Genomic DNA, 72,089 nt, shown 5'->3' with positions numbered 1-72,089 from the left:
TTGCTCTACTTACACAGCTTGGCGGTTCAACCACCCATTGTACTTCTCCTGAAGAGCCAGAGGGAGATCATAGTGGTATAAGTTGCCATAGGGAGTAATGCCTACAAAAAAATGGAGCAGTGTGAATCAGAGATCTTCATTTCATACAGAAATGCATTTCTGTAGCAATTACAAACTATATTTTTTTTTTTTGAAAAGTAGAAATTACAAACTATTAACTGTTATGATATGGAGCTTTTTACTGTTAATAATAACATCATATAAAGGTATTAATCAACACATCTCATTGTGATTTCAATGCAAACCAAAATCGTAACTGATTTTTAATATTTGAGGTTGGAAGAAAAACCCAACATTTCCTTTTGATTTTCAACCATTCCCCTTTGATGACATTGCCTAAATTTCTTCCTAGTTATCAGTTTCTTCTTTTTGTCTTTTTGGAGAAGGCAGGGGAAAACAACTCTGAACGAGACTTCCATTTGAAGGGGCAATTATAACGAGGTCATGTCAGGATTGTACCAATTATAGCAGAAGAAAGGAAAATGTGATGCATTGCAGTTATAACAATATAGCAGTCATGGCCATGCTTTAATTTTATTTACCTTTTTTAATCAAGTAGTCAATCAACCTATTGTAATAAGCAACTCCTTTCCAATTTACTCTTCCAGTTCCCTCTACAAAAAATTCAGAGGATTAATTTAAACAACAGTTAATATCAACTGAATCATTAATGACAGTACAGAAAGATTTAAAACAAATGAGCCATGGCTGCAATACCGGGAAAGATCCTTGACCAAGAAATGGAAAATCTGTATGCATCAAAGTTGAACTTTGCCATTAAATCTATATCTTCCTGCGGAAATAGGGGGATAAAGTTATTAAGTGACGCAACAATATTATAGCAATTAGATCATAGTATATTTTACATTATATATAGTATTTACTACATTATACTGTTACCATACCTTGTAATGGTGATACTGATCAACAGCCACGTCAGCAGTATCATTGTTGGCAATGTGGCCTATTCCAAAAAAAAAAGTTACAGTACTCACATAAGGACACATTTTAACAAATAAGCAAAATAAAGTAATCAATTTTTGGAAGAAATAATAAATTATTCAAGGAAACAAATTAATGACACTAGACATCACGCGGACAAACCTCTTGGGTACTGGGCAGGGTTATATTCCAACTTTAGGCAATTTTCTTTTATAGTAATAATTACTAATTTTTTAAAGGTAGACTGTCAATGGACCTCAAATCAAAATTAAATTTGGAGTATAGTTTTGTCACTGAAAATGATGAAAGGATCAAATAAGATTAATAAGTGTGGGTAAAATCGTTATCAGAGTTACCTGGTACTTTGACGTAAGCATCCCAAATGCTGGGCCCTCTACCGTCCTTATTCGCCATTCCTTCAACTTGATATGCGGAAGTGGCAGTTCCGAATACAAACCCCTTTGGAAAGCTCTCTCTGCTGAGTCCTCCCGTGTCAAGGTCGGCGGCTTTGGCCGTGGCTACCGTAGCCTCATTGTGCTGATCAGCTGCACTTGCAATGCAGAGAATAACAGTAAAAGCACAGCATAAAAGAAACGGAGCTTTCATCATGGGTAGCTAGAGCGTGATGAATAATACTAGTTGAAGAATGTGGAGATAAACAGAGGGGCATTTATAGATAGGATTATTTTGGAATCGTCTGTTGGGGGACCCAATTTACATGGTTGAAATGACTTCCATGCCATTGTATGAACTTTGGAATGGCAAGCGTTAGGTGAGGTAGATCAGCTGGAACCCTTTTTTTTTTGGGGTTAAGATAAACTTATTGCTTTATGTTGTTGATTTAATTAGCTTAAGAAAATTACTGATTGGTCTTTCTTTTATCACCAAAAGGTCAGATAATTATCCAAGTTTAATTAGCAAACATTATAGTTTGGTTCAATGGCAAAGATTGAAGAACGGTCTACCACAACAGCTTAAACTTTGCACTTAATGGGGTGATAATGCCCTGACCGCTGATAAGTGCGGAGCCAACTGTAGCTGTCTATCTGAAAATCTCTTCAGATTAATCTCTCTTCTCTATCCTCTCACCATTTATCTGCTTTGCTTCTCCCTTTTTTTTTTTTTAAAAAAAAAGCAGTTTTATTAGCACTAGAACTAGTATGCCATTCGGAGTCTGTAAGCTATTTGTTAAAGACTTCTGTTGAGTTTTGCTGCTCCCTTTCATTTCAGGCATATCTTTTTATCTTCGCATTATCACTTAATCCCTAAGGGAATATCAGATTTGACCACTAAAATATACGTTCTCAAGTTATCAAGAACCGATTCAAGGATAGTGATCTGTTACTTTAATGAAAAGAAGCCCAGATATATTGATGAGGTCTAAAATATGAGATTTGGCTGCAATTAAATAATTAAAAAGAATTAATGTATGCTGGATTTATATGTGATATAACATGTGTTATTCCTTCTGTTATGGGGTCTCGTATGGCCGAATTTTTTATCACCCAACCAGATCATATATATTATATTACATTATAAGGTACAAAATCATGGAGAAGATATATAGTACCGTAGACGATCATGACTTGTCGGCTGTGATTGTGGGCAAGCACATTCATATGATTGTTTATTCTTCATGTAATAAAACTCTCCACGGAATGAATATTTATTGTTCAAAACACTTATTCAGTTTTTACACTATTTAATTTTATTCAATTTACCTTTGTACTTAAAATCAAAACAATTTAATCTCATGATTTTGAGAATTTCTTCAATTTAATCTTTTTCTCTAATTGCACTCAATTTTGTCATTAAAAGAGATGACATCTGCGATGACGTCAAAGCTAATATGGCACATTTTGATGAGGTGACGTTGAGATGATAACATGACATTTCACGTGGTACCGACATGATGACATGATAATACCACGTGACATTAATATAATGACATGATAATACTAACGTGACAGTGTCACATGATAGATCAAAAAAAATTTTTAAATAAAAAATTTTACCATGTCATAAGGTTTAAATTGAATAAAAATATATAATATAGGGATTAGATTGAACAAAATTAAAATATCGATGGATTAATTAAAAAATTAAAAAATATAAGTCTTTAAGTAGATTATTGATATATTTATTAATAAACTAAATATTTAAGTGTAAAAGATTTATAGTGTTAAAAAATATATATAAATATTTTCTTACTTGATTATTTGGTTCTATAATATGTAAATTAATTTTTTTATTTTACAAAAATTAAGTTTGAATTCTCCTTCTATAAAAAAAAATTTCAAAAAAATTTCATACTTAAAATCAAATTTAAATAATTAACTTGCATTATGTTCTAATAAAATAATATAAAATGACTAAATCAATTTTTTTCTTTTATTTATAATAGTATAGAAATTTAAAATTTATTTAACTTAGTTTTTAACTTGAGCTGAATTCAAATTAGTAAAATATGTTGATTTACTTACAGCTTTCACAATTTACAAATACCCATTCTTTTGAAGTTATTCAACTCTTACTCAATTTACCTTTTATTTATATTTACTCAAAGTTTCTTATAAAACGATTTTATTTAAGTTCAAATATCACAATCAAATTCTGTTAAATTTAAATTTAAATTATTAATTTAGGTCTATAAAAAATTTATTAATAAAATAAAATGGTACAAATATTTACAGTTATATTTAACTTTATCAACCATAAATGCAGTCTTTGATCTAGGAAATTTCAACTTAAAAAATATAACTTCTAATATTAAACAAAATAAAAACATAAAAAATAAATAAAAAATTGAAAGATGGATCTCAAATTTTATGATTGTAATAAAAGATTTGTCATGTTCAAATTAAGTAAGTTAGAACGATGAATTATTTTTATAATCATCGCTAACTCCATATCTCCATTCCTCATTTTTTTTTAAAGAAAAAACTAAATCAACCTATTTTGCTTATTTGAGTTTCAAGTTAAAAACTAAGTTAAATAAATTTTAAATTTTTATACTATTATAAATAGAAGAAAAAAGAATTTATTTAGTGATTTTATATTATTTTATTATAACATAATACAAGTTATTCATCTAAATTTGACTTTAGGCATGAAATTTTTTAAAAAAATTTTTATAGAAGGAGAATTCATACTTAATTTTTGTAAAAAAAAGATAAATTAATGTACATATTTTAGAATCAAATAATCAAGTAAGAAAATAGTTATATATTTTTTAACACCATAAATCTTTTACACTTAAATATTTGACTTATTAATAAATATATCAATAATATACTTAAAGATTTGTATTTTTCAAATTAATCTCTCAACATCTCAATTTTGTTCAATTTAATCCTTATATTATATATTTTTATTCAATTTAGTCCTTATAACATAACAAAATTTTTTATTTTAAAATTTTTTTTGATCTACCATGTGGCACTGACATGCCTACATGTTAGTGCATGTCATCATATTAATGCAACGTGATATGTCAAGTCATCATCTCAACGTCACGTTATCAAAATGTGCCACATCAACACAACATCATTGTTGATGCCATTCCCTTTAACAGCAAAATTGGATGCTATTAGGGAGGGACTAAATTAAAAAAATTCTTAAAATTAAGAGATTAAATTGTTTTGATTTTGAGTACATGGATTAAATTGGATAAAATTAAAAAAAAAAAACTAGATAGATTTTTTTATCAATATTTATTCTTCTCTTATTGTCCATAAATGTAAAACTACATCAAACCATTAACTGATAATAAAAGCATGAAATATGTGGTTTGATACAACTAACCATCGAAACACATGATGCTGAAATAAGTCTCTTAACTTAGGCTATAGGAGACATATATTCAGCCTTACAATGACCCGTTACGTGACACCTTGACAATATTCCTTTGTTAAAACCCCACGCCAACCCCACTGATCCACTCATTGAACATAAACAAAAACATTTCCTTGTCGCCCATTAATCATTGGCCACTAAATAGATATTTGAATACCAAAAACCATGGGGATCATCTCCCTCCAAGTTGCAAACTGTGGTTTTTCATTCCCCATGTTTGAGTGTCATTCATTTCTTGCCCTTATGTCTCGTCATGGCCCTTGCTCACGGTGCTTTTCATTACCATCTATTGCCTCGATTGCCTTTATCATCTTGTTTTAGGTGACAATAATTTACCACAAGACTACATATGAGAATTGATTTGCTGCAGTATAACTTATGTCTGATGAGTACTGCTCAGTCTCGTGACAGGGAAACATTATCCTCTGTATACAAAAATCTCAAATACATGCAACTCCAAAGTGATAAAACATGGCAAATTAAAGGAATAAGAGAAAATTGTAGAATTGCTATAGCAAAAATCCTGGATTTAAGAATATAAAAATCTCTTATCATCCAAAAAGTTTAGAGAGAGAAGATTAGAAAGTAAGAAACCAAAGGATGATATGTTAAATTCTCCCTTTTTCTGTTTTTTTCTTTAATTGATTTTTTGATAAATATAAGAAAAGTATAAAAATAAAAGAAAGAGTGTGCTGGCAGATCAAGGCTTTTTAAGTTGCCTATCATTACTATCATACACTAAAAAAAAGAAGCACCGCGAATACCTATATGTAATGGCGGAACAAAGATTTTGAGTTTGAGGGGAAAAAATAATGTCTATAAAATAGTCATACTAGAAGTTTAATGTTTGAGAAAAACATAAACTAACATAAATGGAAAAAATTCATGTGAAAATTACACAAATAAGTGTCAAGTACAAAATAAAAATATTTTTTAACAACTATTACATATTAAGGTTGGACATCTTTAATTGAGCTCGACGATCTTTCATAGAGTTGAAGGCATTTATCACTAAATAAATGTTAAAGCCTCAATGATTTTCTTTTTAATCATTATGATCAACGAATTTCTAAGAAAATCATGTGACATTCTATTATGAGTCTCATTCTTAACGAGTTTTATAATAAAAAATGCATGCTCTGATGTTGTAGTAGAAATTAGAAGAGTCAAGACAAATTGGATCAATATGTTGTTGGAAAAATAGTTTATTTCATAAGGTTTTAACATCCCACATTATTATGGTATAAAAAGAGGTAAGTACTTTAAATAAGCAAACCCATTATGGGCTTGTTGTAAGGAAAGAAAAAAGAGTGGGCACAAGCGCACACAGATTGGTCCAAGCTTTGAGAAAATTCAAATTTCCCCCTGCACATAACTATACACATGGGCTAGGCCTAAGTGAACTTTTTGTACCTTGGTTTTATTTTTTCTCAACTTTTTTAGACTTTGACTCATTCCAATTGAATTAGTCTCAAACTCTACCTACATGCTGATTAAGTTTTTTTAACATTCCTGATTTGGTGCAACATTAACTTCTCAACCTATAGATACAACCTCTCTACCTCAGTCACAACACACACCAACAGTTCTTTCATCTCCTCTAAAGCTTCTCTACATATTTTCTTTGTTTTTCTTACTTTCCCGTTGAGGTTTTTTTTTTTTAGAAAAGTCTTTCTGTTGTTCCTATTTTCCTTTACTAGTTTGTGCAAACTAATAAGGAAAGGTCTGTTCTGTTGAATCCTAGAGGATAACTGCTATAGTCATTTTGCATTGAGTTTTGTACTCCAAGGGGGGGAAATTATTCTTAAGGATAGTGAAATCACATCTCAGACTTCTTTCAATTTTCACTTGCTTTAATTTTTTTTATTTGTTTATCAAATTTTACAACAATCTTAAGGATAATGGATTCCCACACTGATAATGTTGCCACCTTTATCCTTACTACCACCACCACTGTCAATGGTTCCATCGTGACTCTTATTCCTTTGACCGTTTGTTCTATGCCTTTAGTTTCATATACCAAACCATTTCTAGATATTTTCAAAATTGAGGTTTTTGATGGTAGAAACTTCAAAAGATGGCAAGAAAGAATTTTTTTCAATCCTTGATGTTCATGGGGTGGCTTTTGTGCTAACTGATTCCAAGCTAGACAATGTCAAAATGCTAGAACCATGGATGCACAGGAATAAGGTATGCAGGCACATAACTAAGGTTTGTAGGCATATGATCATTATCATCCTTTCTAATGAATTGTTTGATGTTTACAGTCCTTACAAAGAAGCAAAGCAAATATAGAAGTCAATGATTGCCAAATACACTACTGAAGATACTTGGAAATAAAAGTTCACGATTGGCAACTTCTATCACTAAAAGATGAAAGATGACAAGAACATCAAGAGTTAGATCAATGAATACCATAAGTCGGTGGATAATTTGAAGGCTGAAAAATCAACTTGCAAGAAGAGTTCGTTGTTGGGTTGCTAATTAAGAAGTTGCTAGAATCTTGGAATGGCTACAAGCAATAACTCAAGCATAAGGAAAAGCAATTGGTACTAGCAAACTTGATTGCACACATCATCATTGAAGACACAACCCGGAAGGAGATTAAGGCTTCCAAATCTAAAGAAGTTGCAATTAAAGACAATTTGGTACAAGATAAAACCTAGCATCGTCAATAGAGGTACACTCATAAACCTAATTATAAACCCAAAATTCCTCATCCCACTTTAAAAAAAAAAGGTAGTTGTTTTATTTGTGGAAAACCTGAGCATCATGCAGCACAATCTAGAAAGAAGGTAAAAGACAATGTCAAACCTGCTAATCCAAGAGTCAACTTGATGAAAGTAGATGAATATGATGATATAATTGCTGCAGCCATTTCTCAAGCCAATATGGTGGCCAATGTGAAGGAATGGGTGGTAGACTATGGTGCTACTAGACATGTTTGTGCAAACAGAAGTACCTTTACCTCTTATACCCCAAAAAGAAAAGGAGAAAAGATAATACATCTTAATGATTCTCGAACTACTCAAGCTCTAGGCAAAGGAAAAGTCATTTTCAAGCTCATAACTAACAAGACCCAACCTCTGAATGATGTTCTACATGTTCCCAATATAAGGGCAAACTTGGTTTCTGTGGCTTTATTGGACAAGATTGGGTGAAAGTGTCATTTGAATCCGACAAGATCATAATGACAAAAAATAATGTGTTTGTGGGCCAAGGATATTGTAATCATGGACTTTTTGTAGTTAACATTGCAAATGTTATGAATGAAACTGTTAATTCTTCTACTTACTTGATTAACTTAATTGATTTGTGGTATGGTTGATTAGGACATGTTAGTATTCCCTATATTAAGAAAATGCAATCACTAGGTTTAGTTTCTAGTATTAAAAATGGATGCTTTAGTAAGTGAAATATATGCTGAAACAAAATCAATTAAGAAAACTTGTATTTCAATAAATAAAGAATTTGAATTGTTAAGTTTACTTCATACTGATTTGGGAGATTTGAAACAAACTATGACTAGAGGTGGTAAGCAATATTATGTTGCATTTATTGATTACTACTCTAGATTTACTAAAGTTTATTTACTTAGGCATAAAGAAGCAACTTTTGACATGTTTCTTAAGCATAAAGTTGAGGTAGAAAATCAATTGAATAAAAAAGATAAAAAAGTTAGATTAAATAGAAGGGGTGAATATATACCAATTAATTATATTTGTGAAAAGGAAAGAATAATTCCTGAAATTATTCTTTCATATTCTCCTAAATCAAATGGTGTAACTAAAAGGAAAAATAGAATATCAAAAGAAATAATGAACTCTATGCTTGTTAGTTTTAATGTATATGAAAATTTGTGGAGTGAAACTTTATTATCTGTATGTCATATTCAAAATAGAATTTCTTATAAGAAAACTAGTAGAACATCTTATGAATTATAGAAAGGCTATTCTCCTAACTTAAAATATTTAAAAATGTGGGGGTATCTTGCTAAGGTTATGCTTCTTGATTTTAAGCAAAAAAAATTGGCTCTAAGATGTCTGATTGTATGTTTATTGATTATACCAAACAAAGTACTGCATATAGATTTTTTGTATTAAAAAGTGATGTTCTTGATAATACAATTATTGAAACAAAAAATGCTGAATTTTTTTTAGAATATTTTTCTATTGAGAACTGATGCAATTTCTCATGTACCGTTTAGTAAAAATGATTTTGAAATACAAAAAAATAATTTGAGAAAGAGTAAATGACCAAGGAAAGAAATTTCTTTTGATAATGATTTTTATACTTATCTTGTGCATAATGATCCTTTAACTTATGCTGATACAATTTCTTCTAAAAAAAGTCTATTTTGGAAAAAATCTATACAAAATGAGATTGATTCGATTTTACAAAATCAAACATGAGAATTAGTTGATTTACCACTTGAAACCAAATCAATTGGTTGCAAATAGATTTTTAAAAGAAAATTTAATCCTGATCGTTTTATTCGTAAATATAAAGCTAGATTAGTTACAAAGGGTTTTATTCAAAAACAAATTATTGATTATTTTGATACTTTTGCTCTAGTAATAAGAATTTCATATATTCATATTTTATTTGCCTTAGCTTCGATTTACAAACTTGTTGTTCATTAAATGGATATTAAAACCACTTTTCTAAATGGTAATTTGGAAGAAGAAATTTATATGGCATAACCCGAAGGATATGTTCTTCCTTGTTACGAAAACAAAGTTTATAAAATGACTAAATCCTTATATGATTTGAAGCAAGCACCAAAACAATGGCATGAGAAATTTGATCAAGTTCTTGTTAATAATGGATTTTATACTATTGGAGTTGATAAATGTTTGTACACAAAAACTATTGACAGTAAATGTGTGATTATTAGCTTATATGTTGATGATATGCTTATTTTTGGTGCATGCACTGATGTGGTTAATAAAACAAAATATTTAGTGTCTTCTAAATTTAATATGAAAGATATAAGAGAAACCAATGTTATTTTAGGTATTAAAATCATAAGATGTAATAGTGGCTTAATGCTAACACAAGAGTATTGCGTTAAGAGGTTACTTAAAAAGTTTAGATATTTTGATGTCACACCTGTGAGTATTCTTTATCATAGTAATATCCAATTAAAGAAAAAAAAAAGGTGATAGTGTGGCACAATCTGAGTATGCTCAGATTATTAGGAGTTTGATGCATTTGATGAATTATACTCGACCTGATATAACTTATGCTGTGTGTAGACTGAGCAGATATACACAAAGTCCCAATCAATATCATTGGACTGCTTTAAGTAGTATGATAAAATACTTGAGAGGTACTATAAACTATGGTATTTTATATAATGGATTTCTTGTTGTATTAGAAGAGTACAGTGATGCTAACTGGATCTTAGATTCAGATGAGATAAATCCACAAGTGGTTATGTATTCACCCTTGGTGAGTGTTTTATAATTTGGAAATTAGCCAAACAAACAATAATTGCTAAACCTATAATAGAGTCAAAATTTGTAGCTTTAGAGTTAACTGGCAATGAAGTGGAGTGGTTAAGAAACCTCTTACTTGATATTTCGTTGGGAATGAAACCAACACCTTCTATGTCTATGTATTGTGATTGCCATGCGGCAATAACCATTGCAAAGAATAAAACTTTCAATGGTAAGAATAGAAACATTCATTAGAGATATGATGTAGTAAAACAGCTGCATAGAAATAGAATCATGTCCATTAAATATGTGAAGTTAGAGCTAAAATTGGTTGATCATTTAACTAAACTCTTAGGAAGAAAATTGATTAATGATACATTGAAGGGAATGGGACTTAAGCCAATTGAGAAAATCAACAAATAATGCTAATCCAATATATGTGATTGAAGATCCCATGAATTAAGTTTATATGGGTAATAACAAGTTATTTGTTGATAAATTGATGCATTATTAAAATTATTGTCCCTCATATGGTGTGTGAATAATGCAAAACTACAATGTAAGAGAGGTTGGGTTAAGCTTTTAATGAATTTTATATCCCTTATGGGTAATGTATTAAACTGCAGTATATACTTGATGGAATCACCTACATAAAAGTGGTATGGGGTTACTCCTATAAGAATTGTGGTAAATTCTCTAGAGCACTTATGAATAATCAGACAAGCGTATTGCCTATTCACGTAAAACTACATGGAACAGTAGAAATTGTGTGGATGTAATGTGATTGATGAAAATTATATTTCACAAAAAGAATTTTTGGTTCATATAAGTTATAAACTTCACCAAAATTCTGTGATTTATATTTCATTTTCTCTAGGATTGATTCATAGCTTAAAAAGCACCAATTACAATGCATTACATTCAAATGAAGTTTGACCCAACAAAAACTTCATTTGAATGTGGGATATTGTTGGAAAAATAATGTGTTTCATAAAGTTTTAACATCTCACATTGCTAAGGTATAAAAATAGGTGAGTGCTTTAAATAAGCAAACCCATTATGGGCTTGTTGCAAGGAAGAAAAAAAAAGTAGCCTCATGCATACACGAGATTGGGCTAGGCCTTGAGAAAATTCAAATCCTCTCTTCCTCGCTGCACACAAATATACACATGGGCTAGACCTAAGTGAGCTTTTTGTACCTTGGTTTTATTTTTTCTCAGCTTTCTTAGCCTTTGACTCATTCCAGTTAAATCAATTTTAAACTCCACGTACATGCTTATTGAGTTTTTTACCTTTTCTAATTTGGTGCAACATTCACTTCATTCTCAATCTATAAATACAGCCTCTCTACCTCAATCACAACACACACCAATAGTTTTCTCATCTCTTTTAAAGCTTCTCTACATATTTTCTCTATTTTCTTTACTTTCTTGCTAGGTTCTTTTTTCTCTAGAAAAGTTTTTCTGTTGTTGTTGTTATCTTTTAGTAGTTTGTGTAAACTAATAAAAAAAGGTCTATTAAATTTTAAAAGATAACATCTACAGTCCTTTTGCATTGAGTTTCGTACTCTGAAAGGACATAAATTATCTTTAAGAACAGTAAAATCATGCCTTAGACTTCTTTCAATTTTCACTTGCTTTATTATTTTTTTCATTTGTTTATTAGATTTTACAACATATTCAACAAGAAAGTAAACTTTTGATATTCTCGCTTTCTTTAACACTTGACATAGTTCAAAAAGTGTAAATACATTTTTCAAAGTCTGATTACGAAAAATGTCAAACTTAAATAGATCTAATTGATAACTTAAATGTATTTTATCATACTCTATAAAGTCATCACGGTAACATTTATTTGGAAGGTTGCAAATACTTTCAATATCAAATGATTTGAAATCATTCTGAGAATCCAAAGATGTGTCAAGAGTGAACAACTCCGCCACATTCTCATTAAATCTAGAATCCAATTTTCACAAGAGTGAGTCAATATCAGCCAAAAGCAAGTCAACTCAACAATACTGCTCAATTGTCGCATGATTCTTTTGAAAACGACATTTACCTAATTTATATCTACCCTTCATATTAGAAATCACAATTTCATATTTCTTACAACACTTCTTCACTAACACAAGCAAAGGTTCTCATCCATCTTCTTCAATTATTGGAGACATATTTTTAGTAAGTGATACTAAACGAATTGCATTTAATATGTCTTAAGGCTTAAGTTATAAAGCTTTGGAAAGGTCATTTGTTTCCTCCAATAACTCTTTCATAAGATGCAAGATAAACACAAATTCAAATAACATATTGGTATGTTATAAAAAATTGTAAAATAAAAGGCAAAATTATAAAATTTTTAAAAAATAAGGGTATGTTATAAAATTAATATAGGGGAAAATTATAAAATTTTTTAAAAAAGGATGTTATAAAATTTTAAAATTTTTAGAAGGTGAAGGTGTTACAGTCCACGATCCCATGACTAGTCCAGCTCGATGGAGGGCTTCGACCAATAGCACACACTTATGCCGCACAATGCCCAAAGGCATAAATTAGGCTTAGGGCTACATTAGTTGGGGGCCCATCGACAACCAGCATCGAGCCACCATTGATAAGAGGTTTTTAGACACCCAACTACATAAGGAGTTTGCATGAAAAGCACAAGTTCGAGTAGAACTACTTGCATAGGGTAGTTTTAAGCTAGAGTTCTCTTTTATTTATTTTACTTGCATTTAGACTATAAGCTAATGGTGTTCTACTTAGGAATAGAGCATTTATTTTATTTAAATCTTTTGTTACCTACTCTAATTGTATTAGACAACTAGAAGTAGAGTTTGATTAGGAAATGATGTTATCACATTATAAATTGCTACTTAGACATTAGGGAAAGGCAATAGAGTCAATTTATCAAAGCAGCCATATTCAAGTGTTTGCTTAGAATATTTGTTTTCACTTGGGAATAATACAATTTTTCCAAAGTCTTTTCTTCAAGTTTAGTGAGTTTCGCTTCCCCGTAATTGTGCAATATTTTGAGTTAAGGCTTGCTTAGTCTTTCAATCCCCAAGCCCTAAGCACAGCACAGATCTTGGCAAAAATTTCAAACTTGTGACAAGTAGTATCAGAGCTAAGTTAAGCAAGATGAGCCTTATATTTCTTAGGGAAAAGTGATATTACAACCAGCAAAAAATCCAAGGGGAGAGTTAAGGTCAACAAACCTTAAGAAAATACGACAATTTAAAAAGCCCTAAATTTCAAGGAAAATCAATTTTGGGTAAGGTTCAACAACTTTGAAGGCCACAGAGAAGAAGAAATTTATTCATAATCGAAGTTATAAAATTTGAGAAAAGAAAAAAGAGTTTTGAAAAAGAGATGACATCAATTGGTGACCAGGCCACATCATGCTTTAACACCTTTGTTCAAGATAGTGTGGGCGTTGCAAACATGAAACTGCGTACACATGTGCCTTAGAGCATTACGAGTCTGAGAACATTTTGTAAGCACTAGATAATCACGTATCTCGCCTTAAGACAATTATCAACCACGAGGTGTGGAACAACTTCGAATGTGTTAAAGACATCATCGATCAACTGAAGTCCAATAATGATGAGCTTCACAAAGAATGGCACAACAAGGTGAACAACTTAATTCACTGCGATGTGAGGCTAAATGAATTGATGGTAGTTATGCAACAACAATAATTGCAATTGACAGATGTTTTCAAAGGTCTCCAATAGAAAGTTGCAAATATAGCTGACAAATACAAAGAAACCACATAACATGACTTTCAGACTAAGCAATTTGAACAATAGAGCTTTAGCACCAGATTGATGACCCAAGTGTCAAGTTCAAACCCTTATATCCTAAATATGCCGTAAATGGAGACATCGTGCACATAGGAGCCATGTACTTAGACATCATAGGCCAACCGCAAGCCAGACATCCACATGGCGAAACACATCTAAACTTGAAAATGTTTTAGAGATAACCAATAGGGGTTGCCTCAATTGAGTCCACACCAATTGTGGGGAACCCGTTGAAAACTTCTTGTGGAGAGAGACCACAAAACAATGAGGGCATTGGCTGAATCGAGTAGGGGAGAATGTCATAGTCCGTGATCCAGTGACTAGTCCAGCTTGATGGAAGGCTCAGACTAGTAGCACACATTATTGTTGTGCAATGCTTACGGGCACAAATCAGGCTTGAGGCGACATCACTTGGAGGCCTATCGACAACCAGCATTAGGCCACCATAGATTAAGGGTTTCCAAACGCCCAACTACACAAAGAGTTCACATGAAAAGCCCAAGTTTGAATAGGACTACTCATATAGGGTAGTTTTAATAGAGCTAGAATTCTCTTTTATTTATTTTACTTGCATTATAACTTTATGCTAGTGGTGTTCAACTTCCTCGAAATCCTCATGATAGTCAAAGGCTACAAGAAACGCCTTAAGTACAATCAGAAAAACAATATGAAAATCTCTTCAAATTGATCTTTCTCCTCTCATTGTTTCTCTTTTGCTTCTCATTTTCATTTCTAACATATCTTTTTATCTTCGCATCATCAAACCATTAACTAATAACCAATCAGTTACTTTGTTTTGCAGTAAAGAAATTTGAGGACATGGCTTAGTAATGTTAAGAATTAAATGATTGATATTTTTTTGCTAGAAATGTTCAATAGAAAATGATTAAAAACAAAGTTAAATTATGTAATTAGTCTTTATATTCTACAAAAAATGTGAATTTAGTCTTTACACAATAATTTGTCAAAATTGGATCCTTGTACTTTGTTATTTTGTTAATTTCAATCCATAACTCTAATACCATTGAATTTCACTGTTAAATATATTGACATAACATTTTGACTAAGCTGACGTGTCATTTCTTATTAATGTGATGTTGATTAAGTATTAATGTGACATAATCATACTTATGTGGAGAAAATGTTGACATGGCATATGTTAGTGTGGCAAATAATGAATTAAAAAACATTAAGAGAAACCTTATAACCATTATTCTATATTAAAACATTATCTTTTTTTCTTCTAAATTTCTCTTCTATTTCAAATTTAACTAAACCACATGGTAAAGAAACCATGTAGACAAAAAAAAAAAAAAGAAAAAACGAAATCTATCAAGAAACCCAAAATTCCAAAATCATTAGGGTTTTGCCACGAAATGTCTACTGGTAAGCTAAAAGACAACAACACTTAGTTGGCGTTAGTGGAGTAGAAGGTAGGACTCCAGTTATGACTTTTGTTGACAACGATTGTAAAGTACAAGAAATTGGTATTCAAGGAGGATGAAGGGAACTCAAACGTGAAGCTCTGCCAGATTATAGAGAATGTCTTTATCTGTCAGCAACACTTTCGAAAGTTCTGCTGGTTTTGGATCCAGTGATTTCCACCATTATCGATAGATGAGAAGAAAAGAGAAAGATAGGCTTGCGAGAATGGATGCTAACTACCAAAAAAGGAAGAAAATAGTTGAGTTTAACATAAGGAGGGAAGAAAAAATGAAAGTTGTTAAGGAACAGACAACAAAAAAGTGCCTGAAAAGCCAAAAAAAGAAACAAAGGAAAAAAAAAGAAGATAATGAAATCGAGTTTTGAGGAAGAAGAGAATAAGAAAAAAGAGTTTTTAGATTATGAAAAAGTAGGAACGGAGCTAGCCAACTTTTATTGAGGGGGCCAAAGACGAAAAAAAATGAGGGTTAAAATTTTTTAGAATAAATACATTGAACTTAACTAACAATAAAAAGATTTATAATAGACAATAATTTTATATAACATGTAAATCAAAAGGAATAAAAAAAAATTACAATAGTCTTTTAGGAAAGTTACGTTCGACGATGTTCCTTGAATTCCAATTCATCAATTATTGACTCTGTACTAAAAAGACTAGCAATGTCTTTCTCAAAATAAACAACAAAATTATTTGCAAGAAACTCATCATTCATTTTATTCTAAAGTTTTATTTTCACAATTTTCATTGTTAGAAAAACTCTCTTTGTAGTTCCCGTACAATTTTCACAATTATAGTGAATGGTCCTTGTCCTCCATTGTCTAAGCTCACAAGCTAATAAATCTTTTTTGAAAAATGAATTGTGTTTCAGTGGTGAGTTACGAAGAAAAGAGTAAAGCAAAAATAAAAAGATAAAAGAGAAGAAAAAGAGAAAAAAGTGTGTAGAAACTTAAGAATTAAGGTAAAGTTGGATAAGACTTATAGTGTCATTTTATTATTTTTTATTTATATTAATTATTAAATAAAAAAATTATTTTGAGGAGCTATTAAAAATATATAATAAATAAACAATTTTAAAAATTTTGGAAAGTTATGGCCTCATAAATGTACTACCCTCTATCCTTGTTTAATAATAATAATAATAATAATAATAATAATAATAATAATAAATGAATAAATAAATAAATTTAACCATAAAAACACTACTCTCCACCCTTGTGCAGGGGAGTAACAATGATGAAAAAGCAGCACAATGAACAAAATTTTACTAGAATTTAATGCTTCGACCTTGTTTCGTGCTTGGTCCTGTGAACTTGGCTCTTATTAGAAGGAATCATATATAATAACAACGAGCTATTATGGTTCAGTTCTTATTTTGACTGAGTTGATCTTCCTTGTCTACATACTTGTGAGTAGTGAAGGCATGAGGCTTTTGGGAAATAGAAGTCCAAAAGAAAGTCGTCTGAAATATTTGATTTTTTGCAATAAAAATTTTGCTTATCTTGATTGACAGATTGAAAGGCTTCATGTTGTGTAAATATCTTTTGCTAGTGTGATATGAGATGTGCTCTAAATTAAATGCAAAATACAACCAAAGACTACGTGCATGTGTACATGATCGCAACAAGTAATATAGTGATAAGTTGAGTTTGTCGATCCCTCGAGGAATTGTTCTAATTGTTGTTGCTAATTACCAAAATTAAAACAAGCAAATTTTATCCAAGTACCAAATTTTGAACAATGATTAAAATGTAATCTAATTAACTAACTCTAATCTAAGAGGTGCAAATAACAAATTGAGGTGGAAGTAATGGTCTAATAGTCTAGGATTATGATATCTTTTAATATTTCACTGGAAATTGTGTTTGCTTAATTACTTAATCTCAATGAAAGTTGATGTTAGTCTAGAATCTTAAAGTATGTGTAATTCTTCGTCGAGATATTACACACTTGCTTAACCTAATTGAATCACTATATGTCTATAGGAAACAACTAAATTAAGTTCTTTAAGCCAAGGTTCTAAAAATTGACTATGTGTGGCAATTAAATGTATGTGTACTCTAATTCCACATCAAAACACTAAAATTCTTTTCTAAGTGTATTGAACACACGTTACCCATATCAAGGTCTAGTTTAAATTAATTCTTTCAAGTGTCATCTAAATACCTAGACACATTTAAATGGTGATCAAGCAAATAAATGTGTAATAAACTCAAATTTAAGTAAACATCAATATTTCCATAGAAAATAAACAATAAACCAACACAATATCCAAGCTACACATTAAAATTCATCATAATCCTAGATCAAAAATTCTAGTTCAACATATTTAATACAAAACCCAATATATTCAAAAAAATATTCATTTCTACAGTAAAAAAGAGAGAGAAAGAGAAAGATGAAACTAGTGTGAGAAAATTAGGCTGATGTGGATCATACAGCTCCCAAGAAAATCCTTCATTGCTCTTCTCCCTTTTGCTCTTCTGGGTAAACCAAATCCCTCACTTTCTTCTATTTGTCTAAAAAGCTGCTCCTCCGAGATTCTCTCTCCTTTAGCCCTATAAAGGCCTCTTTTTATAGCATTTTACATGGCCCTCTAATCTGAAAAATCGGAGGGTCCAGACTTTTTCATTTAAGTTAGCGCTGTAGTGCTGTAGCACTAAGTTTCTAGGGCTGCAACGCTGACATCACTACCAAAGGCAGTGTTGCTCCACTAGACAGTGCTGCAGTGCTAAAAGTGTGGCGTTGCAGCGCCAACCATACTGCCTGGTGGAGGATTTGTGTTGCTGAGGACAACGCTGCAATGCTACAGACTTGGGGTTGCAGCGCTGATGCTACTGCCTTGTAAGAATGGTATTGGATAAAGCTGCAACATCGAGAGCTGGGTGCTGCAATGTTGTAAGTTCTGTTTGGTGAGGGGGGACAGCACTGCAGCGCTATGTTTGTTGTTTCCTACTGTTCTTCTTTGAAGTTGCCTAGTGCAGAGCTGCTATAGTCAAGCTAATTCTAACGCGCTTTTGACCATGCTCGAATCAGAATTGGACGAAGTGATAAGATGAAAGTTATAGCCCTTCTTCTTAGCTTTTTAATGGTATAAAAATCACATAAATTAAATTTTTATAGCTTGAGTTATGTCTGAAATATCATTGTATGTTCAGTGAAGTCTGCATTTAATTAATTTGTGTAATTCCTTACCACTTGACCCTTCTCTTTTAATGACTTTAAAAATATAAGAACTAAATCAATCATAGTTAAAAATATGTATTTTTACCATACAAAAAAATTAAAATAACTTAAAATAAATTAACTCAATCATGAGTTAACTAATTAAAGATAAATAAAAAAAACTATTTATAATTTTGTCTAAACTCAAAAACTTAGTCATTTTATCACTCAAAATATGACAAAATAACTCTATATAATAGAGTTATCACTTCACCACTCTCAGATGCTATTTTGCCATCAAAAACATATTGAATAAGTTTATTTGATATCTATTGTACACTTTGACATCTTTATGGGCTTAAGAAGATTTAAATTTACTGACAATATGTTTGCAGTTTTAGATCATAAAACTAGTGACAAATCTTAAAAAAAAAAAGGAATATATCCGTTTTTTATTTTTATTTTTTAAAAAGCCTGTGGATGATTAATGCAGAAGTAGAAGTGTTGCTCATGGCCCAATTTACAGTCTTGAGCCAGTCCTATTCGGTTTGCAATACCAGTTGAAGATTGTAAGGCATGCCCTCTCATATGTCGGTATCAATTGCATTCCAGCATAACCACACCAGCACAGTCAATGCCACTTCACATAGTCAACGTCACCTCACCTTTAGTTTGATCAAAATATCACGTTAACATATTTAATAATAAAATTTAATTTAAAGTCAAAAATTAAATTAACAAAAAGATAAAATACAAACATTTAATTTACACAAATTATTATATAAAAATTGTTTTTTGATTGGCTACCCATCCATGGAGGGTGGCGGTAAATTGTTATATAGAAATTATATTCATATTTTTTTATAAAATATAAAAACTAATTACATAATTTAACTAAAGTAAAATAATATGTTTTCTAAATTTAAAATTACGTATATCATTTTAACGTCATCCATTTTTGAAATATTTATCGTTAATAAATTTGGTCATGAGTTTCGGAAAAGATTTGTAAGGTCGATGGCCTTGTCCAATTTAGATTGAGTTTTGGAAAAGATTTGTAAGGCCCGAGCTTGACCTGAGAGTATATTAATTNAAAATATAAAAACTAATTACATAATTTAACTAAAGTAAAATAATATGTTTTCTAAATTTAAAATTACGTATATCATTTTAACGTCATCCATTTTTGAAATATTTATCGTTAATAAATTTGGTCATGAGTTTCGGAAAAGATTTGTAAGGTCGATGGCCTTGTCCAATTTAGATTGAGTTTTGGAAAAGATTTGTAAGGCCCGAGCTTGACCTGAGAGTATATTAATTAATAAAATTATTTAATTTAATTTTATAATATATATATATATATTCATATATATATATATTTTTTATATTTTAATAATGAATTTAAATTAAATGAACAAGCTAGTCAGTTCGAATCTTGTTCAAGATTTTAAAAGTTTTAATTGAGCTCGACTTGACCTAACACAACCCATAAATACTTTTAATTATGTAAATTTATTAAGAAACACATCACTTTAAAAGGTATCTATACCTCCCAATATTTATCTAATTAAAAAATAGAAAAATCGCCGTCAAATAATTATCCCAAAAAAATTAAAAAAAAAAGAGGTAATGTAGATGATCTGAAGCCTTTAATTAACGTGTGCTACATCATTTCGTTTTCCAATATTTATCTTTCTTAGATTATTTCATCTTTAGACATTTTTTTTAAACAATTCGCTTTGTTTTTTTGGCACACGATTTCTAATCATTTTCATATTTTATTCAGCATTTTGATTAAAGATAGACGTGAATAGCTTTTTATTGATTTAATTGCCCTCTTTTTTTTTTTAATATACTCTTTTGACAACTTATGCGTCATTGCATTGTCCTAGGTTATTGATGTACATAAATTTCCTTATTGACACCGACTGCTTCCCTATCAACTCCTCAGCTGTGAGGCTGACTTCATGGAATAGCATTCAAATGGACAAGCAGCTGGAAATTCTACTTTCATGTGAAGTGATATGTGTAATCTGATGTTGCTTACTTCATGGAATAGCATTCTAATGGACAAGCAGCTGGGAATTCTACTTTCATAAATGTCCCATGCTGGTGAATATCAGCGTTGAGTCACACAAACTTTCATGAATGTAACGTAAGGCCTACAAGTTCCAGCAGCACAATATAACCAATACTTCTCTTTCGGAGCTCGTCTACTAAGGGCGAGGCACATCATACCATTTGCAAGTAGTTTGCCATCATTTTCACTTAAAAGCATTTCTAAGAACGCCTACAAGAATACTGAACGGGGATTCATCAACTTCATCTTTAGTTGATTACTTAAGCATTTAAATTCCATAGCAATATACAAGCATGCAAATTACTGGGGATCAGCAATGAAGGAAAAAAAAAAAACTTAATAGATCTATACTCCCTGAGATTGCATTTCTGAAGGATCTACCAGACCTTCTAATACAACAAGTTGATCCAGCAGGGCAAACTTCTCATCTTCAAGTACCTTTACCTCATCTACAACGTCTTTCAGCTCTTTACCCAGTGCAAAGCTTTCTTCCTCCAGTAGCAAATACTTCCGCCTCAGTGCCCGGTACTCATTTCCAGATGTAGAAGAGTCTGGTATTGAATCTGAATTCGATCTCTCAGGTTGCTGAAATATTGGAGAGATTTCTTTCTTCAAGTTCCTTTTGGATGTCTTTTGCCCTGTTCTTAGTGGTAGAGATCCCAGTACCTGCTGAGCCCCTTTAATATCACTCCTTTCTAATGGAAAGGAGGGTGCTTTGTTAGTTGAGCTTTTCTTTTTCCATAACTTAGGATTCATATCTTCCTCTGATGGTGGCATCCTTGGATCTTGCATTTCTCACTGCTGAAAATAGCAGAATAGTTAAAAACAAGAGCATATAGTTTTTACTTATAACTAAGGAGGAACATTTGCAGAAGAGAACTTAAAAGATGCTCACTGATACACAAATGGCTTTCGCATGGATAAATTGAAAACAAATCTAGGCTAGAATCATTTATACATATAGAAAAACATGGCTTTGGCATGCATAAGAGATGTATCAGATAGACACAGGACATAACATTCACATAGGCAACAACTGGTTAATGTAGTATCAAACCCTCTAATCTAAAAGCTTACTAGAGATAATATCAGTTTATGCTGCGTTCTAAGATAACCCTACTCATCTCTAAATTCCATTTTAATCTGACACAGGACATAACACGCACATAGGCAACATTTGGTTAATGTAGTATCAAACCCTCTAATCTAAAAGCTTACTAGAGATCATATCAGTTTATGCTGCATTCTATGATAATTCTACTCATCTCTAAATTCCATTTCATCTTTAACCCGGGATGAAAAGCTACCATATCATGCCCTATATCCACAAACACAGAATAAATAGTGCATCTAAAGTTACATTATCCCATCCTCCTCCTAAATGAGCCCACACTTTTGAAGCATAAGTAAGAATCAATAGTGTTGATGGATTCAAACTTATATTTTTGTCCCAATGGGGCATGTCAACAGTTAGACCTAGAAACTTTCAATTTATACGTCTCAGGTTCAAATATAGGGTAAACTAGTTGGAGTCGATAGAATCGCAGAAGGAAAAACGCAACCAACTTTCACATATACTACAAATTCTTAAGGAACTATTCCTTGATTCATCCCTATACCCAAATAACACGCAAGAAGCCCAGAAATGTATTACATAAAGAACCTTGCAACACACTAACCATCCCAAAATTACGCCTGCAAATCCCGATTCCAAAACTCCTCCATTGCATGGAATAAAACTTAACCATCCGTTATTCATTACCCAGCATCTTTTAGAACAAAACAGCCCCCGCTTAATTTCTGATAAATAAAACAACACCACGTGCCTTAAGACCAACAGTTTACGGACATTATGCCAAAATTGAGTTGCTAATACAAAAAAATAATCTCCTAAAAAAGACTATGAAAAGATAATTATTCCCTGAATTCTCAGATACAACAGCATAAAACAATGGAGATTAGTTGAAAAAACCCAAGAATTTGAATACGGATTTCACCTTAAACAAGCAATTAACCAAAGATGGGAATTCATCAAACAGAGATAATTGAGGAGAGAAACTTTACCTGGGAATATTGCAGACAAGTTTGGGTTGACAAGTCAGGACTTTTTCGAGCTAGGTTTTAATTAAATGGAGAGTAATTAGGTATGTTTAAGAATTGAGGACTACCTTTTAATGGGGAAAAAGAAAGGGGAAAGATTTGACTTGGGAAACCGCAAATCCTTGTCCATTCCTGAATCCGTATTTTGCAGATGTTCTATCTTCCAGAATGGAGGCTATTTTACACATTTGCCCCCACCCCCCCCACCCCCCGCCTTAGGCTGTTTGAGACTTCGGAAAAGGAGTTGGTTTGTCTCACCTTTGGAGGAAAAAACGAAAAGGAACCTTTATTTAAATATTAATTAATTTTTATAAAATATATTTTAATGAGATTTTTACAACCCATGTTTAGGATTTAAAAAAAGAATAAAAGGAGAGAAAAAAAATTTAAACATTGGAATAAAAATATAAGTGTTGAATCTTCAAAAGATGTCTTTTTTCCAGTGGAATAAAAATATAATAATTGTTTACTTCATATCATAGGGTAAAACTCAGACTGGTATTAATTTAATTTCAAAATTCACAATGCCATAAATTGGGCCGCAAAGGCTAAGCAATACATGAACACATTCTAATAATGCAGGCCTCTTTCATTTAAATACATAAACCCTACGAGGCCCATTCTAGGCTCTCTCCCGTTGACATCATAAGGTTTGGGACTTGGGAGGTTGCCCAGAAATCTTACTGCTTCGGTGTGTTCCAATGAAAGAGGACTTGAACAACATCATTCTTAGTTGGGGTACCACCAATCCGGTCAAAGAGGCTGCTGCTTCCATTGCCTTGGCTGCATTCTCTGTAAATTCCTTCCACTTGCCAAACATCATTCTTAGTTGGGGTACCACCAATCCGGTCAAAGCTGCTTCCATTGCCTTGGCTGCATTCTCTGTAAATTCCTTCCACTTGCCAAGCAAGTCTATATTCCACCCTGTCAAGCCATTTGAAATGCATAGGGTTTTATACTCTACTATAAAATTAGTGGTTAGGGTCTTATTTTAGACATGTTCCGGTCAACAGTTATTGTAATAACCTCAACAAGGTGCCCTTGCTTTTAGAATACTGATAAGAAAAAAAAAAAAACCATATGCAGGAACTTATATAAAGTTATAATATAACAATTAGTAATTGTTGTATTGTTTTAATTTGATCTCCTTCACGCGCGTGTGTGTGTGTGTTTTTATATTTGTTATTGAAGTCACGAGTAAATAATCTTAAAAATTTACAAAATTTATATTAGAATTGTTGATTTTATGATTAAAATTTAAAACATTGACAGCGTATGAATTATATTAACAATACATCAAATAGAGCATAATTTATATTTTTTAATTTCACACCATATAAGTGGAATGTACTTTGTATTCAGAATTAAAATATGAATGACTTTAGTATTATTTTAGTAAGCTCCCTCCCACAGCATATATACCATATATCTTTAAAACTAGTTTAAAGTTGAAATTCATTTTTTTTATACATATGATTTTAGACTTATAAAATAAGAATTTGTTTTCTCCCATTCCCTAACTGCACGTTTGGTACGGGGAATAGCTAAGCTATTCTCTGTCTATTCCCAAGGGAATAGCTTACCTCCATTTGGTATAGTAATATCACAAAGAATAGCTATTACCTAGTAATAGCTATTCTCTCAAAAGGGGTAAAACTTAGGCATAGCTAAACTCGAGCTTTCCCATGGTTTTTGCTATTCAGTGACTGAGGGAATAACTCTGAATTATGATAAGACTAAAATACCCCTTATCACTTAAAAATATTACAACCCTATACCTATATATATATATTTTTTTTTTGTTCTTTTCATTTTCCCTTCTTCTTTCTCTCTCTTCTCATGTTCTTTCCTCTCTCATTCTCTTTCTAAGTGGCACCAATGTCGGAGATGATGTTAGTGGCGGCGGCGATGAAGGCAGAAGCGGGCTGCTACGACGGCGAGGGCGACGAAAGTGGTTGTGACGGTAGTTTTATGATCAAATATGGTCGAACAAGATTCAAACAGAGATTCAGCCAGATCTGGTTGTGGGAAGCACCAGATTTGGTGCTTCCCGATCAAATCCCATGGTTGGATTTGGCACTCCACGGCCACATGGTGCGCTAGATCGGCATTTTGTTACATCGGTCGCCTTTTCGACGACCGGCCCATGAAAAAGAAAAAAAGAAAAAGGGAAAAAATAGAATAAAAAGAATAAATTATTTATAAAATTTAAAATATTAATATTTAATATTTTAATCATATTAATATTAATAATGTTTAAATTATATATAAAATATTAATATTTTAAAATTTAATGTTTTATTTATTAAATTATTAATATATTAAATTTTTAATGAATATAAAAAATATATTATTAATATTTTAATCATAATAATATTAAATTATAAATAAAGTACTATTAATTAAAAATATTAGTAATTAATTTATATTAAAATATTGATATTTAAATTATTAATTATTAATTATTAATATTTTAATTAATTATAAATTATTAATATTTAAAAATAAAATAAAAAATAATTATATATAATAAAGGGTATTTTTATCTTTTTTATTTTCTATTCTTTCTTGTTTTAAAGTTATTGTTACCAACCAAGCACTGTAATAAGTCATAATAATTATTCCTATTCTATTCCATTCATAATACCAAACTACGTAATACTTATTCTATTCTATTCTCACCTCATTTTATTCCCACGTAATAACTATTCTATTCCATTCCTATCTATTCCGCGAACTAAATATGCCATAAATCTCGTCTTGTCCTAAAATTCAAATTGGAAATTTCCAAATTATTGTCTCATATCCTAACGGTAAATGCAAGAGTAGAAAAATAAATCACAAAGAAATTTCCAAAACTTAGAATTAATAACATATTTTATACTTAAATAATGGTGAAATTGTCAATTTGTACCTTAGAAAAAAGAAATCACAAGTAAAGTACTTGGAAAATGATTCTCTCTATCAATTTATACCTTCACTAACAAAGAGATGCATCCAGAAACATCTGCTTGTGTCTTAAAAAACTCATCCCATTTTTTTTTATTTTTAAAATTTTTAAAAAATAAAAATTCGAATAGCTAATTGTGAAAATTTTTTTCTTAAAGAACCAAATTGAAAATTACAATATAATTCGAATACTAATTACGTAATTAATCCTAAAACCCATGCCTGTATATTGATCACCGCAAATCTGACTTAACTTTGTCAACGCATTTCATTCGCCACTAGAAGGTTTGACTATAATGCAATTAATATGTACATATTTTGGCACTTTAGTAAACGAAGGTTGATCATCAGGTTTATACACACAGCTCTGCTTTTCTAAGCCACCGTCGAATGCACTTTAAGAATTTCATTAATTATCTGTAAAGACTATTCATAAAAAGAAAAAGTATCTGTAAGGATTAAAGATATGGCCTATAAAAAAAAAGAGGATTAGCATAGTATTATTTTACCATTGCCATGATTGGATTAGAACCAAGAATGGCATGGAGTGATCATGGCGCCAATTTCCTGATGCCTAATGCTGCTCATAACTGTGTGACCGGTCAAATTTCTAAAAGAATTGATGTCGGCGGACATTTATCAATTTTTTTGCTAGGAATTTGCAAGACATAAATTAATGAGAAAAAGCTACAACTTGACCACAATTTGAGTATGAGATAATCGAATCAGTACAGAAAGAAAGAGTAATAAGAGAAAGTAGAGAGATAAGAGAGTGAAAAGCTTGAGTTAAATGTAGAGCTCTTTATAAAAAGTCACTTTTCCATATCATTAAAAGGTATAAAAAAATTACTTTTATCCATCCAACAAAATTCCATTTAAACTTTTTCATATGTATTTATATATAAAAGGGATAAAATATTTTAATCTTTTTAAGCTTTACTTCAAATTTCAAGTGTATTCGTTAACTTTTAAAATAAACTCTTCGTTCTAAAATTGTAAATGCTATTACTAAAAATAAAAAAACTAAAATATTTTTTTTAAATAATTTAAAAATTATAATTATATTTTTAAAAAATAAAAAAACACTAATTGGACTATTCAATTAATCAACAATAAAATTATCTTTTTACTCTTATAACATCAATAAATTAAAAAAAATATTAACGTTAGCCAACGATTGTACCTATATGTCTAACAAAAAAAATAAAATAAATTTTTTATTTTAAAAATTAATAAATTTTTATATAATTTTAATCAAAATTTAAAAAATAAAAATATACTCTACTCATATAAAAAATATCAATTTTTTCCTGATGATCGAGTTGGTAAGATAGATGTGAGCATGACCACCGTAAGCTTTTGGCTCGACGACCATGTCCCCTGTACCTTGGTGCAAACTGGAAAATAGGTTTGGGTACAAATTTAAATACGGTTTTTTATGGGCTTCCAACACAAAAGGGAAATTAGAAATAAAAATATGTATGGCTGGCTGTCGTTCACAAGTTATTAATACTGATATGACACCATTTATCCATATAAGTTTGAAAGCAAAGATTAGTATCCATAATAATCCAAAACAAAATAACTTACCAAATCAATTTTTTCTAAAATTTACCAAATTATTTATTGTCTATGCAAAGGCTAGAAAAAGGAAAAGAATTTTCACAAACCTTTGCAGAGAAATGATTACAGCTCACAGGGAGGAAGGAATTTAAAAAAAGAGAAAACCAGGGAAGTGCTTTGTCAGGAAAGAGATTTAAAAAAAGTAAACCAAGAAAGTTGCAGCTGGACGCAACGTGAGCAAGGGAGGGAAAGTAAAGTTTTTCTTAAAAAAGAAAAGCATTGAAATTTTAAGGCATAAAGGAACAAATTCTGAGCAGCGCGTAGATAGCAATTAAATAATTCCTTTGACAATATTTTATTGCAAAGTTCCAATCGATAAGACCAAAAGCCTATTCAAATCATCTCTCTTTCTTGGATGGGGCATTTTGTATTATATTATACATAAAAGAAAAGAAAAAACGAAATAGTGAGACAGAGACTGGCCGAAGCATTGTCAAAAGGTTCTTGGTTGATGTTTGCAGCATCTTCCTTCTTCATTGTATTGGGTTTGGCTGTTCAGCCGCTATAGTTTGTGAAAATGAGGGGTCAAGTGGTATGGCTTATTGGGGTCATCATCTTCCATTTGATGGTGGCTATGGCAGATACCCAGATGTTGAAAACATCAGACTTCCATTATGGGCCATTTGACAGTTCCTACTACAACTTTTTCGCAGTTATACAGCCAGCTACAATCAGCAATGGTGCCCTTCAAGTTACCCCTGATTCCATTGGTAATTTCAGTCTCAGCAACAGGTCTGGTAGAATTTTCTTGAATCAAACTTTTAAGCTCTGGGATGGAGATCCCAAGAAAATTGCGATTCCTACTGTGGCTTCATTTAATACGTCCTTTCTTATCAATGTTTTTCGAGTCAATAACTCTGTTCCTGGAGAAGGTGTTACTTTCTTGATTGCCCCTGACCTCATCCTTCCTCCTGGTAGTTCTGGTCAATATCTCGGATTGACAAACAGATCCACCGATGGCCTTTCCTCCAACCAACTTGTAGCTATCGAACTCGACACTTTTAAACAAGATTTTGATCCAGATGACAACCATATTGGTCTAAACATCAACAGTGTTCGGTCTAATAAGACTGTGTCTTTGTCCGAATTTGACATCCAAATTGCTCCAAATGGTACCAAGTTTTACGTGGTGTGGATCCAATATGATGGTAAAAACAAGTCGATACAGGTTTACATGGCAGAGCAGGAGGAGCAGACCTCCCCGACACCTTCCAGGCCCTCCAAGCCAGTCCTGAGTGCTGATCTTGATCTCAGCAGTCTTGTCAAACAAAAATCCTATTTGGGGTTTTCAGCATCAACAGGGAGCAATGTTCAGCTTAACTGTGTGCTTAGATGGAACTTGACAATAGAGGTGCTTCCTGATGGGAACGACGGAGAACATTCGCTCAAAATTGGATTGGCCATTGGAGTTCCATTAGTGGTACTTTTACTGCTTGGAATTGGAGGGTTGACTTATTATTGGTACAAGAAACGGAGGGCCAGATCTGATCCTAACATATTGGGAGCACTCAAGAGTCTTCCAGGAACTCCCAGGGAATTCCGGTTTAGAGATCTGAAAAAGGCTACCAACAATTTTGATGATAAACATAAGTTGGGTCAGGGAGGATTTGGGGTGGTCTATAGAGGGCTGCTGCAGAAGGAGAATCTGGCAATTGCTGTCAAGAAGTTTTCCAGGGACATTAAGGGCAAAGATGATTTCTTGGCGGAGCTAACTATCATCAACCGGCTGCGCCACAAGCATCTTGTGCGCTTGCTAGGTAACTATACTTCAACTCTTCTCTCATGCTATCATTAGATTTAGACATTGACATTTATCTGCTAATTGCCAAATTCACTGTCTTTCTTAGACAAATTAGGCGATCCCATCAATCTTAGAAAAAAGAGTTTACTTACAGATTTGAAAAACGTAGTACTTTATAGTAACTCATAATTAGTTTCTAGCCATTGCTTTCTTCCCCTTCCCCCTCTTTCTTGAAATCTTTCTCAGTCTGTTTTACAAAAATACAAGGTATCTAATTTTGTAGTGTATGTCACTACGTGTCATATTTAACAATGAAAGGAAAGAGAGAGAGTTCTTTAAACACAATGAAAAATCGACCATATCTGTATTAAATTGTGAAGTTCATTTTTTTATTTACAATAAAAAATTATAATTGACTTTCATATTCCAATTTTAAATTACCCATTTGAGTAAAATACTAAAATGTCTACAGCACTTGATAGTCGATAGCACATAAAGTATATTTTTGGGGGTTACTAAGCGAAATAAGCACTGAGGATGATCAGGTTTGGTTTAGGTTGTAACTCAAAAAACAGCTCTTCTTTACAAACATTGAAAATGTCAGTGTGTTGAAATCATTTTATTGGTCTTGTCCAATGAAACTTCACATGCCAACGTGCAAGAGTTAGGTAGCTTCAGTTCTAAGAATCCGAAGGCATATTATATTCGTAACAGTTATCTTCAATCAGTGTATAAAGTTTGTTATAGCTGCTTCATCACATGTGCTCTTGCAATTTAAATTTACCAGGATGGTGTCACAAGAATGGTATGTTGCTTTTAGTATACGATTTCATGCCAAATGGGAGCTTAGATACTCATCTATTTTGTGGGCCGGAGAAGACAACACTTAATTGGAATTTGAGGTACAAAATCATATCAGGAGTAGCATCAGCTCTTCACTATCTTCACAATGAATATGACCAAAAAGTAGTGCACCGGGACCTTAAGGCTAGCAATATCATGTTGGATTCCAAATTCAATGCCCGGTTAGGTGATTTCGGATTGGCTCGGGCCTTGGAAAACGAGAAGACTTCTTATGCAGAGCTGGAAGGAGTGCCTGGCACCATGGGTTACATTGCTCCTGAGTGCTTCCACACTGCCAAGGCCACCAGGGAGTCTGATGTTTATGGCTTTGGGGCAGTGTTGCTAGAAGTGGTTTGTGGGCAGCGTCCATGGACTAAAATAGGTGAATTCCAACTGTTGGTAGATTGGGTTTGGTGGCTACATAGAGAAAGGAGGATACTTGAGGCTGTGGATGAAAGGTTAGGTGATGACTATGTAGTTGAAGAGGCTGAGAGATTGTTGTTACTTGGTCTAGCATGTTCACATCCTATTGCTAGTGAAAGGCCTAAAACACAGGCAATCCTTCAGATTATATCGGGGTCCATGACTGTACCCCATGTTCCACCCTTCAAGCCTGCTTTTGTTTGGCCATCTATGCCACCACCTACCAGTTTCAGCATCACCTCTAGCAGCATGACTAACACCGCTGATATCACTCCTATCTCATCGGGATGGACTCCACGATACATTAGCAGAGATGTACAAGGTGAATTCAGTGACAGCAGCTCTCTCATGTGACAACTAATAATGGCTTTGTTGCAACATGCTTTTGTTAAAAAGGAGAAAACTACTTTTTTTTTTTTTTTTACTATTTTCTTTAGCTTTTCTTGTATTGGGAAAGTGAAAAAGTCCATACTTCTTAGATTCACATTATATAAGTTCTGATAAGAGTGGGAAGTCTGATATAATGTTCCATTTATTCTTTTCCCTTCCTCTTACTATTTTATACTTCATTTGTTTCTTTTCTTTTTTTTTTTTTTTGTTGGTTTATGATTGGGGAGGTATTTCAAATGTACATTCTAGATTATAGATTTATATATAAATTTTGTTTTATTTACTATTTTTTAAAAAATAATACAGTTGTATATTTGGCAAGAATTTTTTGTTGTACAAACAAGGAAGTCTAAAGAGAAAAGGGATTTGAATTTTGAACTTTATTTCCTATTAAAGAAGTGTCAAAACCACCAAGTCAAAAGCATGAGCCGCTGCAAGAAAAATTTACTGTATGTTGCTATTGGAATCAAAAAGAGGAAAGTCTATTGTATGATCAAATGGGAATCAAAAGGAGATGATCAGATAACCACAATGAAATAAAGGGATAATACATTGAACCAAAAATTATAGATATGGAAAAATATCGCCAGTTGGCTTTAATTGGTTACAAACATTCCTTAATTTGCAACATACCGAAATTGTTACCATAGTTTTTTCAGGCAACTTCAAAGTGTCCAAGAAGAACCAATTCTCACATTCATGCTTAAAATTTTCATTGTAACTTCTTAATTTTTTTTATTTAATATTATAATTCCTTATTCCTGATGCAAGATTTTGATCAAAAGTCAAAGAATTACCCCAGTGTTCCCACTTTCTCCTCTGCTTTTGGCATCTTTGCTTTTGTTTGGCCAGATTCCCCTTCTGCTTTAGAGCTTGGCACTACCACAGCTCATATTGTTGTCTAGTTTGGCCCAAACTTTTAGCATGTTTGGTTGGGGGAATGGCTAAGCCATTCCCCCTTTATTCCCAAGGAATTTTTATTCCTTTGTTTGGTTGGAAAATGATCCAAGGAATAGCCATTCCTATGGAATGGCTATTCTTCAAAATCCTTTAAAACCAAGGAATAGCTAATACCACCCTCCCCCATGGTATTAGCTATTACATGGTTGAAGAATAAATTTAAAAATTAATAAAGACAAAAATACCCTTTATAAGTTTGAAAATTTACAACTTTATTAGTATAAAATATTATTTTTCTCTCTCCTCTTTCTCTCACTTGATTCCAATTTTTAATAAAATATTAATATTAAATTATAAATAAAATATTAATATTTAAATTATCAATTATTAATATTTTAAATTATAAATTATTCCTATTTAAAAACAAAATAAATTAAAAATAAATAAACATAATATCATTTAAATTAGATAAACAATATTAATAATTAAATCATCAATTATTAATATTTTAAATAAATTACCAATTATTAATATTTAAAAAATAAAATAAAAAATTAATCATAATAAAATTTAAATTAAATAAAATATTAATATTTAAATTATCTATTATTAATATTTTAAATAAATAATCAATTATTAATTTTCAAAAATAAAATAAAATAAAATAATTGATCATCATAATATTTAAATTAAATAAAATATTAATATTTTACAATATAAATAATTAAATTATAAATAAATATTAATATTAAAATTATCAATTATTAATATTTTAAATAAATTATCAATTATTAATATTTTAAAAATAAAATAAAATAAAAATTAATCATAATAATATTTAAATTAAATAAATGTTAATATTTAAATGATTTATTATTAATATTTTAATTAAATTCTAGATTATTAATATTTAAAAAATCTAATAAAAATAAAATGTCACATAAATAATAAAGGGTGTTTTTGTCTTTTTATTTTCTATTCCTTTCTTATTCCAAAATTATTGTTACCAACCAAACACTACAATAAGTCATAATAATTATTCCTGGTCTATTCCCTTTGTCATACCAAACTAAGTAATAACTATTCTATTCTATTCCCATCTCATTCTATTCCCACATAATAACTATTCTATTCCATTCCTGTCTATTCCGCCAACCAAACGTACCATTAAAGTTTAGATTCCAATTTTCTTCTTCCTTATTAGCATAAACATTGTATATACAAGTAAAATGTCATAATTGTCATTTCTTATTGCAATTTGATGAATTTATGACTTTCAACATATGTCAGCCATTAATGGGTTGTCTAAACGCTTTTCAAAAAAAAAAAAAAGGGTTGTCTAAACTAGTGAATGCAGTTTAAAAAGTACTCACAGAAGACCTTAACTCATTGTTTGCAACTGACCATTTTTCAAATGTTGTTCGTACTGAGGCTTCTGATGAGTAAAAAAAAGGAAAAATACTAGAGTTCTCTTAAGAAGTACATGGGGTTTCTATTGAGGTCTGGAGGGAAGCATCAGATTGCACGTCTGTCATTAGGATGTGTAAATGGTAAAGTGTCTGATATAATATAACACAATAGAGAAAAACTTTTTTTTTTATCCTTTTTTAGTTTTTTGACTTTTGATTATTGTTTTAAGTGAATATGTATAACAGTATAAAAGCATCTACAAACTTTAATTATTGAGCATGATGCAAACTGGCCACAAAAGAAAGAGCATGATGGACTAAACTTGGAAGCATTTTACTTCTTTGAATCTAACACAAAATCAGTCTGTTACGATTGCCTGGAGAGTTGGAATGATATTACAGTTCTTCAACAATATTTGTAAAGTTTGCTATTTGTTCTATATAAACTACAAGCTTACGAGAGGATTGCTGCCTTAAATCTATCCCTTACTCAAAAGCTGAGTTCAAATCCTCCTTTTCTCATATTAAAATAAAAAGGCTTATGATAGGGGGATGTTGTATATTGTGAGTCTTTATGACATATTCTAAATACAAAACATTTAGTATGAATGCTGCAAGGAATGGATAGGAGAAAAACCAGAAAAGTTATGCAGAAAACTATAGTTTTTTTTTTCCCAGCTTCATTTACTTGCTAATATATTTTTACAAATTTGCTAAGCAAGCTCATAACAGTAGCTAGGCATAGGATTACATGTTAGTCATTACATAAGTCATTCACTAGATGCATTGCTATCATAATTTGACAGTAAGCTAGCTATCCTTAATATAGAATAGTCACACATAATCCTAAGGTTAATAGCATGAACTGATGTGGTTTTCAATGCAAGTCCTATTTCAACACTCCTCCTTAGGACTTGCTTTGCAAAACCCTAGCATCAATTTAAGGTCTTCAAACCTCTCCTTTGGTAATGCCTTGGTGAAGATATCTGCTACTTGCTTATTTGAATCGCAGTAGCTGAATTGACTTCATTCATTATTTTGCTTCTTGAACGACATGAAACTTTACATTAATGTGCTTGGTTCTATCATGATATACAGGATTCTTGGCAATAGCAATTGCTGATTTGCTATCCAAGAACAATTTAGTTGCTTCTTGTTGATCAAACTTGAAATCTAGAAGCAATTTTCTAAGCCAAACAATTTGGTTTATTGCAGCTACAACAATAACATATTTTGCTTTAACGGTAAATTGAGCTACCACTTCTTGCTTTCTAGTATTCCAACTAAATGCAACACCTCCTAAGAAGAACATATAACCAGAGATACTCTTGAAATCTCTAACATCTCCAGCATAATCACTCTCACTGTAACCATATAATTTCACTTCATTCAAGTGTTTGAAGTGTAAGCCGAAGTCAAGAGTGCCTTGTAAGTATCTTAGAATCCTCTTAGTAGTTGAAAGGTGCTGAACAATAGGGCTTTGCATAAATCTTAAGAGATAACTCATTCAGAACATTATGTCAGGCTTTGATCCATATGCATAAAGTAGACTACCAATTAAGCTTCTGTAGATAGAAGGATCAGTGAGTTTAAGAGAATTAGCATCATTGAATTTATTATTTATAACCATTGGAGTTTCAACTTGTTTGCACTTCTCCATATTGAACATTTTCAAAACTTCAATAATATAGTTTTTCTGATAAAAGTAGATGCCCTAGTCATACTAATCAATATATAATCCCAAGTAGTATCTCTTTCTTCCCAAATTAGTCATCTCAAACTCAATCTTCATGGCAACCTTGAACTGAGTTATGAGTTTTCTTTCAGGACCTGTAACAAAATAGGTCACTTATACACAAGAAAATCATCAACTTTATTTGATACCTTTGAGACATAAAGGTTTGGTATGAGGGAAGTGAGAGCATATTCCCTATATTGTGCTTAATTAAATCACATTACAGTATTTATTTTGTAACAAATCACTGCAATGTAAGATTGCATTGCAATCACATTACAACCAATGCATGTAATGTGATTATAGTCTAAAACCAATGCAATCAGATTGCATTACATTCTGTAATGTTATTAATGACATTTTTACTTTTCAACTTTGTTACTTTATTAAAAACATTTTGCAATATTATAATTTGTTTTTTTATACATAGATTTCAAGAGATGTCTTTTTATTATTTTCAGTAGTCATGGTGACTGTCAATAAAATATATATTATCTTTTAAAGGAAAAAAATTAAAATAAACTATCTAATATAGAAAATTATATTAAGAAATGAAAAAAAATATACAAGATTATAATAAAAAATGAAAATAACATATATAACATTAAAAATATATATATATAAGAAATGATATTATATAAAATTAATAATAAAAAATACAAGTATATTAAACTTTCATTTTAATAAATGGGGGTAATCCTAGAAATTGACATTATATTCCGAGCAAAATACTTGTAAATCAAATGTTGCAATATTATTTACCCTGCATTTTAATCATTACTTTGCTTTTATACCAAACACTGCAATGTTATTTTCCCTGCAATCACATTGTTTGCAATCATATTACTTGTAATCACATTGCATTGCAAAGTACCAAATGCCATCTAAGTGTAGGTTCATTTACACTCCTACAAAACCTTTTTGACTCCAAATAACTGTCCATCTTGTTATACCAAGCTTTAGAGGGTTGTTTAAGACCATACAAGGCCTTATGCAGCTTGTAGGCCTTGTTGACCCTATCATTGACTTTCAACCCTTCAAGTAATTCAACATAAATATCTTCTCGTAGAACGCCATTCAAGAATACTGACTTGATATCAAGATGATGAACCAACTATTGCAAGTAAATGTCTAACTGTCTCAAATCTGGCCATTAGTGCAAATGTATCAGTAAAATCAATTCCTAGTTGTTACGCATAACCTTTCACAACGAACCTGGTCTTATGCTGGTTGATTGAACCATTAGCATTGAACTTGGTTCTAAAAATCCATTTGGTGTCAATGACATTCATAGAATCTGTTCGATCAACCAAGGACCAAGTTTTGTTCTTGTTGATCGCACTTAGCTCTTCTTTCATTGTAGCCTGCCAATATGGTAGATCCTTAACTTCAGCAGAAGTTGTAGGGGTCTGTAATGGCCATATTGCATTTGTTATACGTGCTTTCTAGTGTCCTGGTAACTTTGACAGCAACTTCAGTATCTTTAGAATCTTCATTAGGTTTTTGAACCACTTCTGGTATTGTCCTTGGACCAAGCAACTTGTCATTAGTAGTCTCAATAACTTTAAGATTTCCAATTCCACTATGCATGCAAATCAAACTTTATGTCTTTGGCCACTTGAACTTTCTTGGACTTCAAATTAAATACTTTGTATCCTTTTGCTTGTTAACTGTATCCCAAGAACACTCCTACCTCAACCTTTGGTTTCAACTTAGACCTTTTTGCCTTAGGCGCATGAATGTAGCAGATGCTACCAAATATTCCGAGATGTTACACTACTGATTTAACATGGTGCCAAACTTCATAAGGTGTCATTTTGTTCAATGCCTTTGTTGGAAGTATGTTTTATAGATAAACTGCAATGTTGACAGCTTTTGCCTAAAAATACTTAGGCATTGATTTTTCAAATGACAAGCACCTAGCCATGTTTAACGCTGTCCTATTCTTCCTTTCACAAGTTCCATTTTGTTGGGGAGAATAGGTAATGCTAAACTAATGCTTGATGCCTGCAGCAATTAAAAATTCATCAAACTTAACAGAGGAATACTCTCCACCATTATCTTTTCTAAGATTCTTAATTTTGCACCCTGATTGAAGTTCATCATAAGCATTGAACTTCTTAAATACTGAAACACATTAGATTTAAGCTTGATGAAATAAATCGAAGTCATCCTAGTGTAGTCATCAATGAACAATACAAAGTACTTATTGCCATTGAGTGATTCAACATCCATTGGACCACAACCATTAGAATGCACAAGTTCAAGCTTTTCTAATGTTCTCTTGGTGCTTTTCAAAGGAAACGGGAACCTTGTTTGTTTTCCCAATTGACAAACTTCACAAATTTTTGAATGAACGTGTATGAGGGGCATTTTTGTCACTAAATTTTCAAAATTTAACAATTTCATTGTTGAGTAGCTACAGTGTACAAACCTTCTACGCCATAGCTCAAACACATTATAGCCAACTTTCTCAACTGCACTCAAACTCACATGTTACCAATTCAATGCAAAACATTTGTTTCTCATGCTAATTGTCATAAGCTGTCTACCAGAAGGCTCAAGTATAGTGCATGCTTTGTTCTTGAACAACAAGATATACTTACTCTCAAGAATTTGGCCAACACAAAGTATTTTTTGACATGCTTAAGGCACTAGGAACACATTTTGAACATACTTTGCCTTATTTGGTGTAGTGACAGCAATAATACCTTTACCTAGTGCTTGTAGGTGCTTTCCATCTCCAATTTCAATATTTGCACTCTTGTTCATATCAATGGAGGTGAACAAGGATGCATTTGTAGTTATATGATTAGAGCATGCACTGTCAATTAACCACATTTCACTAGACTTTTTTATATTGCCTTTTAAAGCCATGAAAAGGAGCTCCTCAGCAAGTTCAACTTCTTTTGAGACTTGAGCTTAATGATTTTGTACATTTCCCTTGTTCTTGCATACTTTTTCCCCATGAACAAGCTGATTACACCTCCTACACTTAACATTTGATTTAAACCAACAATATTTTTCAACATGGTTAGTCTTTTTGTAGTAAAAACACACTGTATTTATGATTTTTTTACCTTGTTGCCTCTGATTTGAAGTAGCAACCTTCTCTTGGTCTTTCTTTTCACTTGGAGACTTTTTATTGGAGTTGTGGAGAACATTTCTCTCTTTAAACCTTGCTTGCAATACTGTTGTGCTCTTTTCAAATCTAATATGCCTTCTTGCTTTAGAAGCTTGAAAAGCAGTAACCAACTCTTGCAAGGTCATCATGGTGAGGTCTTTTGATTCCTCAAGAGCTGCAATTTTTGATGCAAATCTCTCAGGAATACTAACGAGCACCTTTTCCATTATCTTGGCATCTGAAAGCTCAGCTCCTAGAAGCCTCACTTGGTTGACAATCTTCACGAGCTTATCCACATAATCCTTCACTACTTCATCTTTAGCACTTCAAATTGTCTCATTAAGTTCAAAACTTACATCTGTCTAGTTCTGTCTGATCTTTGGAACTCCTCCTTGAGCTTATCTCGAGCTTCCTTAGTTGTTTCAGAAGGTATGATTTTTGTAAATATTATATTCGTCACAGTAATGTGAATATATGACAAGGCCTAGTATCTTTTGGTCACTTCTTCACTATGCTATCTCATTTAATTTACGGTGGGGTTGGTTTCTTCCTTATTCAACTACTTCCCAAAGGTTGAAAGCTCTAAGGAAGGCTTTTCTTTTAACTATCCAAATAGCATAATTTTCCTCATTAAAAAATAGTGATGAAAAGGATGAAGTGCTGCCACTTGAAGCCATGTTCTAATGAAGTGAGGGTTGCTTAGTTTTCTTGTATAGGTTGTAAAGGTTTGCTAACGTGCCTTTAAAACCATGAAAGCTCTAATATCATGTTGTATTTTGTGAGTCTTTATGACATACCATAAATACAAAACATTTAGTATGAATGGTGCAAGGAATGGAAAGGAGAAAAACCAAAAAAGTTATGCAAAATCTCTGTTTTTTTTTTCAGCTTCATTCACTCTAATATATTTTTACAAACTTGCTAAGCAAGCTCAAAATAGTAGCTAGGCACAAGATTACATGCTAATCATAGATTACATGCTAATCATCGCATAAGTCATTCACTAAATGCATAGCTATCATAATTTGACAGTAAGCTAGCTGTCCTAATAGAAAATAGTCACACCTAATCTTAAGGTTAATAGCATGAATTGATGTGGTTTTCAATGCAAGTCCTATTTCAACAGGGGAACTTATGAAATTGAAATGTTTAGTTTTTCAAGGATACACAAGCACACGAGAGGTACAAAAATTATAATGCTCAGAATTGAAGTGATGATTTTACCATATTAGAGGGGACCTCGCTGGGTTTAGCTGTCAAATTATTGGTATTATCATGCTTTTGAAGACCACTTAACATGAAACTGCAAATGCAAGGGACTTTCGATTAAATTTGGATACTGCGTTAGATTCTGAATCATGCAAAACTTTCGGTTATTGTGATTTTGCATCTTCTGAAGCAATCTCTAGTTTGTATCTTTATCTATCTCATGTTTCTTTCTGTATACAACTTATATAACCTTTTGAGCAAAGTCTTGTTTTTCTGAGTTGATCAAAAGTCAAAGTAAAACAAATTTGAGTTGAGTCATAGGCAAGGTTTGCTCTGGTTTGAATGTCATGGTAAATTTTTTGCATTTATTTTGAGTTGCTAAATAGTTCTTCAATTCTACCGTCACTCCTTTTTTCCTATTTGCCTTCATAAAACTGGAAAACACCATCTACAACATATGAAGGCAGTGGATACAAGCCAATTGTCTATTCCCTTTAAACTATGGAAGATGGTTGAAGATATGAAGATGACCCTTCTCCCATATTAGCACATTACACGCTTTAAATTCTTTTCAATCACCAAATAGTTCTCTCTATTACTCTTTTTTTTTCTTTCTTTTGCTGCCTCATAGTCACTGTTTCTCTCTTGCGTACATGTATTTGGTCCTTAATAATGTGGCAAAGAACTAATGCCATAACCAGTAAATGGAGGAGTCAGGGGACACAGATAACTCATCATATCATGTTGGTGCATGTATATGTTGTCATAATTAGCTATCATATTGTTATTGTTGTGCCCGTCCTGCATGTAAGTGTTCATATGTGCAGATGGATTATTGTGGTGGTACCCACGCTGCAAGTTGGTTTTGATCATGGATGGTAGATGATTATATTCATAAGTTGGCAACCTGGATGGAACCTCATGAAACATACCAAATTCTTGTCCTTGTAAGCCAACAAAACCAGCACGATTGCCTCCAAAACCTGCAGGATCCATCATGGATATCATATATCCATTGTTGGCAAACGTGTCTTCATCCTCTCGTCCCATGTGCAGACTGTGCAAATTTGTTTTTTCTATCAAATTCTGACCAACCTCACCTGTCATGGAGTTTTTGCCAATGTTGTTGTTGAGATAGTTTCCAAGATCATCTTCAACTTCATAGCCAAAGGTACTTTCATGCTCAAATTTGGAGTCAGTGATACCATCCCTTAGATATTGCATTTGGTTTTTGTTCTTGTCATCTTTTATGAATTTGAGGTGGCTACGTGGGGACCAAAACTCTGCATGTTTACCAGATTTGATCAACTTCTTGATCAATGTAGTTGGATCAACTTTTCCTGTTACTTTGACCACTTGGTTTTCCTCATCTATATGAACCGAAAAAACCCCTGAATCCAAAACAAGAACCAAAAGACATCTCAGCTAACCAGTGAAACAGTAATTTCCATAACAAAACAGCATAGAAATAACAACAATCAATCAATGAAAATAATGAAAAAATGAAAAAAAAAAAAAGCTATGCAGCAGTTAGAACAGAATGAATAACATAAAGAAAAAGTCAGATAATGTGCAATAAGCACCTTCAATTTTCCGGAGGAGTTTCTTCACCCTTTGTTTGCACCCTTCACAGTTAATGTTTACTTTGAGCACATATGTCTGTTAAAAAAAAAAGGAAGGTAAAAGCTTTAGTGAATGGCCATCAGAAGGCAATAATAAAGAAAGAAAAGGAGGAAAAAAGTGGAAAGAGAAGAAACCTCAATCTTTTCGAGCTCCAAACCAGTTCTTAACATTCTCGACAGTGTTCCTACCAAAGGAGAATGCTAATTTTGTCGACTCTTGTTTTCTATTTCTGAGGTATTCTGTTCCCCTTTTCAGCACCAAACTTTTGAAGGTTTATTTGCTTATAAAGACATGATTCCCACAGCAAATAGTGTGACAGAGCATGCTCCATGGCAGAGGAAGAGTGGTTCGGACTGAAAAAGTGTGATTTGACTTGGCTCACAGAATTGACACCTTTTGACACCGTAGGCAGAGTCCATGTGCACCATTTTCTCGTGAGTTTTGGCCTGGTTCAGGGGTGGCCAGCTACCATATATGTTTATAATGCATTTGAGTTGCTTCTTGGTTTAATAGTGTGCTCATATATTTAAGTGACAATGTTCAATGTTTTGTACCGGGTAGTAAAGGAATCTTGTTCAGAAACTAGCCACCTGCAGCTAACCAAAACTGACTACAAAAAGCATTGTAAAATAGGGTCCGAGCAAGCTTTAGGCTTAGATTTTTATTCAATTATAAGGTTATGATACTTCTAAAATCTGACAAAGAAATCAAGAATTGCATACAGAACCTTTTGGCTGATTTTCATGAAATGCATGACAAGGAAATGTTGAAACCAAATCATACGGTTAGACCACTGACCAAAGCCAATCTCATTCTGTTAGCTGCATTTGTTGGTTTCAACTTGGATTATGACCCTTTTGGTCTTTATTTACTCAAATCTGAAAAGAGATTTTTTTGTTTACTCAAGTCGATTTCTCAAAGATTCTTGATAAAAGTGGAGATACAAAGAAGAAAACAACCTAACAAATAGATTTTGAGAGAATAAAGTATGGTAACAATTATATAAAGTGTCAAAACTAATAGGAACGGATTTTACTTAGATTAGATTATAATAGATTACATTACCTGATTTTATTTATAGTCCCTTGACTCTTAAAAAATTGAGCATAAAACCACTCCAAAATCAAGTTCTAATTCAATTATTAATCTATTAAAATGGGATTTTTGTTATTCACGTATCGAAAAAAATCCTTCTCCACCGCTATAAATACAGGTTGATAGGTTTTTTTATCCCAAAAGCCTTGTCACCATGACGACCTTAGTAATTCTGTTGCTGCTGTCACTCACTTTGTTTAGCACTGCTTTGAACGCAAATGCCGATGCATTGTCCCATCTTAAGACACAGCGGTTGGACACCGGAGGCTTGAGCAGAGAGATTTTTCCGGAGGGTTTTGTGTTCGGGACGGCCACATCGGCATATCAAGTTGAGGGAATGGCTAGCAAGGAGGGTAGAGGACGTAGCATATGGGATGTCTTTGTCAATATTCCAGGTTAAATGAAATGATTTTGGGTCTTTTTGAATAAGACTTTAAATGCTAATGCTAAAAGAAGGGATGTGATATATGCAACAGGAAATATTGTAGATAATGCTACAGGTGAAGTTTCTGTGGATCAGTATCACCATTATAAGGTATGGCTTTTTCCTTTTACCAATGCTAGCTAGCACTTTACTTTTCCTTGTAAGAAAAGCAACCTTGTTTCTATTAATTCAAAGGCTTGTATTCCAAGTAATCAGATCTAGGTAGGTATATGGACGATCACCATGTTATATCAGCCTCATCTCTGCATCATATGTGAGAGTTGGGACTACTCAAAGATATTAATACCGTTTTCCACTGTTCCTGCTGCTTGCCGGAAGATGTTAATCTGATGCATATGTTGAACTTTGATGCCTACCGGTTTTCGATCTCATGGCCCAGAATTTTTCCAAGTACATACACTATCTACCATGTCTATATCAACCTTCCATTGAATTGATAACATTTTGTATACACAGTCCAGTTTTTGACTAATTGTTGCTCATATTTATTGGTTTATGTAGATGGGACAGGAAAGGTAAACTGGAAGGGAGTTGCCTACTACAATAGATTGATCAACGCCTTGCTTGAGAAAGGTATTAATTTCAATACTATAGACTATTGGTTGAGCATAACAGAAATTTATGTGTCTACCACTACCTTAGACTCTAAGGTTTTTGATGGCTAATGAAGATACCAAAAATTTGAATAGAAAAATAGTAGCAGTATCCTAGCTATACTTTTGTAAACTGGATGAAATATCTATCTATGTAGGAATTACCCCATATGCGAATTTGTACCACTACGATCTCCCACTTGCACTTCAGGAGAAATATGGAGGTTTGCTGGGAGACCAAGTTGTGTAAGTACAGAGACAACCTCTCTTTGTTATGTGAAAGAGGCTATCACTTTAGATTAGAAGATTATCTAAACTGTAAAATAAATTTACAGTGATTTGTAAAGGTGTTTAAATCTTGCAGGAAAGATTTTGCTGATTACGCAGATTTCTGTTTCAAGGCATTTGGTGATCGAGTAAAGAATTGGATGACATTCAATGAACCAAGGGTAATTGCTGCTCTTGGATTTGACAATGGCATCAATCCTCCTTGTAGATGTTCAAAGCCATTTGGAAATTGTACTGCTGGAGACTCTGCAACTGAGCCTTATATTGCAGCACATAATTTGATTTTAAGTCATGCTGAAGCTGCTAAAAGATACCGCGAAAAATATCAAGTAGTGATCATTCTGAAGTTCTCAATTAATTGGTTTTCGAATCTATTTGTTCTTTGATAATGTAATACTTATTTGAATGATTTGATTTGCTTCTTTCAGACTAAACAGAAGGGAAGAATTGGAATCCTCTTGGACTTTGTTTGGTATGAACCTCTGACAAGAGGAAAGGCTGACAACTATGCAGCACAAAGAGCAAGAGACTTCCATATCGGATGGTAAAATTCCTGAACACTTACTAAGAAATGCAACTGCCTATACGTTCTTCTTGTCTTGTGAAGATTCAAACAGGAGTCATCATAAAGTAAAATGAATGAAACACTAAGACATCCAGAGCCCCAGAATAGATCTGCCTACTAATCTAAAGAGGGCATGTTTGTGAATTCTATTTTGCAGGTTCTTGCACCCCCTTGTATATGGAGAATATCCAAAAACAATGCAAAATATTGTAGGAGAAAGGCTTCCAAAGTTCAGCAAAAGTGATGTCGAGACTGTGAAAAACTCCTTTGATTTTATTGGTATCAACCACTACACCTCTTTCTACATGTATGACCCGCATCAGCCTAAGCCCAATGTGACTGGTTACCAACAGGATTGGAATGTTGGGTTTGCTTGTAAGTCCTCTGATCATATCTTCCTATCTCGTTGACCAAAAATATGGAACTTACCTGTTTGTGTTTGCAATTAACAGTTGAACGTTGGGGAGAGCCAATTGGTCGTCGGGTAATCTTTTAGCATCATTGACTTTGCCAAAACTAATCAAAAATTGGAAAAAAAATTCTTTAATATTTGACTAGCAATGTTCAATCAAATTGTTAAGGCAAATCCTAGCAAAAGAAGTGTTAATATTAATGCACCAAGAAAATTGCAGGCTCACTCTGGATGGCTGTACCAAGTTCCATGGGGCATATACAAAGCTGTCACATACGTAAAAGAGCGTTATGGAAACCCCAATGTAATTCTCGCAGAAAATGGTAAGGCAGAAAAACCTAGTCCTGATCTTTGTAAATTAACCAAGGTTTAAATCTCAATTTAATTTGTTGTATTAATGGCAGGAATGGATAACCCTGGCAATGTCACATTTCCTGAAGCATTGTTCGATAGAGAAAGAGTAAATTACTATAGAAGCTACTTGAAGGAATTGAAGAGAGCTATGGATGATGGAGCCAATGTGACTGGCTACTTTGCTTGGTCATTGCTTGACAACTTTGAATGGCTTTTGGGTTATAGCTCTAGATTTGGCATGGTATACGTTGATTTCGAAACTCTCAAGAGGTACCCGAAGATGTCAGCTTACTGGTTCAAACAAATGCTTGAGAGAAAGCAGCAGTAGGATCAGGTTAACTTGTTAGGGTTTTCAGGTATTTTCCATGATCGTGTTTTCATCTTTTCTACCCTTTATCTAAAATGATTACTGTGTTTTAGGGTTTCTGCAATAATAATATTTTGTGAGCCAAGTTCTAAGTTTGTGCAATGCCGCCTATGAAAATTCTCACTCATGCATTCGTGGATAAAACTCAAGACACTGTACAATGGTGGCTGTTATGAAGCCTTCTTATTGCCTTTGAAAGAAGGCCTCGTTGATAATGAGCATGCATAATAATAGAAAATCTGCTAACCCAAGAGAAGAAAATATGATATCATACTCCTGAAATCATAATTGCCGAATTGACATTGATCACCCAAAGAATGTGGGGTACATGGAAGATTCAGAAGAAATGATTGCATAAGCATTGTCATGGATGAGCTTTGCCAATGTTCAAGGGAACTCATCCTCCCTAAACATTGTGAAAGATAGTATTGAGGATCGAGCTGCGAGGCACCATGCACATCTACTCTTGCATAGCATTTTATTTTTTGTGTAAATATTTTATTTTATGTGTAAATCAGCATCTGAACTTTTTAAATTAATTCTTAAATAATAAGATTCAAACCCTCTCTCTTCAAATAAATAAAAAATAAAATATGTAGTTAATATTCATTTTTTATTACACTACAAATATCAAGTAATATTCATCAATATTTAAGAAGTACTACCAATTATTTATGAAAATATAGTATTCTCAAAGCATAAAAAGAAAAAAAAAAGTATTCAAGAGAGTAAAGTATCACATGCATATCCCAACTAGAAATAAAGGGAAGCTACATAATTTTATACAATGTAAATTATCCTGGGTCAAAACATAAAAAAAAAAATAAATTATCATTGATTATTTTCCACAATTAATATTTGGAGAATCAGAATATAAATAAAAATGATAAGATTTATGATAGATAAAGGATATACATCATTCTGATTTAATGTTCAAATGATGAACTCATGCAATCAATTCTCTAATTCTATGAAGCCATTTATTATAAAATAAAAACAAACCAAATTCAAGAGTAAATTAAAATTAGAACCAAGTTAAAATGCGAAAGACACCCAAATAAAATATGTATTTCTACCACTGCAACCTAGAGTAGTTGTAGATAGGTAGCAATCTTTTTTTAAAAAAAAACCTGGAGCAGTTGTAAAACATCTCAAAATTATGGATTGAATTATTTAAAAGTTAAAAAAAAAAACTTTCTCGATTACATAAATTAGGTTTCCGTTTGATTGATACTTGTAATATATATATGTATATAATATGAATAAAAAAGAAAGTGAATTGAAAACAAAAAATTAAGAATACAAAGTAAATAGTAAAATACCCAATTGATCACTAATTTTTTAAAAAATTTTGTCTTGGTCACTCAACTTTGAAAAATCATGTTTTTATAATCAACATATCTTCAAAATTAATGCTTTAGATTATTGTGTATATGACAAATTAATTGACCTTGAGCATGTGGTTTGTCCATGTCAATTCATCTACCACATGCCAAGGTTAATTCACATGTATGATGCTACATGATAGATGAGTTGACATGAAAATGTGTACGTAATCGAGGTCCATTGACATTAATTGACGTGTTAGAAAGTCAAGTTTCCAATAGCTAAGTGACCAAAACGTTAACTTCCATAAATGTTGATAACCAAAACATGACTTTGAGCAAGAGACCAAAGTATAAACTCAAAAGTTTAAGTGACGAGGAACCTGTCCAAAAATAAATATTAAAAATATCAGGCAAACAAAAACTAAGAAAATTAACTCAAAAAGTGCAATGAAAGCCTGGGGTCTTACAACTATTTGTAAAATTAAGTTTATCTATTAACCTTGACTAGGAAAATTAACCCAGAAGCTTAAGCCCAAGTCAATGTTACCGGTGCAATGATAGCTTGGGGTATTAAAATTATTTGTAAACAGTTGGTCCAGTAAGTAATAACCTTTATCCAACGACTAGAAAGAGTTTAAATGTCACAAACGAATGTTGAAATTTACCACATATTTATTAAGATATAACTTAATAACTTTATATAATCCTGCATTAAGAATGCTATAAAAAGCGCTAAATTGGGCAATAACACGAAAGGAGCTAGGAAGTTGTTTCTATACATGATGAATTAACATACAAAATTTCTATGGTTCTTTACGAGCGCCATATACACCTGGCCAACCCTACAAATAAACTAATAACACTTAGGGGTACATTTGACTAAGTTAAAAGTGATGTTGAAGGGTGATTCAGATGCCATAAAAGTGTGTTTATCCAACACCTTAACAAAGAGAATCATGGTGCTACCCTCTAAGACTCGCTTGGCTCATCCAACATCTCAACCACAGGAGCATACTGCACAAGTGAAAGAATGGTGAGAGACGAAGAGAAGAGAGTGAGAGGGTTTGGATCTTATGCAAATTACTTAAACACACGGACCTCATCATCCTCTTCAAAATAGATTCCATCAACTCCACTTTTCTGCTGGAACTCCCATCCTAACCTGTTCTCAAGCAGCTCTTGTAATTTCCTTGTCTGCAAGGGCTCAAACACTCAAGTCAGGATTTCCACCTCGCATAATTTACTCCAGCTGAAATTCAAATAAGGAAATGCAGGGGAATGGACAAGAATTGACAATACTCATACTCCAATACACACTAGTTAGTAACACAGATTGTCTTTATTGGTAATTAGCTTGAATTTATCATGGATGCCACAACAGCTAAAGCTTGGATCTTCAAATTTCAGATGTAGGTTAAGGCATTTCGTCCACAAATGAAAATTTCAGGTGATCATAATAACAGTTATAATTAGTTAAAGATGCAAGAGAAATAGAATATGAATAATAAACCTAGCCCAGACAATTTGTCAAGAGAAGGGAGAGAGTGTGTGGAAGACATGGGCAAAGTGAGAAACTCTTTCCTAGTTTTAACATGTTTTGGCAATATCAGATCAATAACTATGGAAATCTTTTCTCCTTTACCAATGAAAAACTACGTGAAAGGAGCCAAGCTTAGTACGCATACCCATGAGAGAAGATCTCCGTCAACAACTGAAGCATCTTGCACCAATGAAAAGAAATCCTGTAATTCCATCATCCAACCACAAATCAGTTTGTTTCGTCTAGAGCAGGCTAATGTTGCTGAACAATGGTTGCTTTAATCTTTGAGTGAAACAAGGTCAAAACAAAACAGAAAAGTCACGTGCTCCAACCGCTAAAAGCAATGCCAGAGTTTGACAGACAGATGCAGGTTTCAATTATCTCATGGCAACATAATCATGCTAATAATCAGTCAGAACAACCATGCACCTACAAATCATGTAAACTACCTTGCAAAGGTGGTGCAGAAAGCTATCAGAAGAAAACCATGAATCATCTAATACTGCTGATGCCCCTGCCTCTACAATTCTGCTATCTTTCTGAAGTCCATATGTCAGTTGATAGTAAATGACCTTAATGAACTGTCACGAGCCATTTTCATGTCAGATATTAACATTAAAATATGAACATCAATACAGGAAAAAGCCGAAATGCGTTTTTGACAGACATTTGACACAAACTGAAAGAGAGAAAAATATAGCTCCAAATCAGTATGCATAAAATTGCATGGAATAGCAAATTTTCTTCACTACAGTATTACCGCAATGGACGGAACTACACTTGTTAGGACAAATTTGCCCAAGAGAAGGACCCCCGACATAGAGACAATCAATTCAAGAAAATTACCTTTGTAAACAGCTGACTCCTTGTACGGAAAGGCTGCAAAAAATATAAAATGGCAAAGTGAAGGACAAAGCAAAAAATAGCAAATGTGTTGGCTACAAACTCACATTAAGAATTTAACAATAACAAAAAGTTGGATATACATGAAGGAAAATGCAAGCCTTTTGAAAAATGGAGCCAATAAAACATTTATGCAGGAGATGAAGCATAATTAGTGATTAGCATGGATTTATTTGGATGTCCAAGAGCACACCTAGGATACCTTAAAAATAAAATTGTTCAAGATCAAGCATCAAATATTACTATAGTTTCTTGTTCAAGTTAGTGCTTCCTTTATGTTGCAGCTTCATGTCAGGGAAACAACTGTCCCAGATATGTTGGAAATGTGGTTAACTCCACTCCTTATCAGGCATTGGCTGTCTATTCAGAATGCTAAAAGTTCAATCAATCAGGATGATAAACTAAGAAGACCTGATTAGTCAGTTTACTTCTTATTCAGTAAATCTCCCCATTGTCAATAGAAGATCAATTAACTTAACCTTTGATATTAGATGTTATTACATGAGTAACTTACTCTTCATAGACATCAAGTGGCTTATTCTTCGTAATCTACAATATCGCAGATTTTACTCATCCCAATGCAACAAGTAGCAGTTTTTTAAAGCCAAGTCATATGCAGAGGCTAAATTGAAGAAACTATAACCATGATGAGATAAAAATTTATATTACACCAGAGTAAGCAAGGATAAAAGCCTTAATATTCAAATGTATTTAAGTCCCTTTTCACTATTATGCTTTAACACTGGAATGCATTCAACTCTTCAGGTTTGCAATCACTTGTATGACAACTTTTACGAGAAGAGTGCTACTAGCACATCCAGGAAGCATCAAAATACTTTCTGCCTAATCAAGAAACAAGAAAACCATCTCTATCAATCAATAATGATAACAATAATTAGATGGATGAAGATGACATAGTTATATAGGAAAGAAAAGAGAAAAGACAAACAAGCAGCAACTAACAACATTTTGCACTTTTTCCCCCTACCCCTTTTAGGTGATAAATGGGTGAATTACAAAAACACCCCTGACTACATCTTGAAAAGCCACTAACCCCCCTCTTATTTCAAAACACCCCTTTACCCCCCTTGGCCTTCCCAGTTAGTCGAATCGTTACCTCTTTTAGACTCCACAACAACATCATCCATAAATGCCAGGTCTATAGTTTTTTGACAAAAATGTCCATTTTCTTCCCTAAGCATTGTTTCGATCTTTTTCCTTATAATTTTTGTTTTCTTTTCCTTCTGTAGTGCTTCTTTGATTCTTTCCAGATAGCTTTCAATCTCTAATGATGGAGTCAAACTGGTATAAAATCTTTAATGGAATCCTTAATTGAAAGGAGAACTTGATTGAATAAAGCAAGCAACAAATAAACAAAAGTAGCATCTGGAGTTTCAAGACATCAAACGCATTTGATGCTCCAACATAGATTTTGATTTTCAAATACAAGGCCTCCAATATCAATCTACAAAAATCAATTCCAAGAAAATTAAAATTTAACTCAGTGAAATGAAGCCCCTATCAACCACCCAACCATCATTCCTTGCAACACATACAATGAAATCAACCCACAAAATCAAACCTCTAAATAAAAATTTAACTCAATCATCTTCACCAACAATTATGAAGAATTTCAAAAAGATAATAAACATTTAAAATGTATTGTTTTAGAAATAAATTGAAAGGAAAGAAGGGAATAACGGCAAGGGAAATGAGAGACTAAGTGGAATACCAGTAATGGAGTCCACTAAGCACTAATTTAAAACAGCCCCATTCCTTTCATTATCTAAGAGAGAAAAAGAGAATGACAGCTCATACCGAAACAAAAGGAGACAGGTAGGGGAAGAGGAGGAAAAAGAGAGAAGGAGAACTCAATATTGGGAAAAAAACAGAAGAAAGAAAAAAGGCAAGAGGAGGAAAGAGGATGGCCGGCATACAAAGCCGTCAAAGACTATGGAGCAACAGTAAATGAGAGGAAATGAGAGTGAAGAAAGGCACTTTTGTCTGCAAATGTTACCTGGCATTTTGTAGACGATGTGGCTGTGGGGTATGAAATAGATTACAGTATGACTAACAGAGTTAGAAGTCAAAGGGGGAAAAGGGACATTTTGAAACAAGAGGGGGGTTAGTGGCTCTTCAAGATATAATCAGGGGGGTTAGTGATAGAATGCCACACCAACAGGGTATATGTCAACCATTTATAAAGGGTCATTTAAAAAATCAATATAACAGTAAAAAACCACATTTTTAAATTCAAGAGTTCAGAAATGAAGCAAAAATTGGCAGATAAAAAGCTGCTTACAGCCTCTGTACAGCCAAACAGAAGGCTGACCAAAGATTTCCATTGAATGAAAGCTTCAAGTGATTGCCCCATCTGCATGATTTTTTATGTTAAAAAAATCAAACGATATAACAATTCTTAAGTGAAAATGTCATGTTATTCAGTTCATACCAAAAATGCTATAAATGCAAATTGCAGCTCCCCAAGAAGTGAGTCTTCAGAGCCACCATAATCCTTCACCAGTAAGGTTTCTAACAGTTCTGTCTGAATTGAGAAGCAAACATTTATATCTACATGTTATTATGTTTTGAAGCCTTTTAAAACATAATATTTAGCCAAACTTGCCTTGTCAAGATTCAAAGAAGTAAGTTGGCCACTTTCAATTCCTTTGCGCTTTACGATATGTGGAATTGGTGTGTAGTAGCATCCTCTTCTCTGAGATTTCTCACCAGGTGTGGAGAACTTACTATTCCTCAAATGCTCATCTAAAGCTCTCTCCATGGCATTCTTACGAGTATTTTTCAGCATCCCAGATTCACATGTGACTGTAATTTCTCCTCCAATGGGTTCTGCACATTGGATGTATCACGTTGGATAATGCTAAGCTCACTATCATCAAAGCATATATTATATTCCTAAACCCATCAAAAGTCCTTAAATCACTGAAAATCAACAATGTAACATGGAACTCATAACATAGACCAGTATCAGATAAATACTGAACTCTTAGGCAGCGACGAGTTAAACACCCCAATCAGATAGATACTGAACTCTTAGGTAGTCACAAGTCAAACACCCCATTTCAATGACACTCAATCAAGAAATTTCATGAGTCACAAGAATTTTACTTTGAGGAGCCATTTTTTAGTGCAAGAATAACAAGCTGGCATACTAGGTTCAAGTCTCTATCACTCTATTAAAAAATGTTAATTGTACTCTTAAGAACTATTTTGCACACTGTTAGATGTTGAATAATCTTCCCATTGAAAATTTTGTTTTAAATGAGCTGTCTACTAGTGCACATGTTTCCAAATTTAATCTATATACACACTGTATATGCCCCAGTTTAAACCAAGAAAAATGATTGAAATTATCACAGAAATTTAAGCTAACCAAGAAGGTGTTCAAAGCATGAACTTTTATACACAAGCAAAAGTAGAAACATCCTAGCATCGGTGCCAAACATGTGGTAAACCAAAGGCTGTATCTAAATAAAAGAAACCTAATCGTTCAATGGTGCTTTTTGTGACGTAATTAGACAATCTCTTCCAATCTGCGTAATGGCTTCGATCATAAGGGCCAAGATGCTTGTCAAACTCCAAATTTCTAACTGCTCGACTGTATCTCTCTTCCTAAAAACAGAAATAAAGAAAAAATAATTACATTCATTATAAAAGGAAAAACAACAAGTTGCTCTTAATATTTTACATAAAGACCATCTCAATTCAAATCCTCAGAAATCATAAGCATTTGTCTGCAGAGAAGTATTTCAAACAAACAAATACTTAAGCAAATCATAAGCAAATATTTAAACTAGTAAGGACTAAAAACATCAGCATCAGCACCAGCACCACAACAACAACAAACAAAGCATCTTCCCACTACATGGGGCAAACTATCTGGATCATATTGTGCCATTGCGCCCCATATAAGACCATATTCCTCAAGATGCCCAGTAAAAACTCATAGCTTTGTCAAAATTTCAAGACAAGCATTGACCTTAGAATATCTCACAGCACTAACATAGGGTTGCAGAAATCAATTTTCCAAATCTCAAGTCCAGTTTTCCAATTCAAAAAGCTAAAGAAATAAGGGACAAGAATCTAGCAATTAAGAAAAAGGATCAGATTGTTTATTTAAGTTCCAGCAAAACTCCTAGATCCACTAAATGGAATGTCTCAGATTATGCACATATGTGCTTGAAGTGTGCATCGACCAACAACGTTTTTGCTTAATTGTCAGAATGCAAGAACAGGCAGAACCTGAGGAACTTAAAGCAGAGCAAAGAGAATACGTGAGCAAACTTGATAGAACAGTTGAAAAATCAGTTTGTTTTGTTTCAAAGATGCATTTGTCCTGAACTATTTAGCAGGTTAGCAGTTTGTGAAAGAGGTGCCATATGAGAATGACAAACATTCCCTCATATTTTTAAGGCTTAAATTTCCATATCATAGAATACTTTAATCATCAGTCTACTATGATATTAATTTGCACATGCATCATCAACAACGATATAGGAAACACACTTAATAAGAATTCAAACCTCTTCTTCCGACACTTTAAGTAAGCATTCCTCTTGTGGATTCCACCTACGAACAACCACCTGCCAATAATAGCATATACTCATTCAACTCTAGTATTGCTCCCAGTCTTTGAGATGAATCAACAAGATTTTACCGTCTACTTGAGGTCATGGACTTGCCAGATTCCATGAGGAACAAGCAAACGCCCAAACCAAAACTCTAATATTATTCCGAACAATACCACAGCAGCATACAATCCATATCATACATCAATAAACATATAGGCATTATACATCTAATATATAAAAACTTTTCTTTTTGTCAACTTTTTGTATTGCAATCCAAGCACTATCATGCCCACCACTTCTTTTCTGGTAATCTCTTTAAATATTAGAAGCATTAGTGGTTTTAATGATTGGCAACTTCCATTTTAATATAATACTATAATAATGCAACTACGCAATGAAAATTTTTAGCAAAAATGAATAAAGAAGTTCAAACCTGAGAGCGGCCAGCATCCATAAAGAAGCCTATAATTGGTGAGAACTCTTTGCCATCTCTGCATATCAATTAATAAAAAGAAATGATATCGATAACACTAGAACCCAAAACACTTGTTATTCATGAATCCTGCACAACCCGGATAATTGAGCCAAGATACTAAAATTACTAACTAACACTATTGCAAATACTAGCTTTAATTATCAACTTAAATGTTTTCTCATATTTGAGCTCAAACCAAGAGTACAACAAAGCATCATTCAAAGAACTTTTTAACCTTGTAGAAGAGCTGTAAAAGACGAAATGAACTCCAGGAGGAATCATTTTAATTCCTTGAAAAGCGGGCCCCACGTAGAACGCCTGCAAACGAGAGAAAAAAATAGAATTTAAAACCGAATTAATTAAAATTTGATTTTCTATTTCCATTCTTTATTACAGTTTCTCCAGAAACAAACAGAGTTTGGCAATTTGTAACGTACCTGAGTGTCGATACCGATAAGAGTGTATTGAGGAACGTCTAAAAGGAGAAGTGTTGCTCCGCTCTTCACTGCCTCCAATGCCTTTTCTGGTTCCATTATTTCCGCTCTTCTTCTTTCGACTTCTTTTTTTATTATTATTATTTTGGATTGAAGCAAGCAAGCGAAGGAGGAAGGTTTTGGACCTTTTTTCCTTTTTTTTTTTTTTTTTCTTTGGAGCTTAAAAAGCCCCTCTGTAAAATCCAGAACCCTCTTGAAATGAAGGTTGAAGGAGGGCCGGAGGCTGACGTGGCAGTTGGTAGGGCCAGGTTTGGGCTTTTTCGGGTCAAGGTCTGGACTTTCAAGATTGGGTTTGGGTTGAGTTAGTTGGTATATCATGGGTATCATTTCAATAAGCAGTCGGTTTAGAGATTATTAATAAGAGTTTTTCTTTACTTAATTAGTACATTTTTTTAAAATAAAAATAAGATAAATAGTATCAGAGTTTATTTAACTTTTCAGTTGAATTAAAATCTCTTAAAGATCATGAGATATAAAGATCAAAATTTCAAAACATAAAAATAACAATCGAGAAAAATAAATAAATGATAAATTTTAAATTTATAAATAAAAATCGTTTTTTATCTCATAGGTATTTTATTGGATTGAAGTCGTGAATTCATGTCGAATATAAATTGCTCTTTTTACGGGTAAAAATTACTTCGACTACAATATTTAAGTGTCGATATGCCTTGAAAAACTCATTGGTGCGTTGCAATTTTTCACTAATAAAATAATGAAAATTATTTTTATATTAATTATAAAATAATATTTTTTAATTTACTTTTAATGAAATTTGAAATAAAATAATACATTTATTATATAATAAAGAAGCTAGAAAATATAGACAGGCCAAGCTTGAACTTGACAAACAAAACAGATCATATGACAGGCCAACTTTAGTAGGATTGTATTTTCTTTATGCAGTAAGTTAATAAAAAATAATAATAAGATGAAGAAGAAGAAGAGAATTGGAGAAACATTCATGTTAAACGTTACCTCCCGAGTGCTCTGCTTGCCTTCCATCAGGACGGTAACATGTTTACATGTCAAAATGAGCAGCCATGCAGAACAAATAGTTGAACATATAACAGGATATACAGCAAGGATTAAACTGGAAATAGATCAAGTAAATGCACAATAGGAACATGTTATCTGACATTTAAAAACAACATGACTATCACATCCAAAGGATGTACCCCAAAATTTTTCTTTATTGTGAAGCATGAAGATTCATGAGTTCAGCTTCTTCGAGTATCTGTATCTATAGCCATTGAAAGAAATACATTCTAATGACCTTGAGGAGTTCCAAGAGTCTTCATCTATTTTCTTTTTGGTATTTCTCTTTATTTGTTCTGGCACAATGCTATAAATTTTGTATAGCAATGGACCTTTATGGGAGAACAGGAGGATTATTATAATTTAATACATATAAGGCATTGGCGTTCAGGTGTATTTGTCAGCTTTGAATGTCAATTTTGGGTTGCGGATGTCATCCTGGCTCTGAATCAGCCGGATCTCTAAACTGCTTGATTGAGAATCAAATCCAGCTCTCCTATAGTCACTCAACGTCCTCTGCAAAAGTGCCTGCATAGAAGTCGAACCATGAATGAAATATGTTTTCAAGATTAAGAATTCACTCATAGTTTAAAACTGCATGAAATTGTAGATTACATACTGACACCAATGAGGATTTGATATAAAATGTTTAAGTGCACAATATCAAAAGTAGTTTTGCCCACATATAAATGCCTATGGTTGCCACAGATCGGCCTAAGACCCTACTCGGGCATGAGGACAAGATGCAAACAAATATCCAACCCATGCCTACCGCAAGATGGGGTATAAACACCATAAATCCCCACTAAACGGCCATAACAAGAAAGAGGGGAATCTACCCGACAAGGCTTCCACAAGGCCTGTGGGTGTGAGTGTTGTGTATTATATATCCTGGAGCATGATGTCAATAGCCACAATGTTGGCTTATAAGTCAAAATACTGAACAAATATTCACCTACGAAAATTCATGATAATGTAAATGTCAGTCAGAACATTTGAATATTTAACTTTTCCCTGTGTAATGTCCCCCCAATCTGATTGAAGGCCAAAATTTTTAACATTCTTATTTCAACATATTATGTCCTGTAAGTACCAAAGCTTAGAATTCACCAATCAAATGGCATCAAATTATAATCCCTTTACATGAAGAATTTTGAAGGCAAAAGCGAAGTCTTCCTCCATCCTAGTTCTGGTTCATGGTCTCAAAATAAGTCACACTCAAAAAAGAGTCCCCATTGGAACACAATGTTAGAAATCCTTTCTAGATTCCAAGATTAAAAGGATAATCATCAACCCTCTCTTTAGAATCAACTCAGGGCATTTTTCTTCTTAACAATGAGGCAGGTTGTGTGCTTTGTCACAAAGTATTATTAACACATTAGTATTAAGATTTCCTACAATAATTCATAACTTGAAATGCCTCAGAAAGTGCATGTAAACTTGAAATATATAGATCAATCACTGCTATTTAAAGATGCAGATAGAAGAAGGGCTTTTTATCTCTCTAGAAATACATGATGTTAACTAAAGGTACAAGATAGAACCTAAAGATCAAAAGAAAAAATACCTGCAAACTTGATACTGCTAGCTCTGCTGCCTTGTCAAGGTTGTTGGGATATTTCTGAGTAGAACAAGGAGCATACATGTAAGAAATGAAATTTTACATAATGGCTTAAGGCTAGAATAAAAGCAAGAAGAATTACATTACTCCACCCAAGAAGAAGTGCAGTCATTAGATCTCCTGTTCCCTACAGAAATATGGATGCTCATCAGCATAATCATTTCCTAAACTGCATAGTTAGTATGCCAAAAATGAAGCACAATAAAAGGGAACACAACAACAATGTCCTATAGCTGCAAATAAAGCTAAAACCTGACCTTGAGCAAACAATATGTTTGAAACTTCATCATCTGCAAGAAACGTGCAAGAAAGGGGAAACACAACTGAAAAGCTATTGGTTTCCTTCTAAGTAATTCTTTAAAGTGTACGACTAAAATTTCTTGCAGGATTAATTCCATAACTAATTAAGGGTCAGGGAAGCCTTAGTTTGTTATTTTCAACATCAGAGATTCCAAAGATTTCCACATGGACTTCAGCACTTACAATGTCTAAGATATCGATGTCTAGTGATTGAATTATCAAATTTTTCAGAAGCTCCAGCAATAATATAATCTATCAAGGGAACATATGATAAGCAGAGATCTATAATCATGCTACTAGGTCCAAATCTATTATGATATGACCCAACAGTACATGGCTCTTCCCAGGTTATACCTTCCAGCTACAAAAGCCGAGACTCACATCTGTAGTAATAGAGGAACTAATATAATCATGTTCTCCTCTCCTAACATCGTTCCCTCCCATTAAGCATGCTACTAGCTGAAAATATGTTAAGGTGATATTAGAGTTACATGCTTAGCCAACAAGAATTGAGTATGTGATTGATAACAGTCTGGTTTTTTACTCTGGTAAAAATTGTATTGTTAAAAACTTGATTTAGGCAGTTAATCATTTCTATTATAAATAATTAACAGACTCATGACACCACAAGGGATGGATACACAGTCATCAAAATTTGTAGGGCAGTCAATTTTGTTAGATCTTCTGAAGATCAATTCAACCAGTGTGCTTGATCAAATACTTGCCCTTCCATATAGCACAATCTTTTCATATTCAAGAGGCCAGTGCTAAATATATTCAACATAGATTTGGCATTAAATGAACCTTTCTAAACTCATTTATTCAATACTGCATCAATAGCTTGATTGAATAAAAGTTATCCTGTTCAGATGCCAGAAAGCAAACCCATGGGTTCTTCAACAACAACAAAGTCATCTTGGCTCAATGGAACAAGCTCCACTTGTCCTTTAATAGGTCCTAATTATACTAGTTTGATTGAATAGCGTTGTCAGTGTTACTTTCAACTTCTGTTTAATAGAATTATCACAGATCTTTAGCTTTAAATTGGGTCTCATTCCAAAATCTGTTGATTTTATGCACAACATAAGTTTGGTGTTTGCCTATTTATATTTCCTCTTGTGGAGAATGTAGATTTGGATTATCAAGGGACAATCTGTGATTGAATGATTAAATAGCTTCTCTCGTTCTTTTTTGCTCTTCTTATATTTCTGCATCTATAAGAACTCGTTTTTTTCTCTCATTTCATTATCTGCATCTATAGCAGATCAAGTTACTGCCACAGCACATAAGAGCACCTGTAAACCTGCTCTACTCTACTTTGCTGCCACTCACAACTCACAGCAAATAAATTCATCAATTCATGCCACTCTATTGTTCTTTAACTGTAACCAGTAATGGAGGAAAATAGTAATTCAATTACTAATCCTAAACACCATTATCTATTACCACAAACCAAAGAAAGGCCTGAGTAGACAGACATCCCTGAATCTGTCGAATCTCATCAGCATTCAATTTCCTCACAACAACATAAAAGTAAATCATTTTGCTTTATACATATAACTAATAGCTAGACTTTGACCTCAAGCAACCTACAGATTAGATTTCAAGACTTTCAACTACAAGCTCTGAAGTTCCAACCTTGGGAAGGGGGCAATGTGTATAGGATGGATGAGGACTACCCCTTCTTTAGGCCAAAGCCCAGTGGGTTTCCATATGCAAAAGAAAGCTAGTATCTCCTCTCTGCAAATATTTTGGTTTGCTCCGAAATTGAAGAAAATTTAAGAAACGCATTAAATAATACATTTAATTGAACAATTTTACTTCACTTTATATAAGGTGTTGATTTTTGTTGTCTTCTAGATTAACTTTTAACAAAAATGGGTATAAAAGGAAAAATTAAAAGTAACAGTAAGTGCTTATATATCTATATCACTGGATAAACAGTTTTAAAAACATATATGGAATAATGCCACAAAAAGAAACCTAGCTTGGTTGGTACCTGCTAACTTGCTAAAAGCAGTTCTAAGGCCAAGTTAGAGGTCAAAACCTCTGCAATATAGGCAAATTAAGTTTCTAACAATCCCCAGCTATCAACACAAACAACAACCATAAAAGAAATAGTGCACCAAAAAGGGGATGGCATTATCATTGAATGAAAAGGTTTATGTCAAGAAATGATTTCACTAGCAAAAAATTATTAGCACTACAAAACCATTTTCAAATTTCCAGCAAAATGAATTCATGAGGAAATTTAGCATACCGTAAAATATGCAGGAATTTTGGGTATCACAATCTTGAATTGCTCAGGAGCGTGTTCCTGTCAAATTCAATACCACAATAAACAGAGACAAGCTTATCAGCATCTTGAACAGTTATGAATAAGATATATCAAAACTACCAACCAAAAGAGCATATCAGTTTGGCCATGAGGATAATATGCACAGTAGCCATTATTGTTTATCAGGACATCATATTGGAGTCCAGCATTACCAAGTTCCATAAAGGATCAAAGAGAATAAAATGACGAAATCACTTTCATTCAGTGCAACAGTTAATTCCCCACCCCCCTCTTTCAAAAAGGATCAAAGAGAATAGTGACTATTCACCAAGTCACTGTCAATCAGCCAACTTCATGCATAGCATTTCAACAACATTAATTAAAAACTCCCTCGATAAATTGAATGTCCCCTTTCTAAATGGCACAAAGTTTTATACATCAGGTACTCCCTTACTCTCCAATATACCCGGTAAGTTCCCTAAAGGCTAGAGGGTGGCCCACCTAAAATATTGCACTTCATTTGAAAAGAAATGATTTTTTACCTCTTGGTTAATATTGGAAAATTTTATCTGCATTCAGGAAAGTGGATGCTATTCTGAAACATCCAAATACAGTGGGACAAATATTCAATATGAAGTGGATGGCGTATCTATTTTTTGTTCTTGGTATGATGTATAGATGTGAAATTTCGAATACCAACTTAAGTCATGCTAGCTAAGGGTTTTATATTGGTATCCTTAAACATTTTATTATAATGAACCCACATTGGTCACCCTTAAGTAGCACAGACAGTATTAGAAGCCAGCCCTATCCAAGTGCAGACACTAACCCTGATACTCATTGACTGCATCCAAAATATTTCAAAATAAAATATCAGAAACATGTACCCTTCTACTTTTACAGTTTTACTCCTAGGCCAATAGAAGGAATAATATTCAGTCCCTCCTTTTAATCTTCAAATCAACAGAGAAGACACACTTGAAAATCAAGATGCAGTCCTTTTACTGTATAAAATTATCAATAACAAAAGATAAGACAAACAAGAAGCCTAAATGTCGTGTAAATAATGTGTGTTTGGACCTTGTTAGTGCTAAAAGGGCTCTTTCTTGATGTATTATGCAGAAATGCGAGTATGAACAAATTACTGCTACTACAAAAAGCAGCAAATGTAAGAATATACAATTACAACAACTACCTGGACCAGATTTTAATGCTAGATTAAGTTAAATGAACCTGCAACTGAAATATAAAGTCGAGCACAGTGAAGACACACTTGAAAATCAAGATGCAGTCCTTTTGCCACATAAAATTATCTATAACAAAAGATAAAACAAACAAGAAGCCTACATATCATGTAAATAATGTGTTTGGACCTTCTTAGAGCTAAAAAAGCTCTTTCTTGATGTATTATGCAGAAATGCCAGTATGAACAAATTACTGTTATTACAAAAAGCAGCAGTGGCAGAACATACAATCACAACAACTGCACCAGATTTTAATAATAAAATAAATTAAATGAACCTGCAACTGAAATATAAAGTCAAGAGCACGGTGTCATATTCAGCAGACCCTACCTTATCTTTCTGATGACTACCAATGAGAAGAAGATTGCCTTCTATATTGATGCTAGTAATCACAACCTGAGATTGATCAAAATTTGCAGAATGTAATATAAATCATTAATTAAGGTAAAGTCACATTTACATGCAGTTGTAGATAAGGTTTTTGAATGGAGGAACTAAAGAGCTGAAGGATGATTTTTTTTTTCTACTAGTTTTTCTTCTAACCTCAGAACAAAAATGGATTGAAAGAGGCCATAAAAGCACATAGAAGTAATTTTCCATCAACCATAACATGAGCCACAGAACCCATTCTATCTTCATTGTATGTAATTTGCAAAAGTATATGAGATTAATGGACTAATATTATGTTTTCCAAGCGAGTATCTAGGTCTGTATCTTTGTGTCTCTACGTACATCTTAGGACTAGGCAAAATTCATTTCTTTCTGTTGAGTGCAGACTTTAGGATACGAGCCTCAAAGCAGATTTACATACTATCTCAACCTAACTTTTTCTTAGTTTTTTAATCTGTCTGTAATTATATCAAGGTTGGCAGAATTACTTTGGAGTTAATACTGCAAATCATATGTGAAGGCAAATGCACCAAAAATCTGCCCTATCTTTAAAGATATTTCTTTTTTGTAAGATTATAATGATGGAAAAGAAAACAACAACTTAGCTTTCCACTAGGTGCAGATTGACAAGGCAAAAGACATAAAGAAAATAAGACAAAGGTAATGAGCTTTCATGTACAAGTTCTAAGCCAAGATGCAGAAAATAATGAACCTTTGAAGGCCCAGTAGCATGAAGAATGTTACAAGCTTCCCGACCATCCGTTTCTGAACCAATCCTGCAGTAACTAAATATTCTAAGAAACAGCAACAGAAGGCAGAAGATGCAGCAAAAAGAATGCCCACAGCTTTTAATACATGGAAAGACAGAGGTCTCAAATAGTAACTCCATTCTGATGCAAATTGCAACCCAAGCAAAATGTAGTTGTTAAAAAATGGTTACAAGGTTCAAATCCTAGTATAACATATACAAAACACTCGGTTAAGAGAAAGAGAGATAGCAAGAGAATCTGCTTGTGCCAACCTTTCAAAGGCAGGCAAGTAAAGCAATACAAGTGGAAAACAAAATAAACCACCAAACCTCTTCTTAGAACCAAGTCAAGTTGGATGGTCTTGCTAGAAGAAATAAGCTCCTCTTTGAGCCAAGAGCCAAAATGTCAACCTCATAGCAGGCCAGTTTGTGCATTATATAGCATATTCACCCCAAATATACGGTAAATAAAATCCAAATTTGTCTAAAGGGGGCATAGCAGCATGACTCTATGAATCTAATTGTGTTCCTTTTTCCCCAGTATCAGCCTATTTATTAGAGTTATATGCATTTACTTACACTGATTCATCTTTGAACAAGGCGGCTTTGCTTGGACAATTAGCAAACTGGCAAAAGGTGTATACTAATATTAATGGCACAACTTCTTACTGAAAGGTTACAATCAAGCATACATGAAATAGAACAACTGCTTACTTTTGAATTTCATTTATTTCTATTAATAAGTCAAGCCTGAATTTGAAGGTCCACTCCTTTCTTTTTTTTTTTTATTGGCAAAAGAAAAGCAACTTGTCAGAAAGCTTGACCACATGTCTGGGTTAAAGATGAATTCTCCTTTCAAAAGCTCAATTCATAAATTAGCCTATCAAAAACTCTAGAAACACCTCCGTGCACATCCCAATGAACCATAATCAGTGACTCAAACCTCTAATTCTAGGCAAAAACAGTCATATGACTTCCTAAGTGGTATCTATTTGTCCATTGCACAGTGTGAAGAGAAGAAAAACCAAGCAATTCTCCCAGAAATCATAACCAAGGTTTTGCATTTAGCATAAACACACAGAAAAAAAAGAGGTTTTTTTCAAAGAAAAAAAAGATGCAAACCAGGAACTCAAAAATATTGAGAATTCAAATTTTGAAAATCCTTTTGTAGATCAAATATCTATAAGATATGAACCCCTCCGCCTTTTACATGCTGTTACTTAAGTCCCATAAGATTTCCAACAAAACATAAACCACAAAAAGGAAACAACATTGTGGTATACAGCATATCGAAGTTTACAATGAAGAAAATAATCTTCCACATTTTTTATTATATAGTGTCAGAGAGTACCTTAATTTAGTCAACAACTCTGCTTCAAACTGGTTAGGAGTCAACATCGAAGCCACTGGGACAACCTAACCACAAGGACTGTTACTAACATGTACAACAAATTAGCAACTATAATTTAAACAGCTGGTTTAGCATCAAGATAATTAAAGTAGATTTGCTCCAAGATGAATACACAAATGATTGCTATTTAAGCTCCCAATTTAAAAATTCCTATCAACTCACACATCGAAAGTGCAGTTACCAATGGGTTTACTGTGAATGAAACAACCACATTACAGAAATTGAAGATGTGGACAAAGGATATAGAAATGGAACACTTGGAAGCTTGCAGATAATAATTGGATTGCTCACCTTTTCCCGATATACTGATACCAGATCTTCAGGGACATAGAGCTTTCCTTCGTCACCCATCACTGGATCACAAACTAGACAAGAGATCCAGACATTAGCAAAAAGGGCCACTGTCTTGCTTTACGTTTGGGAAAGACAGAAGGGGAGGAGGGAGGATGGGGTTGGGCAGTGTATAACTTTCATTATTACACCGGAGGTAGACATAACAAAGATACAGAGCACATCACGCATAACTAAAGACCAGAAAAGGTTCTAAGTATAAAAATATTTTTATTGAGTATCACATTGTTAACAGAAGAAAGGAAGTGGAAAGTTTCCAAGCTTCCAGTTAAAAGTAAAGCTAGTGGTGCATTGCAATCTCTACTTCCATCGGTCAAAAATTTTTCATTTTATTGCCTTTTCAGTATCAGTTCTTTCTTAAACCTAAATTTTTGTCTCAAATTGGTAATTTCACATTATGAAAGCAACAGAAAAAGAATGCAAAATGTTAATCACTTATATCAATAAATGAGGAGTTCAAACAAATCAATTTGTATAAGCAAAGGTTAAATTAATTACAAAAAGGACCAAACACAATCAAGCAATGCTTAATATAAGGTCCAATTTCTTCATGAGATTTGAGTAGTCTACTTACCATAAGTAAGATTTGGATTTACACAGCGAAGCTGATGTACAACCTCCAATACTTTGTTCAAAAAAGAAACAGAACCAATATAACCTGAAAATCACCAGAAAAAAAATCGAAGCAATAAATATTAAAACAGATAAACCTGGACAGTCGCAAAGCAGATATGATTACAGCTCATCTATTAATCTCAAGAGTAAAAGTTCGATCCTAATGATTAAACATCAGTATAAATACTTCAATTCTTCAAATAGGAAAAAGATAAATTCGTTTTCAGCAACAAAAGGAAATCCACTTGATGATTGCTGAAACAGAGAAATAGAAAAAGAACAGAAACAAATGATGTTGCACAGCTATTCCAATGGCATAAATAAAGAATATCATTTACATGACTGATTAATGGTGTCAAATATACCAATACAACTACCTAGTATATGAAAGCCTAATATCTCAAAGCAGTGAAGAATTGCCCACTCATTCAAATGAGTTAATCAATCAAAACACAATACTCCCTCCGTCCCATTTTCTTTGTCCCTCTTTGACTTTCATGAAGTATAAGAAAAAGCATAGACTTTAGTGTATTTTATATTAAAATTTTAAAAAAGAAATTCATAAAATTGATATTCTATGCTTTTTAATGCCAAAAAGTTTAAAAAATATGAAAAAAAAATAACGAATATAGAAAAAATAAGAGTATTAGATGTTACAAAATGAAAAGAGGACATAGTTTTAGGATATACAGAAAAATGAATATGGACAAAGAAAATGAAACGGAAGGAGTATTGAGTTGATGTTGCACTTTAGTCATTTGTTTATTTTTAAACAATTATGATTTTACCTTTCACCATTTCCTTATACTTCATATTAACAACTAAATGGAACCTAAACAAATTAACAAATTAAGAGATTAGTTTAATGCAGATCTTGACCAAAATGACATGATTTTTATACCATTCACGCGTTCATTGCTAAGAAACTATTACTTTAAAAGCTACCTCCCTTCTTCTGCACACCCCCCCCCCCCCCCCCACCCCCCCATGTCTCCAAATGAAAACCTACATTACAAATAAGAATAAATAAAATAACTGAAATCCAGTACAAGAGTATGCAATGTTAACACTTTTTGGGACACAAGTTGTTAAAATATCCAACCGTAGGATGTGTTACTTTGTTTCCTTTCTGTATAGTGGGTGGAAAATTCCAGAGAACCGACCCAAAACATAGCAGAGAAATTCGCTTCTTTTCAAATAATGTTATATGTTCCTTTCCTTTTAAATATTGTATAAGGATCTTTCTTTTCTTTTTTTTCTTTTTTCATAAATGAAGAAAATATTGTATAACAATCTATAGAGAATTATAGCATGAAACAGCTTCCATCATCAAAGCAGCTACCAGAATTAAGATACCTGTTAATAAATGAGTATAGTATAATAAATCATTTGCTTCAAGGCCTTCTATTAAATCCCACAATTGTTGTCCATTCAAAACGTGACCCTTAAATGTTGGGTATCCTGCACAGTTCTCAGATAGATTAAACTATGCTATGTAATGTATTTTGGTCAGAACACCAAGCCTGAACTTATACAGATTGACAGCTGGCATCGCACTGTATATCAGGCCTCAGATTTCTGAGACTTTTGAGTAGTAGTATAAGCAGCTTGCCTGTGTGATTTGAAAACTGTACTGAATTGATTGGGTCCACATCATAGCCAAGTAGTTGGAGAGGAAAGACTGCTGACTTATTACCAACATATCCCTGAGGACAAAAAGAAAGGAAGATTAAGTTACAATTGGAATAGAATATATCAGAAAATTTCTATATATAAGAAACATTCTTGCCAGATAAAGAAATTAGATGAAAGTAACATCAACCATACTACATATAAATAGTTCAATCGTATACTTCAAATGTTCCTTTAACTGCTTGTAGGAGAAAAATAAGAATTTATGCCAAATGTTTTTCAAAAAACAGATAAGAACAATTCAGTGACGTAATTACAAAACCCTGAAGGAACGTATTCACAAAATCAGTTCCCAGTTTGTGATAACATGAAACGGTGATTCTGTAGCTAATAAGAAGTACACTAACAAGACATAAAGACGGTGATCAAAGCTAGACATCTTTATTTATATTACAAATCTAAGAAACAAATGCAATATTCTTAATACACAAAAGTCGACACAATGCATAGTTGAAAAAAGATCAACATACTGCTTTAAAACTCTATATTAAATCAATTTTATTTTTCGTATCCCAGGAAAATTATAGGAAAAGGATATGTATAAAAATGCATAGAATTTTAGCTTAAAGCATATGAATTGCCTTGAGAATTACTATCTCAGAGGGTTCTTAATTTATCGCCAAGATTACCTTTTTTAATCACCGTTTTTGACTATCATCAACATAGTAAACTATTCAATTATATAAAGTCCCAACAGAAAGGGTATTGCATATCAGAAGACAAAAGTAATATTAAATGAGGATAGGCCACATAGGTGAGTATTTTGTATTTCATTAGCATTTTCACAAAGGTATCGAGTATAGACAAAAAGTATCCAGTTGTAATTACATCAGTAAACAGGCCACAAATCCGATTCAAAATAGCAAGACAGCCTAAATTCAAAAATCACAAGAAGGAGGAAAAGTACAGATCTTCAATATTAACTTCTCTATATGGATAATATGACATACTTTCACTTGTCGAATAACTGAGGTTACTTGACAAGCATCTCCCACTTCGCTGGAATTAGGCACAAGACACAAGGTGACAGTCACCCTCCTCTCTCCCCCCCCCCAAGTACAAACCACAAAACGCAAATAATCAGGACAAAAAGCAAGAAATAAAAATGTTTGGAACCAATACTAGTTTTATCTATGTATTAAAAGCAGAATAATTCCATATTTCTAGTATCTTGTATAATTTGACCTTCTGACTTCTTTATCTTTCTGAGGGAAGAATGCCCACTAAATTGGGGATTTTCCCATACCAGAGTACCACCATAGCCATTTAAGTAGATCTGCAGTAGGCCTCCACATTTACACATCTAGTGCACAAGAATAAAGGTCCATTCTACTTCTTACTACAGAAAGTAAAATATTACTCAGATAAGTTACAAATTGCATATATTAGACCAAAGAGAGTGATGGGTTTCTTCCACTCAATATTTACTAGAATGAGAAAATAAGGTAAGACTAGAAAAAGGTAAGATTCTCTATATTATATCAATAAGTTTTAGGGGGAAAATATAAGGAAAAATTACGCAGCTCAGGAATAAGCTTTAAATTCTTATTATTTGTCTTCAACTACACTATTTCACATAAATTTCCTATCATTTATATTGCTTCACATTATCCCTCAAAGAAGCAGATTATACATCATTCAAAGTTTCATTTTTTGCTTAGTTCGTCATTAATGTCTCTCTATCCATTACTAAAATAGTACAACTAAGAGCATATATAACATACAGACTACATGAACAAAAACAACAACTCTAAACAAAAAAAATGCAGACATGCCCCAAAAAAAAAAAAAACTAAAAATATGTATTGCTACTTGTCCCACCACTTACATCTCCACCATCCGTACTCTGATATAGTTATATGGCGAAGTTAAAGGTGGGATCGACCAATTCATGAGTAAGTCTACTTATCAGAGTTGGACAATAATTATTATCACCTCAGATGGGGCAAATAGCATTTCCCAACAAAAAATTCAAACTTTCTTTTTACTAAATTATATTTATTAGTTTGTTGAAAGTCAAACCCCGCTTTTCACAATGTTTGACTTTTTAAACATCATATGAATTACGTTCAAAAAAAGTGAAAAAAAAAACTAATTATAAAAAGACAAAAGAAAAATAATTTTTTATTAAGTAGAGATTAATTTTCATCATCATTTTCTTCTTCGCTCAACTTTCTCAGCGACCAAACAGAAGAGAAAGGAAAAAGAACAGTTAAAAGAGAAAACAGAGGAGAAATAAAACCTGAACTGTGTGAGACTGAATGCTGAGAACTCGACCAGTATCCGAAGGAAGAGCCAAGGATAAGATCGGAGGTGACGCCATTACCGACTTCCTCCAACTTCGAGAACTTCAATAAATTCCAAAACCAATTCATCACCATAGTAACCAATAAAGAAAGAAACAAAAACAAAATTTTTTTAAAAAAATTTAAACTATACGGGAAAATCTTTAAAATTTTACAGGGAAAAAGAACTAATAGTTTTATCTCGGAAAATGCCCGATTGCGAAGAACGGCCGCTGACTGAAGAGCAAAGCAGCATAAAAGAAGGCTGAACTAAAAGATGTTTGAGTTTTTTGGGGCGAAGAAATTTATAGTCAAAACTATGGTCACATGCCATTGATGTTAAATTACGGAAAATACCATTGCTTTTGGCGTGGTGGTTGGTGGGACCATCGAGGGTAATTTGTAATTTTAGTATTTGAGTTGGGTCCAAATCTAAATAGGAGGTGTTGAATGTTGATCATAACTTCAAGTCTTTGGTCGGATTTAAAATTTTCGAAAGTTAAAAAAATTAAATTAATTTAAAAACAAATCAAATTGACTGAATTATATAAAATATCGGGTAAATTTTATAGTAAGGTTAACCTTAATGTAAGGTTACGAATAAAAGCCACTAGATTTAAAGGGTTCATTTTCAACCTTTGATCAATAAAAAACTTGCAATCTGTTCACCTCACAAAGAGGTTAAATAAAAACTTAAATAACCTAAACTAAATAAAATTAGAAATGATAATTAAAACGAAATAATTAAGCAAAAAATATTAATTAAAGCAAAAAAACTAACAAAGAGAATAACAAAATTTTTAAGGAAATAATTAACCAAAAAATATTAATTAGAATGAAAAAACTAACAAGGAGAACAATAGGATTTTTATGAAAATTAATTATTTATAATTATATTCTCGAGTAGAAAAATAAATATTGAAAAAATTTTAAATAAATATTATAATAAAAATTTAGTTTAATAAATCAATATTTAATTAAAATTATTTTTATTTTTGTTATTACTCTTTTATAAGTTAAAATTTTTAAACCGTTAAATGTTGTTAACTCAATAATAAAAAATTAAATATTTAATTTTAACAAAAAATAAATTTATTTTGATATAATTGATTTGTTACGTTAAATCACACACATTTTCGTCAATATTTTGATAATACTTATTCTACCTTTATAATATTTTATATTAATTTTTATGGCTTTACATCATGACTTTTCGATTAATAATTTTCATTATAATTCTTTTTATCCTTACTATTATTCACGCATACATTAAAATTTGTTAGTCATAAAACATTTTAAACTCAAAATAAAACTTTAAATATTTAATTTTCCTAAAAATTATGTTTTTTTAACATAATTAACTTGAATATTAAATCTCACTCATTACGTCAATATTTTGATAATTTTTGTTCCACCTTTATAATATTTTACATTAATTCTTATGTCTTTACATCAAAGTTTTTTTTACTAAAATTCTCACCATAATTCTTTTTATCCTTATCATTATTCACACAGATTAAAATTTGCAATTTGTAAAACACTTTAAACTCGAGAATAACAATTTAAATATTTAATTTCTCCAAAAATTATGTTTATTAGATACAATTGACTTATTATGTTAAATTCACACATTTACGTCAATATTTTGAAAATTCTTATTCCACCTTTATAATGTTTTACGTTAATTTTTACCACTTTACATCATTATTTTTCAACTAATAATTTTTATCATAATTATTTTTATCCTTGTTATTATTCTCGTATAGATTAAAATTTGTAAACCGTAAAACATTTTAAACACGAGAATGAAAAAGTTAAACGTTTAATTTTTTCAAAAATTATATTTATTTGACATAATTGACTTGTTATATTAAATTTCACACATTTATATCAATACTTTGACAATCATTGTTTCACCTTTATAATGTTTTACGTTAATTCTTACGGCTTACGTCATGATTTTCAATTAATAATTTTCATCATAATTCTTTTTATCCTTACTATTATTCACTCACACATTAAAAATTGTCAACCATAAAACACTTTAAACACGAGAATAAAAAGTTAAATGTTTAAAGTGTTTTATGGCTTACAATTTTTAATTTATACATGAAAAATAGTAAGAATAAAAAGAATTATGATGAAAATTAATATTTAAAAAGCCTTCACGTAAATCGATAAGAATTAACGTAAAATATTATAAAAGTAGAACAAGCATTTTAAAAATATTGATGTAAATGTGTGAGATTTAACGTAACAAGTCAATTATGTCTACGAAATATAATTTTTAGACAAATTAAACTTTTAAATTATTATTTTCGAGTTTAAAGTATTTTACAGCTTACAAAATTTTATCTATGCATGAATAATAACAAAGATAAAAAGAATTACGGTGAAAATAAAAAGAATTACCATGAAAATTAGTATTTAAAAAATCGTAACGTAAAACGGTAAGAATTAACATAAAACATTATAAAGGTGAAACAAACATTTTCAAAATATTGACATAAATTTGTGAGAATCAATGTAACCAGTCAATTATATCTAATAAACATAGTTTTTTGAGAAATTACACATTTATATTGTTATTCTTGAATTTAAAGTGTCGTACGGCTTACAAATTTTAATCTATGCATGAATAATAGTAAAGATAAAAAAATTATGATGAAAATTAGTATTTAAAAAGGTTTGACATAAAGTGGTAAGAATTAACATAAAATATTACAAATGTGGAATAAGCATTTTAAAAGTATTGACGTCAATGTGTGAGATTTAACGTAACAAGTCAATTAAGTCTAATAAACATAATTTTTAAAAAAATTAAAGATTTAAATTGTTATTCTCGAGTTTAAAGTGTTTTACGGATTACAAATTTTAATCTGTACATGAATAATAGTAAGGATAAAAAGAATTACAATGAAAATTAGTATTTAAAAGCCTTGACGTAATGCGGTAAATATTAACGTAAAACGGTAAATATTAACGTAAAACATTATAAAAGTAGAATAAGCATTTTCAAAATATTGATAAAATGTATAAAATTTAACGTAACAAGTCAATTATGTCAAATAAACATAATATTCGGGAAAATAAACATTTAACCTTTTATTCTCATGCTTAAAGTGTTTTACGATTTAAAAATTTTAACCTATGCGTGAATAATAGTAAGGATAAAAAGAATTATGATGAAAATTATTAGTAGAAAAATCATGACGTAAAGAGATAAGAATTAACATAAAACATTATAAAGGTAGAACAAGCATTTTCAAAATATTGATGTAAATGTGTGAGATTTAAAGTAAAAAGCTAATTATGTCTAATAAACATAATTTTTGGAGAAATTAAACATTTAAATTATTATTTTCAACTTTAAAGTATTTTATGGCTTACAAATTTTAATCTATGCGTGAATAATAGTAAGAATAAAAAGAATTACTGTAAAAATTAGTATTTAAAAAGCATTTACGTAAAGCGGTAAACATTAACATAAAACATTATAAAGGTGGAATAAGTATTTTCAAAATATTGATGTAAATTTGTGATGAGTGCATCGAATACATATATTTAAAGGGAGATTAAATACATAATTAGTCTTAAGTTAGACTAGTTTTAGGATCAGATTTAAGTGTTTTTATTTATTTTATTAGTTTAATTTAAGTTATGTTTAAATATTTATTTTAAGTTAATAATGTTAGTTTTATGTTATTTATATTTATTTTTATGTTTTTGTAGGAGTAGGATCAAAAATAATTTCAATTGGTGAAGAAAGGTGCATAATGGAATAATGCTCTGTTTGCATATGTTTCAGTTTTT

The 72,089-nt window shown here is 32.2% G+C and overlaps 6 protein-coding genes across 14 annotated transcripts in view; 2 read left to right on the top strand and 4 right to left on the bottom strand.

Moving 5' to 3' along the window:
• LOC18601935 (beta-glucosidase 44) overlaps positions 1-1,657 on the bottom strand; it is a 5,114-nt gene extending 3,457 nt beyond the window's left edge. Inside the window, exons 1-5 of the mRNA XM_007033034.2 lie at positions 1,359-1,657; positions 966-1,024; positions 778-853; positions 603-674; positions 14-101 (exon numbers count right to left, since the gene is read on the bottom strand). Of these exons, the coding sequence (XP_007033096.2) occupies positions 14-101; positions 603-674; positions 778-853; positions 966-1,024; positions 1,359-1,611 (548 nt within the window). The 5' untranslated portion in view covers positions 1,612-1,657. The remainder of the gene's footprint in view (positions 1-13; positions 102-602; positions 675-777; positions 854-965; positions 1,025-1,358) is intronic.
• Positions 20,939-23,145, bottom strand: LOC18601933. Of its 6 annotated transcripts, none has more exons than XM_018118718.1 (3): positions 22,848-23,103; positions 22,463-22,583; positions 20,939-21,584 (listed from the first exon to the last, which is right to left on the bottom strand). In XM_018118718.1, the coding sequence occupies exon 3, from the start codon at positions 21,573-21,575 to the stop codon at positions 21,129-21,131; it is 447 nt and encodes a 148-aa protein (XP_017974207.1). In that variant the 5' UTR covers positions 21,576-21,584; positions 22,463-22,583; positions 22,848-23,103; the 3' UTR covers positions 20,939-21,128. The 6 variants fall into 6 exon arrangements, with proteins under 6 accessions (XP_017974207.1, XP_017974208.1, XP_017974210.1 ...); XM_018118719.1 differs by having other exon boundaries at positions 20,939-21,581; positions 22,848-23,102; XM_018118721.1 differs by lacking the exon at positions 22,463-22,583 and having other exon boundaries at positions 20,939-21,581; positions 22,952-23,145.
• LOC18601932 (probable L-type lectin-domain containing receptor kinase S.5) lies at positions 27,760-31,040 on the top strand. The gene is made up of 2 exons (XM_018120313.1): positions 27,760-29,212; positions 29,984-31,040. The coding sequence occupies exons 1-2, from the start codon at positions 27,973-27,975 to the stop codon at positions 30,814-30,816; spliced, it is 2,073 nt and encodes a 690-aa protein (XP_017975802.1). The 5' UTR covers positions 27,760-27,972; the 3' UTR covers positions 30,817-31,040.
• Positions 42,102-45,018, top strand: LOC18601929 (beta-glucosidase 44). The gene is made up of 11 exons (XM_018119251.1): positions 42,102-42,342; positions 42,424-42,481; positions 42,706-42,782; positions 42,894-42,965; positions 43,144-43,231; positions 43,350-43,602; positions 43,702-43,817; positions 43,996-44,213; positions 44,291-44,322; positions 44,471-44,573; positions 44,655-45,018. The coding sequence occupies exons 1-11, from the start codon at positions 42,102-42,104 to the stop codon at positions 44,930-44,932; spliced, it is 1,536 nt and encodes a 511-aa protein (XP_017974740.1). The 3' UTR covers positions 44,933-45,018.
• Positions 46,954-54,476, bottom strand: LOC18601928 (protein AAR2 homolog). The gene is made up of 13 exons (XM_007033023.2): positions 54,247-54,476; positions 54,045-54,127; positions 53,768-53,825; positions 53,287-53,346; positions 52,246-52,375; positions 51,369-51,592; positions 51,195-51,287; positions 51,045-51,116; positions 48,686-48,718; positions 48,289-48,420; positions 47,985-48,041; positions 47,398-47,493; positions 46,954-47,313 (listed from the first exon to the last, which is right to left on the bottom strand). Exons 1-13 carry the CDS (start codon positions 54,340-54,342, stop codon positions 47,269-47,271), a joined length of 1,179 nt encoding a protein of 392 aa, XP_007033085.2. The 5' UTR covers positions 54,343-54,476; the 3' UTR covers positions 46,954-47,268.
• LOC18601927 (pyridoxal kinase) lies at positions 55,381-68,562 on the bottom strand. Of its 4 annotated transcripts, none has more exons than XM_018120285.1 (14): positions 68,453-68,562; positions 68,234-68,339; positions 65,912-66,005; positions 65,656-65,760; positions 64,259-64,342; positions 63,625-63,698; positions 63,274-63,338; positions 61,887-61,959; positions 61,115-61,180; positions 59,523-59,579; positions 57,220-57,252; positions 57,045-57,089; positions 56,909-56,962; positions 55,381-55,869 (listed from the first exon to the last, which is right to left on the bottom strand). In XM_018120285.1, the coding sequence occupies exons 1-14, from the start codon at positions 68,530-68,532 to the stop codon at positions 55,729-55,731; spliced, it is 1,077 nt and encodes a 358-aa protein (XP_017975774.1). In that variant the 5' UTR covers positions 68,533-68,562; the 3' UTR covers positions 55,381-55,728. The 4 variants fall into 4 exon arrangements, with proteins under 4 accessions (XP_017975774.1, XP_017975775.1, XP_017975776.1 ...); XM_018120286.1 differs by having other exon boundaries at positions 61,887-61,950; XM_018120287.1 differs by lacking the exon at positions 57,220-57,252.

This window comes from Theobroma cacao, chromosome 4, assembly GCF_000208745.1.
Source record: "Theobroma cacao cultivar B97-61/B2 chromosome 4, Criollo_cocoa_genome_V2, whole genome shotgun sequence".
Taxonomy (NCBI): Eukaryota; Viridiplantae; Streptophyta; class Magnoliopsida; order Malvales; family Malvaceae; genus Theobroma; species Theobroma cacao.
This window is presented reverse-complemented; position numbering and strand designations above follow the sequence as displayed.

What these genes read in the sequence shown, in the direction of transcription:
- LOC18601933 (XM_018118721.1), bottom strand. Translation starts at nt 21,575, where the DNA reads ATGCAAGATCCAAGGATGCCACCATCAGAGGAAGATATGAATCCTAAG.
- LOC18601932 (XM_018120313.1), top strand. Translation starts at nt 27,973, where the DNA reads ATGAGGGGTCAAGTGGTATGGCTTATTGGGGTCATCATCTTCCATTTG. An exon ending in GCATCTTGTGCGCTTGCTAG is followed by an intron (nt 29,213 to 29,983) that starts GTAACTATACTT and finishes TAAATTTACCAG; the next exon opens with GATGGTGTCACAAGAATGGT.
- LOC18601929 (XM_018119251.1), top strand. Translation starts at nt 42,102, where the DNA reads ATGACGACCTTAGTAATTCTGTTGCTGCTGTCACTCACTTTGTTTAGC. An exon ending in TGTCTTTGTCAATATTCCAG is followed by an intron (nt 42,343 to 42,423) that starts GTTAAATGAAAT and finishes TATATGCAACAG; the next exon opens with GAAATATTGTAGATAATGCT. An exon ending in ATGGCCCAGAATTTTTCCAA is followed by an intron (nt 42,783 to 42,893) that starts GTACATACACTA and finishes TGGTTTATGTAG; the next exon opens with ATGGGACAGGAAAGGTAAAC.
- LOC18601928 (XM_007033023.2), bottom strand. Translation starts at nt 54,342, where the DNA reads ATGGAACCAGAAAAGGCATTGGAGGCAGTGAAGAGCGGAGCAACACTT. An exon ending in CTTCTTTGAATCTTGACAAG is followed by an intron (nt 51,288 to 51,368) that starts GCAAGTTTGGCT and finishes TTCTCAATTCAG; the next exon opens with ACAGAACTGTTAGAAACCTT. An exon ending in ATTTTGAAGAGGATGATGAG is followed by an intron (nt 47,314 to 47,397) that starts GTCCGTGTGTTT and finishes TCACTTGTGCAG; the next exon opens with TATGCTCCTGTGGTTGAGAT.
- LOC18601927 (XM_018120285.1), bottom strand. Translation starts at nt 68,532, where the DNA reads ATGCTGCTTTGCTCTTCAGTCAGCGGCCGTTCTTCGCAATCGGGCATT. An exon ending in ACAGTTTTCAAATCACACAG is followed by an intron (nt 65,761 to 65,911) that starts GCAAGCTGCTTA and finishes AGAACTGTGCAG; the next exon opens with GATACCCAACATTTAAGGGT. An exon ending in GTAGTCATCAGAAAGATAAG is followed by an intron (nt 59,580 to 61,114) that starts GTAGGGTCTGCT and finishes TGAATTTGACAG; the next exon opens with GAACACGCTCCTGAGCAATT.